General features: G+C 39.5%; 3 protein-coding genes across 3 annotated transcripts in view; 1 reads left to right on the top strand and 2 right to left on the bottom strand.

Annotated features, from left to right (window-relative positions):
- The window catches only part of LOC140950181 (beta-galactosidase-1-like protein 2), a 19,605-nt gene extending 3,668 nt beyond the window's left edge, over positions 1-15,937 (top strand). The window contains exons 3-18 of the mRNA XM_073399377.1: positions 112-207; positions 1,820-1,928; positions 3,123-3,224; positions 4,552-4,642; positions 5,689-5,753; positions 7,535-7,685; positions 8,231-8,311; positions 9,086-9,184; positions 9,636-9,668; positions 9,810-9,862; positions 10,583-10,735; positions 11,474-11,584; positions 12,892-12,976; positions 13,532-13,619; positions 14,110-14,347; positions 15,461-15,937. Coding sequence (XP_073255478.1) covers positions 112-207; positions 1,820-1,928; positions 3,123-3,224; positions 4,552-4,642; positions 5,689-5,753; positions 7,535-7,685; positions 8,231-8,311; positions 9,086-9,184; positions 9,636-9,668; positions 9,810-9,862; positions 10,583-10,735; positions 11,474-11,584; positions 12,892-12,976; positions 13,532-13,619; positions 14,110-14,347; positions 15,461-15,553 — 1,648 coding nt within the window. The 3' untranslated portion in view covers positions 15,554-15,937. The remainder of the gene's footprint in view (positions 1-111; positions 208-1,819; positions 1,929-3,122; positions 3,225-4,551; positions 4,643-5,688; positions 5,754-7,534; positions 7,686-8,230; positions 8,312-9,085; positions 9,185-9,635; positions 9,669-9,809; positions 9,863-10,582; positions 10,736-11,473; positions 11,585-12,891; positions 12,977-13,531; positions 13,620-14,109; positions 14,348-15,460) is intronic.
- Positions 15,938-22,374: 6,437 nt separating this feature from the next.
- Positions 22,375-24,212, bottom strand: LOC140949671 (protein NLRC5-like). Its single transcript, XM_073398817.1, has one exon. It carries the CDS (start codon positions 23,977-23,979, stop codon positions 22,375-22,377), a length of 1,605 nt encoding a protein of 534 aa, XP_073254918.1. The 5' UTR covers positions 23,980-24,212.
- A 2,702-nt stretch (positions 24,213-26,914) lies between these two features.
- On the bottom strand, positions 26,915-52,499 carry LOC140949825 (multidrug resistance-associated protein 1-like). Its single transcript, XM_073398961.1, has 27 exons — positions 52,314-52,499; positions 51,062-51,123; positions 50,444-50,578; positions 49,692-49,976; positions 48,951-49,143; positions 45,714-45,968; positions 44,488-44,553; positions 43,631-43,768; positions 41,842-41,982; positions 41,430-41,508; positions 40,750-40,822; positions 40,423-40,549; positions 40,118-40,294; positions 39,421-39,588; positions 38,431-38,514; positions 37,894-37,987; positions 37,681-37,817; positions 35,597-35,859; positions 34,230-34,479; positions 33,271-33,470; positions 32,810-32,936; positions 31,108-31,209; positions 30,340-30,486; positions 29,973-30,131; positions 29,113-29,279; positions 28,181-28,375; positions 26,915-27,385 (listed from the first exon to the last, which is right to left on the bottom strand). The coding sequence occupies exons 1-27, from the start codon at positions 52,458-52,460 to the stop codon at positions 27,277-27,279; spliced, it is 4,080 nt and encodes a 1,359-aa protein (XP_073255062.1). The 5' UTR covers positions 52,461-52,499; the 3' UTR covers positions 26,915-27,276.
- Positions 52,500-72,089: the final 19,590 nt, after the last annotated feature.

Genomic DNA, 72,089 nt, shown 5'->3' with positions numbered 1-72,089 from the left:
ATACACTCACAAACTTAGAAAAAAATCATAAAAACTATTTAAAGCATCATTTATCGGGTGGAGTTTTCTCATAAATATAAACGTCTTTCTTGTTTTTTTATTACTGTGTAGCCATTTTATTAAACTGGCTCAGTCAGTTGGGTTATATGTGATTGTGCGTCCTGGACCATACATCTGTGCTGAGTGGGAGCTTGGAGGATTACCAAGGTATTAAGCTATTAATGATCAATATTGACAGTTATTATTCATCCAAAATATTTCTCCATTTCTGACTGGCTAAAATCCATACATATATCATCATAACCAGCTATTGTTGACCAAATTTGGAGGAATTTGCATGATATGTGAAAACTGATGTCAGTTGTGTAGCAAATTGCCAGATTATTGAACCCTTAATCGAGAAGACCAGTGAGTAAAAAAATGGCAGAACATTTCACCTGTTTCACGAGGAATAAATAGGCGAACTGTTTGCTAAAAACATAGCAAGAACGACAAGAAGACAATTATTTGACGGATGACATGTGCTATTTGGAGAATATTATTTGCAGAGCTGAACAACCCTTTATCCCCTAAACTTGCCAATTAACATGTGCTATCAAAGATGAACTAAACATCAATGGAGGTAATCATGTTTTAACTTGTTTCTTAAACTAGGAATTATTTTGAATGAATAGTAAAACAATTATAGAATGAGGCCAAGTATCATCTGAAGAATTATGGAGATTGAGGAGGGTGTTATCCGTTGAGGCTGTAGGCTGAGGAGCATAACACCCTTCGAGACCTTTATATATAATTCTTCAGATAATACTCAGCCTCATTCAATTAAATTGTTAATTATTAGTAGCCAATCTTGAGTTGGTTAATATAATAAACCAGGGGGTACTGCCATACATGGGCTATAATTTATAGGTATGTGCTGCTGTTAAGGGTAATACTATATTTTCCAAGCAGTTAGTATAATAGGGTATCTTTTTCCCAGGAAAAAAAAAAAAAGGTGATCATTTGGTTGAAAATTTTAGTCTAGAATAGGGAAACTGGGAATTAACACTAAAAAATATGAAATCAGCAAATTTAATTTACCTGCAACAATTTAATAGCAAAGAAAGCATCTACCTCAGCAGTTTCTGGCAAATGGTGACTCTAGGATAGGAAGGGATTTTAGAAGTTTAGTCGAGTATAATGGTAGCAAAATTCATCTGGACTTAAGGTCTGGTATAGGCTAAGGGTTCCAAGGTCCTAGCCCCACATCCCCACCCCAAAATTTCTAAAGTACCTCCCAGATTAATAAAACAGTAATGCAATCACAAAAAGTTATATTGTCTGTGGAGATGAAGTGCAGGACATGTCTCCACTCTGTAGTTTGATTGTCTTTTTTACACAAATTGGAGTTTTTTCTGTATATCACTCTAGATCCTTAATTATGCAATAGGGGTGACATTTTAGGAACCTCCTGTAAAATATTGCTGGCCAGGTTAAAAAAATCAAAAACGCTGATAAGTTTCCTGGAAAACACTTTTTGGGAAATATGTTTGAAAAAATATTTTAACTGTCTAGAAATTTATTGATTTCTACATTGGAGAAACAATGCGTATAATTTCATCAATCACATTGTCTAAAGATTGTAATAGATGATCGACTATAATCAATGACTGACACACCACTAGGCATAGTGACTCACAGTCAGGGAAAAATAAACTTTCAGAAACTTTTACGAAAAGTTGGTCAAAGAGTGTATTTGTCATTTTCTATTTTGCCCCAGCCTTTTTTAACACATCACTGACTGTTTTTTTGTCCCAACAACCTCTTTTTTTCTTTACAGTTGGTTGCTGCGTGATTCAAAAATGAAATTGAGGACTTCGTATCCTCCTTATATTCATGCAGTGGATAAATATTTTAAGAAACTACTTCAGAAACTTGTCCCTTTACAGGTAATGTAGAAAATACTTGGTATAATAAAATAATTGAAGTAAAACAAGGGAAAGGGTCTGTAACATATTGATGGTGAGAACCATAGTAAGTGTGTTAAGAAGAAGACATATTGGTGGCATATTCATAGATAGAATTCTTCAAAGGACGTGTATGTGTTTCAAACTTGAAAATATTTAAGCAATAGAAAATGTTTTCTGTATTTTCATTGCCTAATATAAACATAAGTTATGCAAACCCAAGACGAAGTCAAGGGTTTGCATAACTTGAGAATTCTCCCAGTCTTGAGTGTTTATATCGGGCTATGCAGTACAGGAAAAAAGTTTTCTATTGCTTTTATAAATTAACTTTTCAGTGAAAAAATGCAAAATTCTTTATTATGGCACTGATTAAAAGAGAAATTCTCACCAGTCGCGAAGTCTTGCTAAAAAGAGGCTTTCCAAAATATGGATTTTTCTCGCTTAAAATGTCCGCATTAGCAAAAAAAAATTGACACGGCATGTTTTGTAAAGATTTTTCAGGTTTCAGCTGATTAGGGAATGGGTAAATAAGGAAAACTTGTCGAATGTCGAATATCAACTCAAAATTTTTTCAAATTTGTGCTTGCGTGATTAGCACACCAAAAAGCAAAACATCTTGACATCTCAACCATGTTTACATACTCTCATGCAAACATGACTCTTGGTCCATCAGAGCACGTGTACTATCTTGGTTATAGCCATTGGCGAGGAAGTGCAGGTGTACATGTGGGTTTACCTTGGAGATGTGACTGATGAAAAAGAAAGTAGTCTCAAGTTTCTTGAAAAGGTGAAAATTGCCTCCTTGCAAAATGCAAGAAGGCAGGCACAGAGCCTTACTGCGGAAAAATATCTTTGTCATGATTGCAAGATTAGAATGCATTCTCCTTCATCAAATGTAATATATTGAAACCATAAGCATACTCCACATTACACAGCGAGCTTCTGTCAGTAACTTCCCAACTTTCTTCACATTTTTTTTGCAAAAGGAACCAGTGTTACCAGAGAGACCTCTGTTAAGCACTTCATGTTGAACCTCCATCAAGTGGCCTGACCCTCGCGATAGTGGCAAGTGGCCACATCATAGGTGGTTCAACTGTATTAGAAATGGTCCTGTGAACTCCTGCTTCTTTGCTGTATTTGATTTAATTACTGGCGTAATTTGCCTCATCTTTTCAGTTTTCCCATGGTGGCCCGGTCATTGCCTTTCAAGTGGAAAATGAGTATGGAAGCTTTGGTGCAGATGAAATTGATGTTAAATACATGACACATCTTAAAACAGTAAGAAAATCATTTTATGATCAAGAGAGTAAACGGTCAACTTGTGACCAGGCCTTGTTTTTTGGAAGGGGGGGAGGGTGGTGGGGAAGGAGCAACGGCCAAAGGGGAAAAAAGGAATGCCTTATACAATTTCACTAAATTCAAGTCACCTGCTGCCCCCACAGTGCTTTAACCTGTCAACATGTTATGCTGCATCAAGCTACCGGGAATTCAACTAGCTTGTAGAAAGGAGGGACACATGTGATTTTTAATTTAAGTTAAAGGAGCTGTGTCAGCAAATTCACCCAAATTAGGAAATTACAAAATGCCCGTTAAATTAAGAGAACCATAAAAATAACCACTTAAAACTTTAAAGGAAGGTTAAAGTAACATAACAGAAACAACAGATGCCACCGATGGGCAAAACTGAAGTAGATTGAAACGGATTGAAATTGGGATTTTTGAAAACTGTTCAGTCTAACAGTTTTTCAAAGTTGATCCCTGCTGCTTGCAACTTAAAAAAAAAGTTCTCAGGAGACATTTTTGTTTGTGTCGGATCTCTGATTTTGTCATTTGCACGTAATTTCTTTGCTTACTTTAAGTTCCGTAGCGATTGAGGGCGAGTAATTGGCAAAATCAAACAAAATGAACTGGACTGCCATGACACAGCCCCTTTAAAAGCCTTGCTATTCTTATGAGTCTTAACCTTTGCTTACACCAATAATAAACAAAGAACTCAGGACAAAATTGGTGAAACATCAGAAACCTTTATCATTCATTTTTGTTAATGGCATTAATCAATACAACGATCAAACGTGATTCATGACAAATAAATACCCAGCAACAAAGAGACTGTGAATGCTGCTGTTAGTAACCAAAGATTGCCAATAGCTAATATGACTTCTTTCAAGTAAATGACCCTTCGTATACATTCCTTCCACCTCTCCTTCAAGGTTTTGTTCATAAAATCTAGCAGAAACAAAGTTAAAGCAGCAGAAATTCACTGTCCAAATCTTCCTCTATTAAGCCGCCGCTATTAAATACCTTTGTGCATTGAAATTTGCTCCAGAAGTCTAACATGATGTGGTCGATCAAGTATCAGAACAGTGCTCAAAGACTCTTTTGTTCTAATGACCAATCAAACAAAGTCCGATTCTGGACTATGGGCAGATGAATGGTAGTACAAATGTATGAGCCATCCTTTTCTTGCCCTTGCCACCCAAAGAAGATCAAAGGATTTCCTTTTATTTTTTTGCATGTTAGTAATTAAACTGTGAGGTATGAAATGTTCGTGTCAAACCAATTAAGAGACATCAGTGTCTGTCGTATATTTGTACTGTTCTTTCAGATAATGATTGAGAATGGCATTTCTGAACTCTTGTTTACATCAGATGGCATCCGCCATATGGAGGCAGATTACTTCCCCGAGTTGCCAGGAGGTAACGTTCTATTTCTTTAGATTCTCTTAAATAGCAAGTAAACCGCGTGGACCAGTATCTTTTACAGCCAAATGCAAAAATTCCACGAACTTCGTAACTGTACCTTAAAGAAATGACCAGAAATAAACTGTGCGACTTTACATGCCTATTTTGCCCATGGAAAACACAGACAATTTGGCGGATGATCTTCTTACGAAGCCAAACAATACCTGATGTGTGCTCTGTGCATCTGTTCATCCAGGAATGTGCTATGTACTTCACCAATCTGTAGAATGTTTACATGATCTCAATTATGTTTTCAATAGAAGAACACTGGAATTTAGCATACTTTTAGTGTACTTTTGTGTTGAAAAGATATCAAGGTGACTGCCTCCTAATATACAGTGTACGTGAAGTATTTTTGAAGTATCCTTAATTTCGGTTAAGGGTAATATAGGTTACGAAACTCTCTGTTACTCAAGAAGCACATCAACTTAACTTAGGTTAATCATTCACAAAATGTAAAGGAGTTGTAGATCATGAAGTTAAGAAAAATTTAGCGGTCAAGGAATAACTGCTCACCAATTTTAGTGAAGTACAAATAACCACCTAAAACTGTAAAGAACATTAAAATACCACCAACAGTAAATAATATAAAACAGTGATAACTCAAACTGAATAAAATTAAATGGATTGCAATTTATATGTAACTGGGGTTTCTGAAGCTGGCAGCCCCAATACGTTTTGTAGCTCTAAATACTTGGGATACAAATTATTTTGTTTCACAGTTATGAAGCCATTATATGAATTTGTTTAGAAGTATTTGACTATCATAACACACATTAAGTTTCTTAAGAACACTCGTATTTGGCAAACCCCAGAAAATTAACTGAACTTCCTTGACACAGTTCCCTATCTTAAATGATTGCATGTTCTTACTCACAAAAAAAGTTACAGAAAGTGTTGTAATGTCCTTGTTTTATGTCATGGATACATCAGTGTCTGTGGCACCTTGACCCTTCTTCCGAAGATTCCTGTAAAATGCCCCAATTTCTGTTTGATTTCAGTATTAAAGACAGCAAACTTTCAGAGAAATGAAACGGCTTATCTAAACAGGCTGAAAGAGCTACAGGTAACTCCTCAGTATCTAATGCTTCAAAAGAAGCATCTCTTCAAAGGTTTAAATTTGTGATGATTGTGGTCTGAACAAATAGAAGTGGTAAATGTGGTTTCAAGGTAGTTCTTAAAGATTTGATGCGGAAGGTATTGTGCTGTTACGTTGGTTGGGAGTTGAAGTGAAATATCAATATTTGGTTTTTACAACTTAGCTATTAACCCTTGGTATCTTTAATCTCCCAATTATCTAAACCAAACCTGAGTTGAGCCTTGCTTGGTTAAATACTGTAAATAAAGGCTAACGATAGTTTGAACAAATTTGCTTTTTGAAAAATTTGTATTCCACTGTAACTTAAATACCGGTAGGCTGCTATTAACGGTAGAGATTGAAAACTTCTTCTGCTTCTAGCCCATTTCCTTGACTTCAGAAACGCAGGTGCTGCAAACGTCTTATTATTTTGATGTGTTCAATGACCAAGATAACCGATACAACAAAACACTTCAATTTGTGAGTCGCGAGTTAATGAACGCTTTCCATTAAAAAAAAATCCGGTTTGAAATTTTGGAAATTCCACTTGTCCAATGGAACGATACATTCCGGTTGCACAGACCTGACCCAAGCCACCGCGCGTTTGTTTATTGTATTGGTAAGCAGGATACAGAAGAGCAGTACTAACAGGACAACAATTGTGAAATGGAAAGGAACATTTCCGTCTGACCGACCGAAATGACCAGATCAGTCAAAGAGGACCAGTCGGACCAAACCTAAACAGTGGTCTGTTCCATTTTATTTCTAACCAAGAATTGCTAAATTTTGGGTGAATGGAAAGCCCCAATGTTTCATCACCCATTTTACAACAGCAGCCTGATGGGAAATTAAATAATTGACACGTTACCGTGTTGTGGCTGTTTATTTATTTATTTTAATCCTCGCGACGGCGGAGCGAGTGTATAATTAGTTCACGATCGCGCGTGGATCATAGCCGCGCGGCCTGCAAACTCAGTTTAATAGCCGATTTATATTTGTACATTTCCAATGGTTTGTGTAATGACGTCATCATCGTCATCATTATTGAAATATAATAACCATAATCATAATCTTTTGCCTAGTAGCTTTCGTAACCTCTTTTGAAGTATTAATCAGGTTCACCATTATGAAACTCGACTAGCCTTTCAGTACTGACCTCATTTTTGTAGAAATAATATTAAGCAGTTCAGTATCCTCTATCGAGGACCAACAATCTGGAATTCGTCGTCAATTTCACTAACCAGCTTTTCTTCCATATTTGTTTTTTGAAAAAATCTGAAAAATTATCTCATTTATAGTCATTCTGTCGCTTAAGTTTTGTTTTCTGTTCACTCTGCACTCAAGTAAGTTTTTATTAATAGGTAAGCCTATTAATATAAGCTTTCATCTTCTTTAGGCTTCCTTGTCACATTAACTTATATTTTAATTCACACCTTTTGTAACGTTTTATTGTTATTTTATGTGAGTGACAACACAAATAAATAAATAAATAGTTTTACCTACATAATTGTTCAGTGGCAGTGTGGCGCCATTGTCTTAAAGCTGATTTCACGTGCAAAGTGCGGGTGCATTGTAGGTCCCAATTCCGGTCAAGCAACCTTTTTTTTCTTTGTTGTACTTTTTTTTTGTCTGTTTAGTTTTTGATTTTTTGATCGTATTTTCCCCTTTGTCTTGTTTCCCTTTATTCACATTGCTGACCCTTTACAGCTGCGCGAGGTTTTTGCGATAAGGTATATTGTATTTCTAGTTAATTAGTTGATTTTTTGCAGCCTGATAAACCACTGATGGTAACTGAATTTTGGCCAGGCTGGTTTGATCACTGGGGAGAACAGCATCACGAGATGGAGGTGGAGAAAGTTGTTGAACGAGTCTCAAACGTACTGAAGCTTGGAGCCTCTATCAACTTCTACATGTTTCATGGTACAGTGTGTGATTTTATTCAGTAGACCCTCAGAGTAGTCACGTGGCGTGAAAGTCGGCTGTGTCACAGGGGTTTTTGTTTTTTTAAATAAAGTTCAGTTTTTAGTTATTTAAAGATATACACGGTAGCACAGAGCAAGAGCATAAGGCAATAAAGTCTGTTGTTTATTTGAATGTTGGGATGTTTTTGGTATGATGATGATGGTGATGATGATGATGATAACGATGATGGTGATGATGACGGATGATGATGATAACGAAATGATGTTGATAACGATGACATGGTGATATCAGGGCTTCAAAGAAACTTAAATTACAACTTTTCCTTTTCACAAGCCGCTTTTACATTTTGCTTTCTGAGGGCGAACAAGGCTAGAAGATGACTTGCCCATTGAGCAAGTAAGCTTAATATTGTTACTTTCCTAGCTGGAAAAACTGCTTGTCCCGTTTAATAGAGTGTACGGGAAACAAAGTGAACTGTTTCACTAAGGACCAGTCATTAAGTAATTAATGTTAAATTTGAATAATGACTCATTGTTTTCCAGGGGGAACAAATTTTGGTTTCATGAATGGTGCAAATGCTATAAAAGGTGAATTCAAGTACCAACCAACAGTCACCTCATATGGTAAGTCGTCTAACAATCTAACAATTCAACCCATTACTTACTGTACTCTAGTCTCTCAGCTCCCTCCCCCCAAACCCCCCCCCCCTCCCCGCGTAAAGTAGCCTGGGACCAGGCTCCTTAGTGGGGTAAAGCCAAAAACGGGGTGAAACAGCAAAAATCGGCGAGCGAAGCGATCAGGCCCTCTACAAACTAATGCGTATCCGAAAACCTTTATTTTTGTGTTAACAAAAACGCACTGCATATCTTGCAGTACGTTTTCGTTCTCAGGCTATTTCCCCCAATGTGTTTTGCTTAGTTTGCATGCATGGATGGCGCTAGCACGCTTTCATATGTTCCTACAATACATTTAGCTTTTAGAGAAGATGTTAATAACGAAGTTGAAGAACGTTTATCCACTGATTGCAGCTAAAACAGCGGGAAAATTGACAAAATTCGAATTGTTAACGAGGTTGAACGGTCGCTGAGAAATTTGTCTGGGAATCGTTTCAAAGCAAGAGTGACAATCTACTTGTCATTGTTTGTTTGTTTTTCCCTAACGTTTTTGCTCGTGTGTGTGTAAAGCCGGACACTGATGTTTAGGTAGACACGGTGTCAGCAAACTCGGAAACTTTTGTTTTTCCCATCCACGAAGAAAAAAACACTTGGAATATATTAATGTTTTAGACAGGATATCAGTTAACACCACTAAATAAACCAGGATGGTTTGAAAGTATCTTTTATTTTATATTACTATTCTAAATCATTCTGTGGTTTCCTGTGTTTGCATCATTCTAGATTATGATGCTCCTCTGTCGGAAGCTGGTGATATGACTGCGAAGTTTAAAGCACTGAAAGAAGTCTTGAAAAAGTATAATGTAGAGGCCCTTTCTCCAAGTAAGATGAAACAGCAGACTGAAAAATTTTAATTCCCCCTTTCAGAAATTATAAAAGGGAATGGAATACAAGCTTTTGGGGCAACGACTTCTGGGATCGTGTTACTTACCATTGGTTAATGGTTGCCTTGAATACCATCGACCAATCATAACTAAGGCTGACCTAACGCTTGTCCACCATAACGAACCCAGAAATTACTGCATCCAAGGCTTGTACGTTTTCTTCCTACAGTTTCTGACGTGGGGAATACTTCTTTTCTCCAACTCTTTCTCCCAGCCTTTATCCTTGGTACCTGTCCATGTGACTTTGTGTTAGGTCAATTCTTCATTGCACTTCAGTCATTTTTCACTGTTCATAGATCCCGAGTCAATGAAGCAGTTTTTGATATGAAGATAAGTTTTGAATGTTGTTATTCACAACGTTTATGTTTATGAATACTCGTTTTTTTCAGTTGCAGTAAGCGATCATGAGAGAGCAGAATACGGTAGGGTAATTATAATATTCTTGATATGATTATTTTGCAAATGTGTGATAATATTAAAGTGTGATGTTTTTCTTCTTGTATGTAATGTGTAAAACTTCAGTAAGATAAGATGTTTATTTTTTCCGTCATTTTATTTTGCAGAAGATGTTGAGATGCAGCACGTTCAGGACCTTGGCGACTTGGTGCCGCTATTTGTGAGTCTATTTACGGTTTAAACTGTATCGGCTATGTTAATTGATGACTTAAAAACAAATATAAGAAGAATCACACCTAACTTAAACTATAACAAATAATAGAACTAAATACTGGAAGAAATTATCTTTTTAGTAACCTACATTAATTTTTAAATTAGGTGACTACTAGCCTTAAAAACCTTCAAACCCTTGAACTATTGTTTAAGCCATATTCGTTTCGCATATGTGCTTTATTGTTAGGGTGATATCTTCACTTAGGTTTAAACGACTATGTTAGGGCACATAGGGCCTGTTTACATGGAGGTGGAGGATGGTCACCCTATCTATCATGTAAACCTGACCAAATTACCGTTAAAATGAGATATTACATGGCGAGGCAGGTCACTCCACCTAAGCAGGTTACCTCACCTACCTGGGGTCCCCTACTTCCATGTAAACAGGCGCTAAGACATGATTTTGTGTTTGCATATTGTAAGTGTGAATTTCATTTTGTTTTTAAAAAATTGTCACCCTAGTCTGCTGGAAACGTTTTTCGCTTGTTTCCGCTGATTGACAACAACCAAATTGTTGTGTTCAAAAAGACGGAACTCTTGATTACTTGATTAACCTCTTACTATGGCCTCATGTATCGATATCGCTTTACTGATTTTACTGAGTGAAGATTGGTTGTACTATTTTCCATGGAAATTGATTTTATGTTCGTTTTTCATCATTTTAAAGGGTCCACCAGTTGAAAGCATGAATGTGATGGCCATGGAAAAGCTGCCAATCAACAATAATGGCGGACAGGGCTATGGCTTCATTCTTTATCAGACAACACTTAAACGCGTCCCCAAGCAAATAACAATCCAGCATGTCTATGACAGAGCACAGGTACTAAGCACTCATGCACTACAGGGTTCTATCTGAGATTTATCGTTTGGGGAAGAAGTCCTGCCTTCTGCCACGAACTTCCTAGGGGGGTCCCCGGGAATTGTTTGAAAAGAATATGCGCTGAGATGCAATCTGGTGCATTTTGAGACACAATTTTGAGAAATGTTATAGTGGTATTTCATTTAATTTTTTAGTCGTGATCACGTTATGACAATGTTACAATACTCTATGTTCCTTGTCATATAGTATCCTTAGACAGGGAATACTTACTTCTCGTACACTGACCTCGTCGCGTCTAGATGATTTTTCCGATATAGTTACTTATATACCGTTATGATAACAATATTTTTGGGGGGAGAAGCTTCTACTCCTCAAATACCCTAGATAGGCCCGTCCCTATAGCTTCCATTTGATTCGACACTGCCTTCGAGAATGACACCTGTCTCTCTTCCACTTCGTGACAACAACTTCCTGATCTATTTGAAATTAAGGCGTAGGTGGAGTGGCTCCAGAATGAAGGTTTACTGTGTTCAAGGTCTTTGGGAGGTGGCTACGTTCAAGAATGAAATTGCTAATACACAGTTAATGGTCGAAAATACTTTGTACCCTTGTAAAACAATAACGCGTTTTTACACGTAAGAATTTATATGATTGCGATCTTTTGGGAATGATCCGGCTCAAGATTTATGATCCAAAGATCGCATTCTTTGGAACTAACCTTTCAAAAATCTGCTTCAGGTGTTCCTTGATTTCAAACTTCTTCATACAATTGATGCAATGGATAAGGAGAAACAATACATTGATGAGAAGGAACTTTGGGAAGTGGTAATTAAAGTCGCGGATATGGAGGTAAGATCTGGAGGTTAGGTCAGATTGTGATCGATCCAAAACAATTTAGAAACCTGTCAAACTGGTTAAAAACTTGTTGAAAGACCGAAGCCAATAGAACGTGACATCACCCTATTTTGATTCCAGTGATCTATGGCAATTTATCCGTGCGATTTAGGCAGTTTTTCTCTGCTGACAGAGGTCCCTCGCGGAGAGAGAAAAATGATAGGAAAGGAAGAAACCTCTGCCGGCCTCCGATGCGTTTCCTCTCACGCATGCACTGGCCTTTCCTTAACAATCAGTAACCTTTTAGTCACGTGCTTCACAACTTTCAGAACCTGTTTGCGTGATGACAACCGTGGGCTCAGAAATTTCCAGCGTAAAGTCTCAACAGGGCATGCGCATTCCACATTTAACGAAACTGATTTTGAAAACCAGTACGTTTCGACCACAAGTATGGTCGGTGACTTAACGAAAGAGCGAGTCGGGAGACGGCAGAGGTCTCTCTCCTTCCTCCCTTTTTTCTCTTGCCATGAGAGACCTCTGCTAGCAGGGAAAGACAGTAGCTTTTGACATTATCAGTGTTAAGGTATGCCTCTTCACATTGTGATTCCCCCTCAAAAAGGCTTATTTAGTGCTTTCAAGTCACTTTTTGGTGTTGAAAGGGCAAATCTAAATGCAGAATAGACGTTATTCACAATACCCGCCTTCCTTGTATGTGCTTAAAGACTAATGGGATAAGAGCGATGTCACGTAGTTTTTCACGTGCGCAAACAAGTTTGACTTTGTGTTTTCTAGACTTAAGAAAACGAGCATTTTTTATCTTAGAGACAAAAATAGCAAATTATGGGTGGAAGTGATCATAGTTACTTTTCTGCATGCTGTAGCGACCGTAGATGACCGCAGAGCAAGTGTTAAGGACGTTAAACCTGTCGAAACTCGAAGCGTGCAATTTGCATGACTAAAATCGCCGTCTCCTTTTGAGATTTTAAATAAACTCGCCAACGATTACTTGTTTTGGCAAATTTTATCGCGTGTTTGCTCCCTGAAATACCACGTGTCCCATCAATCCTAAAGCGCGTGCAAAGATAGCGAGTATCGTGAATAAGGTCTATTAAACAAAGAAATTAGCGAGCGAAATAAATAAATGCAAGAAGTTCGTAAAGAGTGAAAGATTCCAGAGTGGTTATTTGTCTGGTTTGTTTATCTATTCCTTACTCTCCGCTTTGCATATTCCGCACGGGCTCACCTGTTCAGTAAACAGATTCCACAGCACCCTACTATGCTACTTTAGCTTGACCTTGAATGTTTGTTAATTCTTCTTGTAGGCCCCTTCAGAATTACAACTTGATATTCTTGTTGAAAACATGGGACGTGTCAACTTTTTACCGGATATCAACCGACAGCGTAAAGGTAGCCAGGATAGTTTAGGGAAAAACAGAGCTAATATACTATGACTAAGACCAAAGATTGATTAACATGCACGAACTTCGTAAATATTTTACCTGTAATTTGAGGGTGTACGTATTGAGACAGCTAACATCAATAACATTTACTTGCTGTCCTTTGTGACCAAGACTAGGTTTGTCCACAGTATGCCAGCGTAATGAGCATAATAGCGAGGCAAAAAGAATCGCGCATTATGCTTGAGTAGTAATAGTGCAACGATTCTTTGACTGTTTTTGTTTTTTAAGAACTTTGCCAAAACTATAGAATTTCCATATGGGACACCAGGCCGTGGATCACATTTTAAGACCACGCCGGGTTACAAATTAGCAAAAATGTGGCTCTTAGCAGTTCCAGTGCTTGAACATTGTCATGAGCTGTCTCAATCGGGCGAGGAAAATCATGCAAAAAGAGCAGTTTAATGTTAATTATAATGAAGCATATTAGTAACGCTATTTGAGCATAAGAGTAGTTCCATTCAGTGCCATTATATGTAAAATTATTGTATTACGTGCCATACAGGTATACTCGGTGATGTTTTGATTGACGGGCAAAAACAAGGCAATTGGAGGATTTTTCCGATGGACTTCAAGGAGAACTTCTTCAAGAAGTAAGTATAATTGAAACTGCCCTTCTTTACAGCTACAGTCGTGCAAAGGCATACAAAGATATGACATTTTGTTGTATTTGTTGTGAAAGGACGAACGTAAACAGACATTTGCTACCGCTTTTGTTAGGCAAAAAAGCAGTTACTGCAGAGATTTAAAATCGCGTTTACCGCAAACGGCAATTTGTACCATTTGACCAAAGAAGTTTTCCTATTACTCGCCCTGTACTGTTCATTTGATCTAAACAAAGATTAGTATCAGTAGCTTCATCTTCAAATCGTTTGATGTAGTTTTCATCTGTTCATTCCTAATTTAAGAAACTGCCAAAAACTTGAATCTGACGTTTGTCGTTTGACGTGAAAAAATCTCTATTTTTACAGCCCAGAGTGCGATGCATTATTATGGATGTGCACTCGTGAAACTCCTGTCAACAATAGCGCCTTGCCACAGGATTCAGCAATAAACTAATGCTTACTTCTATCTTGATTGAAGGTTGAATGAACAAGTGGAGTGGAAGAAAGTGAAGGAAGGTAGTTTACCGTCTATTCCATCACTTTATCGAGGAATATTAGGGATCACAGATAAGCCAAAGGACAGTTTTCTGTACATGAAAGGTTGGACCAAAGGCGTGGTATTCATTAATGGACATAATTTAGGAAGGTACTGGAATCTGGGGCCACAGGAGACGTTGTATCTTCCTGCTCCATGGCTACGCAAAGGAGAAAACGAGGTACGTCTATACCATAGTTGGTAGGAAGACCAGTTAATCGACTGCTTGGCTTGGTAATCCATATTTGCGCTAATCTCCAAAACGGATTGGAAGACCTTTGGGAAAGAAGCCATGCCTTGGGACACTTAAGTAATAGTATTGACCGTTCTTCAGTCATATTTTTTTTATTCTCGCGGGCAGACATCACTCTTAGACCCCTTTTATACGGAGAATAGTTGTCCCGGGAAAGAGGGTCAACCTCCCAGCCAAGTCAAATTTAGCGAGCGTTTATAGATAAAAAGTTGAGCATTTGCCCGAGCTAAAAGCGCTCTCGCGGGCTCTGGTTGTCTCGCCTCGGCCAAGTTGACCTGGTTGAGTGAGCCAAAGTGTTTATTTGGAAAACAGTTGGAACGACTAGTAGGGTGAACCAACATGAAAAAAGGGTGACCCACCCCTTATAACCGAGGCAACGTTTTGTTTCTCATGTGAACGGTTTGCCACGTTTTATTGGGAAGTGTAGGAAAGGTTGGCTCGCCCAGGGTAGCTCAGTTGGGAGAGTGACCCTACTACGCGGGACAAGTCGGGGCCTAAGAGAGACGGCCGTTTTTCCCTGCATTTTGATTTTGGTTGAAACGAAAGTTGCATTGAATTACTTACAGGTTCGTTTTAAGAGAGGAAGCTGTCTTGGTTTACAGGGCTCGTAATAACGGCCGGTCGAAGGACAATGTCCTACCTGAATGGCGACTTGACCGGCTGAAAACCGTTGACCAGTCACGCGCACTCTCATTCTTGAACAAACAGCTAAATCCTCACCCATGAATTTTAGATTTTGTCTCTAGTAAAAAAAAATTCACGAGAAAAGGATAAGTTAATACGTTGATAAGTTTTGACCGGTCAGAAAAGAGTCTTTACCGAGCAATGCCAAAAATTTCTTGGGCCAGTTGTCGTGTCCGGCCAGCTTCCTAAAATAATTTTCCCCGAGACCTGGTTTACCTAGTCTGCTACACACCCGTTGCGTGACGACACTAAAAACGGCTGTGTAGCAGACTTTGGTTTACCGCGAGACAACACATAATGTCATACCAAGCTTGGGAGTGGAAGTGTTTAAATGAATCTCGTTATTCTCTTTTTCAGCTGTTAATCTTTGAACTAGAAAAGTGTGAAGCTCCAGATGTGTCGTTTCTCAAGGAGCCAAAGATCATCGGAGAACCTGTTTATAGATGGTAGAACCTTATCTCTTACAAATTAGACAAAGCATTCAACAAACTTGGCTAAATTTTCTCTCCGGACCTGAAGACATTGGAAATAAGTGTTTGCTTATTCTAAATTCTCTCGTCCCATTTTTGCACTTAGCCCAAGAATGGTCGGATGCGTGTCTTATCGAGAGGCTCTCAAATTGGGAAAGTCTGGCATTCTTCCCAAATTAAAAGAGCTGTCAATTCCTATCGAACCGTTAAACGACTTTTTTGGCTTCTAAAGGGACAAATTTGTCTTTGAATCCTTGTTTTTAATAGCTTGTGTGGAGAAACTTTTCTTGTTTGTTGTTTTTTACTAATAACACTGTGGTGTGTATGGTCAGTTTGTACTTCATTAAATGGTTTCATCCGCGTCGGGCTGACTAACAAGTCGGTATTACTAAACTGCGGGCCAGTAATGGTTCTGACACCTTAGTCATTCAATGTGTTATAAAGGAGCATATTTAGAGTAAGCCTAGGCTGCACTTTAGTCACTCGTACCACATTAACGTCTGGCCCTCCTTGACACCCAAGGCCAGTCATAATTTGAAACAAGAGAAACATGTTAGGCTGTTTTAGTAACAGAACGGGAACGTCATTTGACGACGGAAAAGCGCGCAGAAAGGACTTAACTCGACTTCCGGTGCCCAATTTACCGCTCTGACATTGATCAATACCGCGGCAAAACATCTACGCATGCGCCACATTGAGCATTTCTGGTCTCTTTTTCAGTCACACTTTCCAGTCAGATCAAAATCTCCCGCGCGCGCTCGGCTTCATTTGTGTAATTCCATTGATCAAGCCAGTTATTTGATTTACGCATGAAGTCGTCAACTAACGTTCTCGTTCTGTTGCTAAATCAGCCTGTTATGGCCGCCTGTTATAACGCTCGAGCAGATGAAATTGGCTTGGGAAATACATAGGAGCGTGGATGGTTCACAAACTCGTGTAGATACTGTCATGATAGTATTGAGCCTGACATGGCATAAAACCTTTTCGTTTTATCTTCTCCCCGCAGGGGGCTTTTCAACATAATTACACTGCAAACAAACTTTATGTGCGCTGGACTGTAAGTCAGTACAAGATCCGGGTGCTCAGCGCCTGGGCTCAGCATCCAGTGCTTTGCGTAATATATAGCTAGATATACTTTTCAATTATTTCTTGTCCGCGTGATTAGAATCAACAGAACTGTGTTTGTGGTGGTAGTAGAAGATAGTAATAAACAATGTCACACTTGATATCTGCCTGTGTGATGTTTATGTAATTACTTTTCTTACACCTTGCTAGAAGCTCTTTATTTGTCTTTTTTTCCTTGGAAAGCTACAAATTTCCCAGGGCGGGCCATGACGTTTGTCCACAAAGGTTACACTTCCCCCAAAGTCTGCAATGGCTTTGCTTGGACTTTCCATGTCTGTTGTTGGGTAAGGTGATAATAAAACCTGAATTTTTGAATTATCAAATGATGATTATAAGAAGCATTTGAAATGTCTTCCCCCCGCCCCGAAGCGAGAACCCAAGCGTAGCGAGGTTTATAGAATTAAATGAATTGTCGGAATTCACCTAGCGCGTGTACCAGTTAGGGCGGTTATTTACAAAGGGATGGAATGGCAGTTGGCTCGAAAAATTTTATTACAGCCTCTTTCTAGTTAAACCAAACACAAAAGCGTTAGCATACTTGGGGGATCCGCTGGGCATGCTCTCCAATGAAGATGTGACATTTAGGTCATTTTAAATACTGGAAATGCGTCTAAAATTCGTATACTTCCAGAGAAATTATTTTATGGACCTAAGTTTATATTGCTCCTTGAAACATGTCAAAACGCCCTTTTTATTTGGACAGTTCTCCTTACTATTCCCCCATTACTAGCAGCACGCAGTTTGGAAAGACTGGGGGAAAACGCTGCTTTTGCCAACCGTGGTTGACTGAAAAGATGTTGTTTTATGGATCTCTTATCTCTGGCTTCAACACGTCCGTTAGCAAGATACTTGATGAAAAAAAAACCAACTGTTTCCATGGTTCGGAAATTTTTTCCGTTGACGTTTTAAAATGCCTCGGTGTCACGATTTCAAACGAACTTTTTTAAAATAAGAAAAACTCTTGTGACTAGAGTGGGTACCCCAACATCAGATTGTTATCTTTTCTCAAAATACATAATAGGAGTGTTATAACTTCTAAGTTATAAAACTACTTTAAAAAGTAGTGAATGTAATAAAGAAAACTGAAGAAAACAGTAGGACTTGAACCCTCATCATTTGCTGTTAAATCCACATCCTTATCCTCTACACCATCAACGGCTAACGGCCGACACTAGTACTTTGCCTGGCATTGATCATAACATTATTGAAAGCAACCGTTTTAAACTGAGGTGCTTAAACTTGAGATAACGGGGGGGCCTCGGTCATCCAGACCCCTAGATAAGGGGGGGAGGGGGGCGTGGGGCCGGTCTCCAAAACAATTTTTTTCGGCCCTTCGGACCTCAGTTTCGTCTAAAAATAAGGCCCCCCGGGCCTCTCCCCTAGATCCGCCACTGTAACCATAATCACTATACTTCGGTGCTAAGCCCTGTATTCAACTCGTTTCCTTGCACAACTGTCTCTTACTTTGATTTCCCACTTTTCTCAAAAATGTAGCCAGTAAATTCGCATAAATGGTTTTCTACGAGGAAAATAGCGTTGTATAATAATCATATAAGTCGTCCAACCTGATTTTTTAAAGCATCCATTCTAGTCACAACCAAACAAACCAGGATACTCGCTAAGTTTTATTCAAAAGATAAAATACATCGATGCTCCGCAACATAGAGCTGTTTCTTGTTTGATAATTTCACTTCGCCCCCAAATTTCACTAGCATTTCGCACCCTGAAGCATTTTGTCCACCAACAAACGACTCTTCATTGTGGATACTAACAACTGCGAAAAAAAGGCGCATATGCTACAGTGCCGTGACTTATTTCCCGTGTTGTTTGATTTTATATTTCGACATTTTTTTCAGCTGTGAACGCGCGTACGTGCGTACGGGTAGCTTCCGCCCTGTAAATACTTCTCGTTTAACATAAGAGAGTTGAGAGTTTTTCCCGATAGAGGAACACGTTTTCTATTCAAATTACAGTTTAAACAAAACCAGGAGGCCTAGTTGATTCCTACATCCCATCTCTTTCGCAGAATGAATAGTTCCTCAAATATACACGAAGAACGCGCATTTTTTCCCCGTTTCACCATCATGAGGTATTGTCTGCAAGAAGCTGCCCTTGACTTAACCCTCCATTAAATTAAAATATATTTTCAAGAATAATAAGGAAGCCGACTGTAGATAGATCAAACCCGTCTTGACAATTGAACAGTAATCTGAAACTATAATTTGTTTTTTCATTTTTGTTTTCGAAGGACAACCTCCTATTTATGACAAAAGTTAACTCTCAGCTTAAATCGACACATCAGTACTCTTGTTACCAGAGTTTTTTTTTTCTCGCGCGCAACGCGGTGCAGCGAGATGCTAAACAACGAAGTTGAATGCCAAAGGTATTTTCTGTGTGGTTTAAAAGGAGCTGCCGCTATGATTGATGGTCTTTTTGTTTCAATCATGACTTTCCTTATGAGCTCGCTCCGGTCATTACACAGGTGTTTGAACAACTCCCTTAGGAATTACATTATGTCTATTCTATGGACGGAGGCATATATAACACCTCTACCTTAAGAAACAGCCCCGGGCAAACAACTCTGAGCTATTGTCATCATAGCCTGAGAAAACAGCCGACATTTGGCGACGCTACCACTGGTTTCCCCACCAAATGACGTCTGCGAAACGAGCGCAGAAATTCCATACTGATGACGCGTCACTACCCAGATCTGGGTAGTGCTTCTGATTGGTTTAATCAAATTTCCCACGCGGCACGACCAATCAGAAGTAATATCCAGTTTTGGGTGGTGACGCGTCATCCGTATGGAATTTCCGCGCTCGTTTCTCAGACGTCATTTGGTGGGGAAACCAGTAGTAGCGTCGCCAAATGTCGACAGGTTTCTCAGGCTATTGTTATCAACTACGCCCTATGTCTCTTACGATAAATACGAGAGTGTTTGAACGACTGGTGTCTAAGTTCGAATTATCAGATATATGTTCTGTTCAATTTGCCTACAAGTCCAAGCATAATGGTTTAATGGAATTAACTAAATCTCAAAAGTATTGGCTTAAGTGACTCACCAGTGATGCTGTTTTATGCGAATTTTTTGTTACGATTTCAGCAAAGCTTTTGATGGTGTTTCTCATTACTTTATTTGCAATTAGTCAATAAGTAATTTGTCTTTTGTGTCTAAACTCATTGAAAGGGCTGCTTTTAATCAGATTCATGGTCACCTGGTTCGTAATAACTTATACCCAGTTGCGCAGTCTGCTTATAGAAGAAATCACAGCACTGAAACAGCACTTTTGAAAGTAATGAACGATATTCTGTTAAATATGAACAAGCAGCACGTTACTATCCTTGTATTGCTTGATCTCAGTGCTGCTTTCGATACCGTTGATCACAGCATTCTCCTTAACAGATTATCGTCAAAACTTGGTTTGAATGGCACTGCCCTTGCCTGGTTTCGATCTTATTTGTCTGGCCGTTCCCAGCGAGTGTCTGTTCGGGGAACTGTATCTGATAAGTTTGACCTGCGGTATGGTGTTCCTCAAGGCTCGTGTCTTGGCCCACTTCTCTTTACAGTTTATGCTAGCGCACTGTTTGATGTCGTGGAGAAGCACCTCCCAACTGTCCATTGTTACGCCGATGACTCTCAGTTATACATCTCGTTTAGTCCCAAGGCGCACTCTGGCCAGGCTGATGCAGTTGCTTCTATTGAACATTGCATTCAAGACATCAGGCAGTGGATGTCTCAAGACAAGTTGCTCATGCATGATGCCAAAACGGAACTTCTTTTGATCGGCACCAGACAGCAACTCGCTAAAATCACAATTGATGGCATAACTGTTGGACACTCTGTCATTGCTCCATGCCACAATCTCCCGTTCGGAGCCTGGGTGTGTGGTTAGATTCTAACCTATCAATGGGCGATCACATAACGAAAGCAAGCTCTGCAGCATTCTATTATTTGTACAATATCAGGAGGATAAGGAAATATCTCAGCAAAGAATGTGCTGAAACTCTGATACATGCCTTTATTTCTAGCCGCCTTGACTATTGCAATAGCCTCTTATATGGCTTACCTGCGTATCAGATTCAAAAACTGCAAAGAGTCCAGAACTCTGCTGCACGTCTTGTATTTCACGAAAGTAAATTTTGTCTTATTACACCATTGCTCAGAGCCCTACACTGGTTACCCGTATCAAATCGAATTGTTTTTAAAATTTTATTGTTAACTTTTAAGGCCAATCATAAACTTGCTCCGACTTGGCGGTGGCCAGTCTACTTTAACAACTCAGGGAATGTACAAAAGCACGGAACATTGTACTCCGAACTACCACCGGAGCGCGTTCTTAAAAAAACCCGGAGATCATTGAAAATAAAAAATATAAACAGGAGCCCTAGATCAACAGGATTTTTAGGAGGTGGTTTTATAGTTCGGAATGCTCCGTGTTTTATAACATTCCCTTAAGTGCTTCCGTCGATTACATTGCAGCAAAGATAACGGTAGAGTAGACCCTACATCAAAGTCTACAGAAAAATCTGTTTCATTAAAGAAATAACATGAAACTGCAAAGCCTGACGTCCAAGCAATGTAGGAACAAAGCATCGTCGTTTTCTTGATCATTAACGACTACTTGTAGCACCAAACCACTAAAAAGAAGTAAATAAGAAAAAGAAGAACAAAATAAGTGATCCAGAAAGTTTACGTTTCCCTGCCATGACCTTCGCTGGGTTTGTAAGTCTCCTTTCAAGCGCGGAAGCAATTAACTTATCACTATCGAGGCAAAAGTCATTGTAAGACAAATCCAAATCCGTTAAAGTGGCGTTTGTTTCAAGAATGGTAGCAAAAGACTCGGCACCAGTAGCATCCAGGACATTGTCAGACAAATTCAACTTTGTCAGAGTTCTATTTGTTCCAAGTGCTGCAGCAAGGGATTCAGCACCAGTCGGACCAAGGTTATTGCCAGACAAATTTAACCCTGTCAAAGTTCTGTTTGTTATAAGCGTAGCTGCAAGTGACTCAGCACCAGCAGGACCAAGGTCATTTATATAAGACAAATCTAAATATGTGAGAGTTTTATTTATTTCAAGTGCGGTGGCGAGTGACGCAGCACCAGCAGGACCAAGGTTGTTGCTAGACAAATTGAGGTCTAGCTGTCAGAGTTTTGTTTGCTTCCAGCGCGACGGAAAATAATTGAGCGCTTTCAGGACCAAGGTTGTTGCCAGACAAATTCAACTCCGTCAGACTTTTGTTTATCTCAAGCGCGGCAGCAAGTGAATCAGCACCAGTAGGACCAAGGTTATTGCGAGACAAATTCAGTGCTTTCAGGGTTGTGTTTGTTTCAATCGCCGCGACAAGTGACTCAGCACCAGCGGGAGCAAGGCCATTGGTAAACAAATCCAAATTGATCAGAGTTTTGTTTGTTATTAGCATAGCAACAAGTGACTCAGCACCAGCAGGACCAAGGTAATTGGCAGACAAATCCAAATTTGTTAGAGTTTTGTTTGTTGTAAGGTTGGCAGCCACTGACTCCCCACCAGCAACACAAAGGATGGCGGCAAGTGACTCTACACCAGTAGGACCAATATTATTGCCAGACAAATTCAACTCCGTCAGAGTTTTGTTCATTTTCAGTGCAGCAGCAAATGAACGAGCACCAACAGGACCAAGGTTATTACCAGACAAATTTAACGCCGTGAGACTTGTGTTTGTTTTAAGGGCGGTGGAAAGTGAATCCGCACTAGAGGAGCCAAGGTTATTACCAGACAAAGTGCTCTAAGAGTTCTGTTTTTTTCAAGCGCCATAGCAACGAACTCAGCTCCGGCAGGCCCAAGTTCATTAGCCGACAAATCCAAATTTTTTAGAGTTGTGTTTTTGCCAAGTGCCGCAGTAAGTGACTCAGCACCAGCAGGGCCAAGGTCATTGGCAGACAAATGTAAATCTGTTAGAATTGTGTTTGTTTTAAGCATGTCAGCAAGTGACTTAGCACCATCAGGACCAAGGTTATTGAGAGACAAACTCAAATCTGTCAGAGTTGTGTTTGTTTCAAGTGCGGCACCAAGCACTTCAGCAGCAACAACATCAATCCGTTCTCCCCCTAGATAAGCTTTTTCCACCGTCAGACATGAGCCAAAGGTACGTGCAAGCTGTAAGTGAAGATTACTGCCTCCCTTTTTACACTCTTTAATACACTCCAGTGCAACAGGCAACAATTCAGTTAAATCTCCTTTGTTGACTTCATTCGCTATGGCGCTTATAAGTGCTCCTACACTTTCTTCGGATCGCAAGGCAAGCAAACCATAGATAAATAGTAGCACCTGTCGCATATTCCGGAAATATCTTGCCTCACAGACTAATGTTTGAGGGGTGATTTCTTGGCTAACAAGCTGGCACCAAAGATAATGTCCCGCAAAAAATTCTTGGAAACTCTTATGCGTAAAGCCGTAACACTCATCGAACGGTCGTAGTTTGCTTCCGGGCTGAACCCAAAGAAATCCGAATCCAGGTAGGTCACTATGTTGTTGTCCAAGTTGCTTTTTACCAAAGTACATGCATTCCTCATGTAGCCCGTTTAGTGCTATCAAGCCAAGGTGTTTCAACTGATCTTTGTATAGTTCAGTTAGGTCTGTATTATCTTCTGGTAGGCCCTTCTTTGCCCTGTATCTCATAAGAACACATAGCACTATTTGTAAGTACAGTTGAGTTCTTCCTTCAGGTAAAACACCATCAAAATCTTCACAAAGAAGACGAAGTAGTGCAGTGTTAAGAGGATTTGTCGACATCTCTCTGAGCCTACTATCGCTCTCCAGCTTGTCTAATAGCTTTCTGGACAAACCATTCTTGCCTTTGAAGTATTTCAATATGAAGTTTTTTACATCTTCAGGATTGAATCCCTCAATCTCCAGAAGAGTATCGCAGACTTTTCTCACAGGTATCGCAGCCTCGTGTCGCGCTGTAACTACCAAGTGACAACCGGGAAGCATTCTACCCTGAATGATTTCAGCAATGAACTCCGGTAGTCTGCTTTTAGGTAACTCATCCAAACCCTCCAGTACCATTAAAACCTTTGACTGGTTGTTTTGAACGTACTTCATGAATTTCTCTCTATCCTCTGACTGAATTCCACGAGGAAGGAGCTGGTCATCAATAGCATCCCTAAGGTTGGACTCCTCGTCAATGTCGCGGCATCGTAGTAATATAACTAACTGAAAATCCGGGGAACAGCCTCCTGATTTGTTTTTCTTTGTGGCCCAGTCGTAAACAAGCTTATGGCAGTACGTTGTCTTTCCCATACCAGGCTTCCCCTCAATTAACACTTTTTTCGGTTCTTCGCATTCTGTAAGTGCTTAGAATATTTCGGTAAATTCAAGATTTCTGCCTGCTCCTGTTCCTCTTGCTTCTTTCTCCTTGCTCACCATAACGAGCCGTGTAAATATATCGTCAAGATTAAAGTAGAAGTGTTCACACCAAGAAAAGGGCGCAAGCCTTCCTTCTCGACTTGTATACAGTTGACAATTTCGATTTGTTTAGTTGCCTCCATACAAACTGAAAATCAAGCAAGAGATGGGAGATTATGTCTAAACTTGGTAAAATACTGAAAACGGCGTCCCTTAATCAACCAGGGACCCCATGTTCCATAGGGCGGCCATTCTTAAACTTTTAACTTTAGACGGCCGTTTAAAAGTAAAAGAAATACATCTCAAAGTAAGACCAAACCCCTAGCCGGTCTAATAAGAAAACGGAACTAATTATAAGACCTTTTCATGACACCACTGCATTAGCAAGCTGCTAGACGAAGAAAAAGATTTGCACAAATTATTTTGCTCTTGGCAAATACGTCGCAAAAATGTGAAAGTTCTGGGGAGTAAATCTGGGGCAAAGATGATAAATGCCACATTTGCATGTGGTATTTACCATCTTTTCCCTAGATTAACTCCTCCGTTTTCTCGTGTTGCCACATATTTGCCAAGAACAAATTTGTGCAAATCTATTTCTTTGTCCATTACAGAAGTACTCTTGACAATAGACGGATCGAAACACACCAACAGACGGATGATAGAATAGACGGATCGAAACGCACCAATTACTGATATTAGGAAGAAGTCTGTCGGCGGTTGATGTTGGAGGGTGGCCACAATTACGAAATTTTCAACTTGGGGGTAAAGGGTCACGCCCAAAAAGCCCAAAAGTAAAAATCACCATCTTTTCTGACAGAACAAGAGAAGCCTGTCCCAAACTAGCTCTTGCCGTAGGGGGCTGGAGCGGTAGAGTTAATCTGGAAACAGTTGTCATCCTAGCCGAGCGGTTTTGTAGTTTTTGAAGCTTCAGAGCTTGTTCTGAGTCCAAGCCCTCCCAAACATTGCTGCAATAATTAAAGTACGGCTGGATAAAAGAGTTGTACATTGTTTAGAGGGTCGACGGAGGAACAAACTGTGTCACATGCTCCAACTGCGCTGGTTAATTTCTTTGAAGTCTCGTTTGTATGCGTTGCCCATGTAGGCGCCTCATCAATATGCGCTCCCAGGGATTTTCGAAAACTGTACGTGCCAGCAAGTTAACAAGAACAAAGAAAGGCAAAGAACACTGCAGATACACAACACTCACCTCGATCGATCGTGGCCGCTGTTGACAGCATTTGTAAGAAGCGGCAAAAGAGTGAGTTGATGGAAACAATTTTAAAGCTCTACATTTCTTCTCAGAAGGAACAGTAATTCAAACTTTCGATGTTTTCTTTTGAATCTTTGATGCTAAAGCTTACAAAAAGATTAAATCTATGATTTGCCATGTGTGAAGATAAAGTAAAGATCTAACTTTTTCGCATCTACTGTTTACGGCTACACGTTCAAGCATGTATTCACCCGTCAATCAAACTAATCGTTTTTTACTTTGGCGGAGAGCGAAGCAAAGGTTTCGCGACGCTCAGGAATGTATCAAAGTTGACATTTTGGGACACGATTGGGTACGCAAAGTCTGTAGATTTTCGGTTTTATTCGGCTATTTGACGAAGTGAGAGCCGAATTAGTTCGAAATATCTCGAGATCACTTCGATCTCTTTGATTTATTCTTTAACCTTTACGAGGAAGAAAGAATTATTAGTTTGGCTCTCCCGGGGTTTGAACCGACTCATCTGTGTGACCCGTCAGATCAGAGGAGACTCTAAGTTGAGAGATTAGCCGATTGCGCTACTGCGACCCAAATTAGTTCGGGATTTGAAAAATATTTCGGGAATTTGCACTAGTTTCGGGACAAGATTGGGTTTAGTCTTTAATTTACTCCAAGGGGGAATTTCATATATCCCATGATGCATCGCTTTATACTATATTATCAAGCTTCCCATTGCACGTGATCCTATTAGTTTAACAGGATGCGAAAGTTGAACAACAGTGGAAAGCGACGTGTTTCGCCGATGAAACCCTCTGTACCGTTGCTGTGTCGATATATTACGATTTTCGTTTTACTATTCCACTTTTTGGTGTTAATTGCCTGCAGGTTTTTGAAGACAAAGTCCCCGGAAATAGGCGTTAAGGTAAATTTCACTTAAGAATTTGCGCTGGCCTGATGGCGTTAAAAAGTAGAATGAGAAGGGTTGGCCGGAAGCGCCTGCCCCTGCCTAGCGATTATTTTATTATTATTATTAATAACATTACCGTAAACATGCGACAAGGAAGGCGCCTACTACAAATCTGAGGCGTGTCTATTAAATTCATCTTCCGGAAAGCGCATTCGCACACAGTGGTACAGTTAAAGAGCGATCTTGTCAGGAAAGCACACCGCGTCTTTCCCTAACTTTGGCGGCGACAAGTTCTAAATAGCATGTGCTTTCGAAAGTTGCGGGAAACGCCATATCGAATGTTGAGATCATGTGACCTTAGTTCTGTAACTTTTATTGCGGTAAAGTTGCACTTGGAACGAACAAGTTGTGCTGTCGTAAAGAAATCTCAATGTTGGTCTTACTAAAGTGAATAATACCGTTACAGCTGTATCAAGATACCACAGGCAGATAATACGATTTAGACCTGACTAGACTCTAAATCGTGCGCTGAAATGAAAAATGGGGCCGCATTTAATCCAAATGGCATCTTATTGACCACTCCAAAGGTCCGAGGTTGTAAACATTTTTGCGCTATTTAGGGAGTCTGCAAAGTCGTCCATTCGTGGGATGTGCTTCACAGTGGCTGACCGAGTTCAGGTTTCGTAAATAATCCACGGTAAGAATTGTCCCTCTTTATTAATGTTATAGGTTACGAGCAAAGACAGGTTCTAGAGTTGACAATACACTAGGCGAGCACGCCTTTATAGACCTGTTTCTCCGCCTATGGAGGTCAACAATTTTTCTAAAAAATTTTCAAGAAAGTGTTAAAATATATAAATTATCATAGTATATAACTATATTCCGATACTGTGACCTTGGGTCCAGTAGTGTCCAATTGACCACTCAGGTCACTGTTTTCTTTCGTGACGAAATTGCAATTGGAATATTTCCTGGCTGTGTAACAAAGACGATCCTCAGTATTTCCTTCTTGCTAGAAACTTCTTTTACACCAATAAAGCACGTCATCCGTAGAGAGTCAATGGCGAAACAGAACGACTTATGCCAAATTTGCATCTTGAGCCATTTTCTTGAAGACGCCATTTAAACTCAACAAATTTGAAGGGGAATCGAACTCGACGACGGCGCCATTATCGAGAACCAAGACCCTAGAGAGACACAAATACACAAATCTTTTTTAATCTCCTATTCACATACAGACTAGGATGGTAAAACAATGCAAGGGTAATAGGTGAGGTATTTCCCCTTGGATTGAAAGAAAATTTCCTTTAAAAAATCAAAAAGGTATGAAGGAAACTAAGGTATGCAAAATCCCAGTAATAGGGAGCTTAAGCAACGACGACGGCGGCGGCTGCGAAAACGTCACTTAAGAAGTTCAAACTTACACGCGCTTATTCCATCACGTTCAATTTGTCAAATTTTGGTGAGTTTTTCTGGAGTTTAATTCTAAAGCGCCGAATGCAAATTCAGACGAAGAAATGGAAATTCGTTGCCTGGAATTGACGTCCTCAACAGAACGTGAAATTAAGAACTTTCATGTCGTATACGTGCAACGACGGCAAAGAAATGTATAAAAAAGTGTGATGCACGTGCAGAGTTGTTGTATTGCAAATCTAGCCCATTCCTTTTTTTGTCGTTTTCGTTGCCGTCCCCGTTGTCGTTGCTTAAGCTCCTTCATATCTAGTCTGTTCGACATAAGGTGTGTTTTGACGCCTTTGAAGTGACTGACTATGAGTCTTAACTTGTAAATGTCAATTAAGTACGAGCAGCCTTCTTTCGAAAACAATAAAAAAACAACAGGAAGGTGATATGAAAGAGTAAAGATATGGAACCGTAAAGAAAGAGCGTGTGGTGCTTTGTATTTTGGCCGCATTTTCTGACTCGCGCAAGCCCTCTTCTTATTTCCTCACATAAATGATTCCCTTACTCCACCCCCCATTCACCTGTCATAATCCATGATAGTATTGAGCCTGTGAGCAATAGTGAACACCGAGCGGTCAGCAAACTCGCGCCGAATTGTCTGTTGAATGAGTTCGTCTGTTTCCAGATCCACTGCAGCTGTGGCCTCATCAAGAACAAGGAGTTTACTTTTGCGGAGTAACGCGCGAGCTAAACATACTAACTGTCGCTGACCGACACTGTGGGAAAGAGGACATTGTGTTAATATAACTGAAAAGCTTAACCTATCCCGGATGCCTAATCTATTTCTCTAGAGCTCTGGCGTTATTACAGGGACAGCCGAGGAAAAGTTACAAAATATTAATCAGATACACGTTTTGCTTCTAAGGCAGTGTTCACCGTTGGTACTTGGGCACGCTACCGAAGTACGGTACTCGCTGGGCGTTAATGTGAACACACCGTTTTTGTCAAGTTGAAACGCCAGAATCCTCGGAAGGTGCCGGTGCCAAAGTACAAGGTTAAGACCTTGTTCTCGTTCACTAAAGTGGGCACCGTGTCAATGTGTGCACACATTGTCCCTTAATTCCGAAGCAATCCACTGCTTTGCGTACCCATAACTGCCTGTTACGGTCACGTTTCAAAATGGCGTCTGACAGGAAAAATGGAGCAACTATATGCACAATTATATATATATGGTACCTAGGGCGTGATTACAACACCATTTTGTGCCCGCAGCCAGGCACCGGTGTCCAGAAACCTAGTGGAAACAGCCCCTAAGGTGAGTTAGATATGCGCCTGACAAACTGATAAACCATAAGTTACGTGAAGCTTCAGCCATTCATTTGCATATAATGTGAAACTAGCTCCACAAATTAAAGGCCAATAGGGCTTCATGCTACAGAAAATTTAAATCTCTAGTCGAAAGGATTGTACAGTAAAATGTAAAGGCTCACTGAAATATATTATAACATATCACCTTAAATTTTCTCCTCCTTCTGTTATCTTATGTTGTAGTCCGTCACTCAGTCCGGAAACGAAACTCTTTAAATGACTAACTTCTAGTGCTTTCCACAGTTCCTCGTCGCCGTGTTTATTAAACGGGTCAAGATTTGAACGGACACTTCCAGAAAACAACACTGGGTCCTGATGAGAGAGAAATCTCTTAATGAATCAAAATGCACAGTTGATTTGACAAACAAAGTGAAACAGTTTTTTCCTTACGGTGGTGTCATCGTTTCTGTTGTTATAACACAGCACGGGACGCTAAAAGTAAAGTCGAAGGCCAGAGAGTCTCAAAAGCGAATGTTTAATGCTACGCTTAGGAACTATGGCAGACTTACTTAATTATGTCAGGTACTTTAAGCTTAACGCTTTAATTCAATGCCTCTGGAATCTGATAACGAGACTAGAACGCAAACTCCGTCTTTGTTTTGAGAAACCGACCACGACACAAGAAAAATGATCTCGATATTCCGTTTTATTCCAAGGATTCACTCCCTGAAGCAGAATACTTGAAAAAATTATTCCAGAACTGGAAAAGCAGGTCAACCGAACGGATAATCTGGATTATTCTTTGTACTCCGATTCAAGAATAAGGTCAATCGAACGCAGCATAAATCACAAACGTGTGCACACCTTACGTGCCTACTCTGACCAGGCGTATTAAACTTATGTGGAGTCCAATGGTATGCGAAAGAGCTTTTCTTTGCAGTTTTCTCAAGAACACAGGCTTATGCAGTTTACTCGTCCCCCTTGTCCATACTATATTCTACTGTCACTACCAGGTGGAAAGATAGTGGCTGTTTCTTTAGCTTGGTTCAGAATAAATGTTATCACCTGTGGAATGATAGTGAGTCTAGAGCGTAGATCGTGCAGTCCAATCGTAGCGATATCAATTCCATCAATTGAAATCCTTCCCCCAGCTCTCTCCAGAATGCGAAACAAAGCTAAAGTCAGGGACGATTTGCCAGCTCCTGTGCGGCCCACAATACCAATCTGTTGGAACGGCAAGATTGAAAGGCAATGTTAAGTCTTACCTTGAAACAGTCTTTCTTTGCACCACGTAATAACTAGCAATTTCCTTTTGGGTTGTGTTGTTTATGAAATCTTCAACCAAGGTACGAAGTTTGAACGTCCCCCAACAAGTGTGTTGAGCTGAATCTTCCTGTTTAATCAATAGTTAACACACCATAATACTGAATACCTTTTCTCCCGGTTTAACATCACAGTTGATCTGTTTAAGTACAAGAGGCAATCCTTCTCTGTATCTCAAGTCAAATTCTTCTATGACAACACCACCGGTATTAGGCCAGTCATCTGGGGGTCGATTGTCTGGTTTAATCCATTCGGCCTGTAACAAAGCAAATCAGACAAAGACTATGTGACAGAGACTATACAAAGGAGGACAAATATGTGAGTCGGCTGTTTACAAACAACTTGCTAAACCTTTTGGTCGATGAAATGGGGTCTGAAGTGAAATCTAAGTCAAACGCTTACTTGTTTTAGTTGCATAACTTCTCCTTATTTCTTGTAATAGTAAAGAAACCTTCTAAAGAGCACTTTCTTTAAAATCTGTGACGTAAATTATTGAAGGTAAGTATGCTGCGACGAAGGTTATGTAAGAAAAGTTCACTGAATGAATATTTACCGCTACAATCCATAAATAAGACCATTTATTCATTATTAAGCTTAATGTAAGGGACAAAATGTAAGGGAAAGGGACAAAATGTAAGAGACACTTTTATGAGGCAATGTTTAGTACGCTGTAAAACATAATCATTTTCAGCACCATTCGTTTTCCTACGTTTTTATGCCAATAGATAAAATCTTTCAATGCTACTAATCAAATGAGACCTACTTGTCAGTTTATTTAACGCTTTCTATAACAAAACTGGTATGTCACGATTAATTGTAAGCACCTAATGTATAAAAATTTAAAAACAAAAATTTTTTTAAGTTAAAAGAATCTCACTTCAGTAGCTGTTTCTGAATATTCTTTCACTCTTTCAACAGCAACGAGATCAGTCTCCAATTCACTTGTCATTCGCACCATCCAATTAAGCGTATCAGTGATCTTAACAATAAAACAATAATAAAAATTTGAGTGAGAATCTACGATGTTTCTCTACAGAGAAGGACAACGTAACGCCCCATCCACATGTATCCGGATATCTAAGAAGACGGAGAATTTGTTCTCCGTTTTAGCCTTCCGTGCAAACGTAAAAGGCGTTTTCGGGCACTTAAAACGCAGGTTTTCTAAAAGGGCGCCCGAAGGTATTTTTTTGATAACACCGCCTTATTATTTCGTGTAAACAGTTAGGAAAAAACCGAGGTTTTCGAAAACGATGATGTCATACATCATAAAGTACATGCTCTGTAGTTAAAATATTGTATATTATCTTAAATGTATTATAAATTTCTGTATATTGTTGTTGTATTTCCGGTAAATGGCAAAAATAAATGAATGAATAAATGAATGATGCTATCGTATTTCAATCGTATTAGCGTTTTCGTGTGGACGGGCGAAAACGCGATTCTCATACGCCATGTGTGCACGCGTATTTCTTCGATAACGGAGGAAAAAATCTCCTTTTTAAAAAATGTCTGGATGCGTGTGGACAAGGCCTAAATAACCATACAAAAAGAACGGACCGAGACCAAGAAGCAAAAAGAATACGCTCAACGTAGATATTTAGTGTATGAATAACCGTGACTAATTAAACAGCGAGGCTGGCGCGCCTGGAAACGAGGTTGATCGACTTGAAGGTATACCTATTCTCACTTAATTTCGCGAGTATTTTATTTCGCGATTTTTCCCAAATCGCAAAAATCGTAAAAATCGCAAAATTTAATACTCGCGAATTTAAGTGAGAGTAAGGTATTTGAAAATGAAGAAATGATCGTCGCAATGAACGCAATTTATTCAATTGCGTAAAGAAGCTGAAAAAAAAATCAGGACTTCAACGAGGTTTGAACCCGTGACCTCGCGATACCGGTGCGATGCTCTACCAACTGAGCTATGAAGCCACTGACGTTGTAAGCAGGTCAATGGTGGGTTCATATGTTCCCGTGAAAGAAATGAGTGTTAATGGTATCGCGAGGTCACGGGCTCAAACTCCGTTGAAGTTTGAATTTTTTTCAGGCTTCTTTATGCAATTCATGGCAATTGCATAAATTGCGTTCACTACGACGATCATTTCTTCATTTTCATTTCATTTCCACAGTTCAGATATGATTTATTTCATATATCATTAACAATAAGGTATTTCTCGCATCCATCCACGTCTAATTAAAGTAAGCGCTAGCTGGTTATGAAGAATTAGCCGGGGCATGGAGCTAGTTAGAAACTGCGAAATGTTTAGAATAGATAACTGGTAATAAACATAGGTTACGGAGTGCGGGCGACGACGAAGCGCTTTTGCTACATCGCTGTGCTTTGCGTAAGTTTCACGCGACACATAGTCAAAGCACGTGTGATCATACTACGAGTGATAGCAAATCCAAACGCGCGTGATCAAATTGCGTTCTGTGCATTCCATTCATTCTTAGTGGAAGTCCAAACGAATGCTGGCTGCATAAATGCGACGCATGCGTAATAACAACCTGGAGATTAGGATTGCGGGCGACAAGAGGAGCCCGCAATAAATCCATTTATTCGTCTACAGTGGTCATACCTGTAATGAATAAGTTAATGACATGCCTACTAATCCACTCATGATTTTATCTCTGCTTAAAACAGCAAACAATGCGGCGAATAATATCAAACAGTTCCCAATGAACTCAAGACGAACTGCAAGCCATCTGCGAAAAGAAAGACATTTTCAAACATGTGCACGGCCACCTCACTTGAACAGCTAAATATCCTACATTGTCTTGGATTCGAGACGTCTGAATCAGCGAACCGTCCTCGAGGATGTGCGATATAACTGTACCTTGTAATTATTTTGATAGCTGCAGAACCCAAGACCAGCTTAAATTTGTTCAGTGCTTCTGTCAAGACCACATTTACTAAGCTTGGCATTTTAGTCAATGTTACAAGCTATGTGGTGTGGTCCTGTCAATTTACTTACATATCTAACCTTTCAATTCTCCTTCGAAGCAACGTACAAGATTCTGGATAGAAAACACTTCTTACCTATTAGAGGATACTGATAAATAGTACGCAACTTGATTTTCATCTGTTCTGTGATAATTATCCCCAATAAAGCGCTGCTGTTGTGAAAATGCCCGGATGGTTGAGGCACCGTTGATCGTCTCCAAAAAGTGACTGTAGATCGGTGAACGGTTAACGGACTCGATTCTTTTCAACTGTCTGGAAGTGGCCACATAAACTCTCTGTGGAGAGAATATTTAGAAAATGGTCTCGGCTTGCATCGTACTCTACCAAATAAAGGACATCGTATGCATGAACGTTTTCCCACCCTTACCACTGTCCTTCTGTTTTCGCGCTTAGCTGCTGCATTCTTTCCTGTACAGCTTTTCGTCTTTTGTGTGGTTTTGTTTCTAAGTTAAAGCCACTTGGAATTTTGAAGGATTTAAAACAGGTGGTACGGCGAGAAAAATTACATGGAGCCAGGAGGAGAACAAACAACAAAGTCAACCTACATATAGCGCTAAGTCTAGGAGTAGGGGAAGAGACCGAACTGCGCAGGGGAGGCGAGTCCTTCCAACACTGTATCCTACGCGCCCGAGGGGAGAAGGTCTCTAACCTGGGCTTGGAAAGGTTTTAATTGCACTGCTGAAGGAGACCACACTGGAACAGGTAACCAATTGCCAGCTGACCGCGTTTCGTTTTCTTTGTATATATAGTTGCATCCCATCCTAAGAGGTATCCGTATCGGTAAAAATATTAGCTTTCCGTCCTGACCACCCCTAGTAAGACTAACACTTGAACGTTCACATCTCTAAGCGAGACAAATTAAGAGCATCTCTGTGACTTTTATACGAGAGACTCTTCCCAGACCTGCGAGCCAGTTCTTCCTCGGCTTTTCCTTGCCTTGCAAACGCGCCAACCCAGAGACTCCCGAGAAAGGTTGGTTAAACCCGCAACACCTTTGCCCCGCAGTGACTAGAGGTGGTGGCTTGAATTCTCACCTGAATATATATGTAGAGAACAGCAAGGGGCGGTAGTATCGTCAAAAAAAGTGGAGTGGCATAACTGATCGCCACAATCATCCCGATCACGTCAAAGAAACACCAAAGAAAGTCCGTTAAAGCTCGCTGTAAGTTCTCGTCAATGACATCCATGTCCTTCGAAAATCTGTTTACAATTCTTCCAAGAGGAGTTGTATCAAAAAAGCTCATCGGTGCACGCATGATGTTATTCAAAAGTATATTATGCAACCTGTAAAGAAAAAGAGGGAAGTTCCTAGGAAATGTATTGTACCATGTTAACTAAGGTCCCATCCATACGTACCCGGATATTTTTGAACGGAGCCTTTAGTTTTTTTCTTTGTTCACATCGGGCGTGTACTGTTTGAATCATGATCGAACAATGTTTAAAGCTACCTTACGATCACTTACTTTAGACACGATCTCCATATGATCAGATGAAGGGCAACATGAAAAGAGGATTATCCTTTCTTGTTAAAATATATACGCTAGCTGTACGAGAACGCTCTACTCTTATCTCCGGCGAAGGAGGAGATTCCTACATATCCATAGTTTAAGTGAAAGCTGTTGAGCTGCATGTACTTTGGCCCCGCAGTGCTTAAATTTTTTCGGTAGTTTCTTGGTTTTGCGGACGGGTGCACAGTGCGAAGAGGAAAGTGGGGGGGGGGGGGGGGGAGGGGGTACTCATGGGAATTCTTGGTGGGGTGTGCCGCCCGGTTCTTCAAATCCTGACCCTATTTCAGACCACAAAATGTCATTGATTTTTCACACCCATTCTCATACCTGGCCTTAAAGAAATTATGTCATCAATACTTAGATTAGAACAGCAACAAAAAAGGTATCTTAAAATCCCATTCGAATTGCCTATTTCTCTTTCTTTCTTACTCATTTGGAATTGAAACGATAAATACGTTCGGACACACCCGTAGTTCCCTTGAAAGCCTCACCCGATTCCAGACCAAAACGGCGCAAAACCCTACCCTTTGGGGCGGCACATACCTATATGGCTTATATAGGGGAGTCCCCCCAGGACTTTCTGCATCGCCAAGTAACACCCATTTTCTCTACAATGTTACTTTTAACTCATTCAGCTCTCTCTTAACGGACACCTCGCTTTAACGAACACCTAGAAGTGGTCCCTGCCTTTTTTTCACTTTTTTTAAGACAGACATTTCTCTAAGACGGACTCTGAGTGCGATCCCAAAGGTGTCCGTCTTAGAGTCAGTGGACTGAAACTATAGCTTTAGTGAAAGCTGTTGAGCTATTCTTTGGCGTGATGCTTAACCTTTTTTTCCTCACTTCCTACTTAAATGACACGAAATATGTGAAAATAAGGTAAAACATCTGACCTGCGCGAGGCCACTATGGATCCAAGGGTAACAGTTATAGCCTGTAGAAAGGTGAACAGTCCTTGACCAAGTCCAATACCACCATAAACACCGAGATAAAAGTTTCTTTTTTCATTTGTCGTTATATTTGCAGAGCTCCAGTAAGCTAACCACACTCCCGCGCCAACTGTGCAAGCTTCCATCATCAGGAACATGGAGATGATAGTCAGTGACATGCAAGTACCAATAGACTTAAGGTATGATACAAGTACAGAGAATTTGACCTTAAACACAAAAGAAGCAAATTAGCGGTACAAATGCTTTTAAAATACAGTCAATTCTCTTTTGACGGACACCTTGCCAAAATGGACACCCAAAACTTGCGTCCCCGCCTTTCTTTACTATTTCAGTTGACTCTCTATAAGAGGGACATCTGAACTCATAGTGTCGGTCCCAAAGGTACACCGTCTTAGAGAGTCGACCGTTACAACGAAAACTGTAAAGGTTTTTAAAGCTCTCAGCCCCCAGCCTCTAAATCTACCCCTTATGGCGTTAGGTATCGTTCTGCAATTGTTGGTCAAAAGAGAACACAATAAAATTCATATAAAGGAGAAACGAACCTAAGCTATTTAGAAAGTAAGGTCTTGGGACAGGCTTCTCAGTCCAAAGGATGAATACCACGCTTGCAACAGCTGAGCCACACCAGCGAACACCGTAAAACCGTACATTAAGCCCGCACATGAATTCACGTTCGTATGCAGTTAGGTCAATGCCTGTAGTACTGAGATTACTCCGTTACTCTTCAGATATGAAGCGGGTTTATTAAGTGTCACCCTCCTAGCCGAAACAGTTTTAGCGAGTGTTTATAGGAGAAAAAAGTTGATCTCTTTGCCCGGAGCTCATACTCCAAAATGACGTTTACACATTATGATTCATACATAAAGTATTTCTCTACAAAGGAAGGACCCGCACTGACTATCAATACTGATTAAGGTTAAGCCCTGAGAATAGTGATTAGGGTTAAGCACTGAATCGATAAACGGTTAGCTTCTATTCAGGGTTAGGGTTGTTGCTATGTATCTTCAAATCACACCATCAAACGCCAACAAATCCTCAGTGGTGTAGTGCTATAGGTGATGGACTGCAGATTCTTCGCTCCGGGTTCGATTCCTTCTGACACTCTTCTGAACTTCTTTTCCTTAAAAACTTGAAGAGACTTAGGGGGTGTTTACATGACACCGGGGCGACTTTCGCCTAGGAACGAGTTCACTCCGGTTTCCTCTCATGGCTCTATATTTGTTTACATGATACGACCATAAAATGTCATACCGGCGCGAGTCACCCCCCGGCGTGAGTTCAGCCCGGTTCTTGTACCGGGGCGAGAATTTCCCTCCGGTACGAAATCTCGCAACGGTATCACGTAAACGCGAAACGTCCAACCGTTCGGTGTGAAATCGGTCTCCCGGTAGACTGGAACGGGTAGCGCATGCGTAATGTTGCGATTTTGAATCACACGTGTATTTTATCGTCCTGAAGTGTACCTTCAAATAACGAGATATGAAATGACCCAGTCATTATGTAAACGCGATGCGAAATCAAAAAGTCATCCCGGTATGAAACTCGCACCGGTGCGAGTTTTCTCATGTAAACACCCCTTAGACTTTCATGAACATTTCTCAAGCAGAAACTTCAAGAGACCTTGAAATTTCATGTAGGAAAAGGGAAATGTCTGGGCAGAATGACTTGTGAGAGGGAAATGTCAGTTTGGAGTATGGAGATGAGTGCTATCCTTTGCTCGGGCCAAAAGCGCTCGCACATGATCTGATAGTTTAAAAACAGCAGCCGCGCATGCTCTGATTGTCTCATCTTGACCGACTTGACCCGGCTGGGCGAGCGAAAGTGTTTATAGGTATAAAAGTTGGCCCAGCTAGAAGGAGGTTAGGCGGGTCACCCCTCTACCTGAGTCAACCTTTACTTTCCCTTGTAGACGGTTCACCACGTTGTGTAAGGAAATGTATGAAAAGTCGGCTCGCTCAGGGTAGCTCGGGTAGGCGAGTGACCCTACTACCAGACAAGTTAAATTCTCCATATATAAAGAGCCTTACCCTCCCAGTCTCTGATCTCTCCTTGTTAATAATCTTTCCCGTTTCATCGTCCTCTTCATCGTCAATATCCTTGATCTCTTTAACATCGGTTGTGCTTGTCCTAGAAACACTTCTTTTTAAAGACCATTCAGAATCTCCTGGAAGCAGTAGAAAGTAAGAGATTATTCTTTGCGTTCTAAAAACAGCAGTATCCCAACAAAACAAAACAGTTACCTGGCGAATTAACTGAATGATTTTCTGATGTGTACGTTTGTAGGAATTCCGCAAAAGCTCCTGAATTAGCCAATAACTCATAGTAGGTTCCACTCTGAAAAATAAAATTATATCAGCCGCGATAACAGGCCTATCTTATTGATAATTCTTAACTTCGCTGTTGAGCACTATTATTTACTTAGATGCTGTTTTTTCACATTGACCAGTTACAATCCTAAAGGCTTCCGCAGTGTTTCCCAATGTGGAATGTACAGATTACATTCGGTGATGCGCTGAATGTTTAAAAGAATTTATCCGTAATCTCTATTGAACTAGACAACATATCTTAACATGCCTAAGCGTTGATTTTAGCAACAGAGTTTTACAATGTGCATTTCAAAAGAACAGTCGACAACAACAATAAATGCAGTACTTGCACAAAACTAAAAATAATGTCACGATGTATATAATAAACGGACTATTAAGGCAACACCTCAGTACTTATTTCAAACACCAAACTGCAAAACCAAGCGAAAATGGATTTCCTTTTAAACAAACCTCTGAAATTCTTCCATCTTTAATGACGATAATTTGATCCACTTGAGGTAGGAAGTGAACGCCATGAGTTACAAGCAAGCGAGTCTACAAAGATAAACAGTATAATCAGTGCCGTTAATTACATAATACCATGAGTTACAAGCAAGCGATTCTATTAAGATACACAGCAATCACTGCTAAACACAGATAATACCAAGAGTTTCACACGAGGCTGTAAATAGATTGTAAGAAGAAAGAAACAGAATACCACACATGAGTTCTCCGCCACTCGCACCAACTAAACATGTTTAATCAAACCAGGTTTTAAAAAATGGAAAATGCCCACGGAAAACTGGAACACAGGTTTTTACACTGGATTTAAATGAAATTTAACCTGTTTTGTAATTTGCAGGTAAATTTACAATTAACTTGAGTCAGTAAGCAGGTTTTATAAAGGAAACGATTTTAAACCGTGTTTAACTAAACAGCTTTTAAACATGTTTAAAATTTGATGTGAATGTGGCTCTACATAATACGAAAGATGGATAGCAAAAAGTGCGAAATAATAATACCATGAGTCGCAAGCAACAAGCATGTCTAGAATAAGAAAGTAATTCTTAAGACAGACCGCAACCAGTGCTAAACATTTGCAGTCAAGCCAGATCAAACGTATTCCCTAATATTCGCAATCGATCCTTTATGCGCGCAGGAATACAGATTTGCAGTTGATACTGGTTGCGGCAACGACTAAAAGTGTTCTTACACGAGACGATCTGCCACGACGATTTTTAGGGCAACAATATTGGAACAATGTTGAGCCATTCGAAAAAAATGTCGCAATAATGTTGCATCGCTCTGCTGCGCTGCAAATCTTCGTTGCCAATTGTCCCGTGTAACATTGCCTTAACGGATTCATTCGGAGTTAGCAGGTTAGTTGTACACACTATTGACCCTTCATCCGTAATGGCCGCTGTGCTGCAGTTTTATGACTTGACAGCTAGAGAAACTAACCTTATTTTTTAGGATTCCTCTGGGACCAACAACTTTATCAAAGATGTGTTTTCCAACATGTGTATCTACTGCACTTAGAGGATCATCCAACAAGTAGATATCAGCATTAAAGTAAACAGCGCGGGCTAAACTCACGCGCTGCTTCTGTCCACCGCTCAGGTTTATTCCCTATTAAAAAAAAAAGGAAGAGAGAAAATAATTTTAAATAACTCAGTTTCATCTTATTTTAGAGGAGTCAGAACAAACTGCACTCAGGGTTCGTACAGATTTTTGGCGTCAAAATTCAAGACATTTTCCCGACTTTTTTCCAAAACAGTAATTTCTTTTTCCAGACTCGAGGTTATCGAATATAATAGGTGATCAATAGAGGAAGAAACAAAGCGTTTTTCATGATGCGCTGCAGCAAAGTACGGGCGAGATTGAATAAAATTTGACCAAAACGAAAAAAATATTCACTTACAAAGTACATGTTATAGCGTTGGAAAAAAAAAAAACTCAAGTCTTTCACAGTTTATCTCCATTTTCCAGACTTTTTCCAGGTTAGCTACTGAAAACGATTAGCATGCCCCCACCTGGGTGAATATGACAAACTTACAGTGTAACTTCTTATGGTCACAATAACCGGCGATACATGGAGAACACTCGACCAATGTAAAAATTTCAAATACAAATAGAACATAAAAAATGTGTTTCATACTCTTTCACCAATTTCTGTAGAATCACCCGCGGGAAGAATTTCCAGATCGGGTTTCAATGCGCACGAATCAATCACTTGTTTATAGCGAGTAGAATCGTATGCCCTGCTGAATAAAATGTTTTCTCGCACTGTATCGTTCTGGATCCAAGCTTGTTGAGAGACGTATGCCACAGAACCCTGTAAAATAGGTAGCATACATAGTTAGCATATTTAAAATGTTGTTTTCTCACTTTGTTACATTTTTTTTAAAATTAAATGGAATTTCTTCACCAGTCTAACCTGATCAGTAGATAAAAGATTCTCACCTCTACAAAAACATTTCCTTGTAATTTCTCCGTTTCTCCAAGAATTGCAGAAAGAAGTGAAGATTTTCCAGAGCCAACCTGACCAACTACAGCTATCAGGGAGCCACTTGGAATATTGAGCGAGATACTAAACAACAGAACAACCAGCAAAAGTAAACAGAACAGAATGAAACTTCTAATGAGACCTGAAATACACAGGAAACCACTAACCTCTCGCTCACTGGCCTACAATACTAGCCATGTGCACGTGTTTCTGCTACATAACTAGACTGAAGAACTGAGTGATTAATTACCATTATCAACAGTTGCGCTACTCCAGATACTTACTCATGTAACACAGGCAAGTCCTTGCTAGTCCAAGTGAATGAACCATGTTCTATTGTAACTGAAGATGAGGACACTGAAATAATACACAAAAAAAACTACCAGTTATCAAAACAAATTGACTGTTTTGTGTGCTTGCATTATTAACTTTTGACTTCGGGCTGAAAAGTTCATGGAAGTTTCGAGAACCGTGCCCCAACTGGATAGTACCAATACGCTATGGTAAAAGAAATGAATCAAAAGTTGTGGGTAACTTTTTTCGTTGGGCGAGCGCAACAGAGATGAGGACAATAGTCACCACAAAAGGATTTCAGATATAAGCACTGCTAATGTGGTAATATAACTTACAAGAACCTCTTATTTCTCAAAGAGTGTCAGAGGTTACTTCAAACAAACATTAACCAGCTACTCTTATCAGAGTTAGACACATTATGGCATCCAAAAAAAATTGCAGTTCTAAGTGGTCATTTTTCAAATTTCTTAAATAACAAAGCAGTCGCACGTTCGTCTGTTAAATGAAAGCAAACAAGTAATATCACAGTGCTTATTTAAAAGTAAGAAAAATGGAAGGTTAGGAACAGACGACATTTGGTTTGCGATACGCATGCGCTTATGTGCGTGCAAAATAGCGGCTCAAGTTACTACGCAGAGCGTCAGTATGAGACTACTGAGGGTGAACTTACATCTCGTCTTCTGTACACTGTTAGGGTCCAGTTCCTCCCTGTCTAAGAACTCCTGAATCCGTTTTAAAGAAACTCTGGCCTGAGCAGAGAAATAGGTTTAAGAATCAGCATCAAATATCAAAAAGGAATTCTGATCATCAGAGCACCCTAAAGGAAACGATAGTGATGTGTAGTTTTTGACTTCGTCGGTGAAGAAAGTCAGAAACGGTGCAAGAAACTGTTGGAGAAAATTTGACTTTGAAAAATATTGATTTCACTGCACTTCTCAAGTATGTGACCAGGGGTCAGTTTAATAAAACTTTTACAAGAGTAGCTACAGGTAAATAATTGTTTACGGGCCCTAAAACAATAGCCTGAATTGTACATAACACTTGCAAAATTGTTGTTAAATTGACCCCAACGTGATATTTACCTGGACCAATGTGACTATAACATCTGGAAGCATGACCAGTGGGAATCGTAACACGTTAAAAAGTGCCAAAGCAACAAACGCTTTGCTGGCTGTAAGTTGGTGACCAGTAAATATATAGATAGCAAAGGTTGTAACGGCAACCTGAAAACAAAAGGACATGGTCGAGGAAAATGTTCACACAATCGAGCAAAGGATAGATCATAACCAGCTCAACTAACGTCAGAGGAAAAATGCTAAATTTTCGCCTTCTCCCACTGAATTAGGTCTCCGTAACTTACAGAGGAGAGCATGACAGAATTAAAGTGTCTTTCTTTAAAGCGCATTCGGCTTCGGTTCGGCTAGGTCCGACTTTGGTCGGACTAAACCGCAATAATTTGATCTTAGACACGTTATGAGTCGTTAACGAAAATTGAGCTTGGTATTCGCAGGAAGAGGCGGATATCTGCCATACACTTGCTGAAACAATATTATTTCCTTGATGCGACAATTCACATGCGCTAAAGGTAAATTTTATTCTGCAAAATTCACGTTTTGTGGTTAAGTTTGTCCGGAATTCATATCCAAATACAGTTAAGACTTTGTTGGACATGCGGTAATTTTCGTAATGTCTGATGACCATTTATTGTCAGCAGGCCCGGTTTAGGACGTTTTATAATTATTTTTTTTTCTTTTAAGATGTTAATAATAAGAGAAAGACAAACTGGACAAAATATGAAGTTTATTTATCTCCAACATTTTACGAAGCATGTACTAAAGGCATCGGGAAAAAGCGTTAAGCGACTGAGGAGGAAAAATAACGGGAAGATGGAAAAAAACTGAATGTCTAGACGCTAGGAACTGACTACCGTATTATATGAAAATTTGGCAACTGTTTTTCTTAGACACTAATGTTACGGCTGCGCTTTTGTTTGTTTCCTTTTTTTAACAAAGCTGCTCATGTATGACTATGTTTTTATTGCATTTAAGAGATGTAAATGAAGCTAATAGGTTCACATTAGTTTATCAAAAGATCTTACACACAAAGTCATCCAACACAAAAACTGTTATATCGTGGTGACGGACTTTCGAATAAATATCTGAAAGTTTCAGTCGCTTGACGAAGTGATTTAGTTAACCTAAAGTCCCGTGCAAACGCACGCAACACTGTTGGCCAACAACTCCCAACATTGTTGGATGTTACACGTTGCGTCCGTTTGCACACCCGCCCTATTGCATTTTGTTTCGAGTTGTAGGGAGTTGTTGCCCAAAGTCTGAAACTGGTCAGACTTTTAGCTACGTGCAAACGGATGCAGGAACTCCCAACAATGTTGAGACCCGTAGTGCATCGTGAGAAAGGATGCAATCCACAAGACTTTGGAGATCATGTACAATGTGCCTGCGTACCCTCAAAAATTCTGGAAGAGCTGTGCAAACAGATCCAACATTGTTACGCTTCGGCGATCACGGAACAAAGAAATGTTGGGAATTGTTGGCTCAAAAGTTTGACCGATTTCAAACTTTCGCAACAACATGCAACAGGGTGTGCAAACGGACACAACATGTAACATCCGACAATGTTGGCAGTTGTTGGCCAACAATGTTGCGTCCGTTTGCACGGGGCTTTACACGCCTCAGGTGTTGTGTGTTTGTTTTAATAATTTCTAGCCTGTCCACAGACGTTTTCTTTTTTTTCGGCATTTCGACGATCTCCGAAAAGAAAATAGGGGGTCTGTGAACAGGCTAAGAATTTTTGTGTGGTACAAAGTAATGTTGTATTTAATCATTATGTATGTTATCTTATATCACTTACTAGTATTGGTGCACAGCCAAATGTAAAATTAAAGCCCGAGGCCCAGAGGCCAGAATTTCTTAGAGACTTCAACTCTTTATTGCGTATTTGCTTTATTTCATTCATAAAGGATTCCTCCCATGCATAAAGCTTCAGAACCTGTGATATAAGTGGAGAAAGCATTGTTAAATTAAATAATACTGATATCATTCACTTTCTAATTAAGGTACCGGCTTGGTTTGATTGTCGGGATATCTGGCTGAAATAAGAAACATCTAAAGTTACAACGTTCGATTAAAAAAAAAAAAAAGAAAAGCGTTGAAAATTAGAGTAAATTATCATAAACAGTTACGAAAACAATTTACAGTATAATCCTCTTTTTTACCCAGGGAAATGTTAGGAGATAAGTACTGCTTATCGTAGCGAAGCAAGTACTAGTCTTTTTAGGGTAGGATAAGGGTTTTTTCATCTTAAGCTTAAAACCTCGAAAACTAACATATATATGACGGAGAAAAAAAGGGTGGTTACGAAATGTATAGCTTTTCGCTAAAAAGCAAGTACCGGTATTGAATTAAAGTCCTACAACTGAAACAATCGGGTAAAAAAATCTCAGCAAAAAAAAAAAAAGCAAAAAAAACGATGACTATCTTGAAAAACTAAAATCTTGAAAACAAAGACCTAAAAAGGTATGACACTTGAGAATTACAAAAGCGAGAACTGAGAGACTAACAGTAAATGCAGGTAAATCAAGTATACCGCACCAGTCTAAAAACTATTTTAGTTTCCGACGTTGCAGGCGTTTTTTGTAAAGACATCCTATTGGGACAGAATCTTAAAAAGGAAGGAGGTAGATATCGTACTGTACCGTGTATTATTACCTTTATTCCACTTAGAATTTCATTCATTATTTTTACCCTTTCATCTTTCTGAGCCATTTGCTCAACCTGTTAAAGTATATAATTGAAAAATGATTGTAAACTCACTGGACAGCTCAACTGCATTAACGCCCTTTTTTTGTTTCCCAGAAGAGAACAAAGTCAAGCCACACACAGGTGTCACGTCACTTGCTGCAAAACAAGTTTGATTTGGGGCGGAACTAGAGCTGCTCTAGGTGTTTCTGCAAAATTTTTTTGCAACATGCAAAAAGCTGATTTGCTGCAAGACAGGTTTAATTCATGGGTGGTAAAACGCACAACATCGCTATTTAACTCGTTTTGCAGCAGTATTGCAAACAAAGTTGCACGTTTTATTCCCGTTATACCGTACCTTTACGAGACTGCATCATTCACTTTAGGAGCAAAAGGGTTAAAATATTAAGAAGCCCCAGTGCAGATTCCCATTCTAACTAAAGAAGACCAACCTGATTTTCGTAAATAGCAGAATCATATATGCTTGTGTTCCTATCCAGGCCTCATACAAAAAATTGGACTTTTCAAGGACTTTCAAGGACCTCATTCAATTTTCATAAATAATAATTTAATAATAATTTAATATTTATATCGCGCAAAATACATGTAAATATGATCAAATGCGCATATTGTCATTTTCAATGACAAGCTGCTGGGAATGTAAGTCACCGATTTGTACATAAATGCATATTCCCAATCCATGCTAACGGAACTTTAATGCTTAACTGTTTGCTCCACCAGTGTCTTTACATTTTTCAGTCCACTTGTCTTGAATTGATAGTTAATTCTTTCATAAAACACAAAACGCTTTATGTAAATCACCTGTAACTTCTCTGGGCTTTGATTTTATATTCTGCCCTAGGCAACCAAAAGGCATTAAAAAGACACTTTCCAGGCCACTACTTTCAAAGTTAAAGAAAATTCAAGGACTTTTCAAGGACTACAACAGAAATTAAAGGACATTTTAAGGAAAAATGGAATTCAACCACTTTTTTAGACTGTGCGTGCCCTGTTATCAACTCTATTCTTCTGTCAGGGTCTGAGATTAAAGTTCATGTCTTGCAAAATATATTTTTCCTCTTTCATTTTCTAAAACTAAGTGCCCGCAAAAAAAGTAGTAGTAAGACAATAAACTGATCGATGTTATCATGCACTTTCAAATTTTTTTTTAAAACGAAATAATAACAGACAATTACCTGTAGAGCACCCATTCTACTTCCAAACAACATATTAAGTGGAACAAGAAGCAGCATGACTCCCAGTCCCGCTAGAACAGACAATCCAAGAGTGTTATAAAGGAAAAACAGTGCAACACCAATCTGAAGTGGGCTTGACCACAGACAATTGATGTATGTTATAAGTTGCATTAGTCTCTGTGCATCCACTGACATCAGATTGACCAACTCTCCTGCTGTTGACTTTCCTTTGGATTTACAGTTTAGCATCAAGGCCTAAAAAAACATGACAGAAAAATCAGTTTAACGATGTGAAAATCTCATTATCAGCTGTTATGAGTATATGTGATGGTAGAAATAAACTTACATGCATGTTACAACTCAAGAACAAGAAAGTTTGTAAAAACGTGTAATGGAAAAGACGCCTTCTCAAAAAGAAAAGGTTTTCCAGCTAGCCAATGGCCCGATTAGAATCTAATCCAGGGTCAGTTTATCATTACTCGCAGTAAACGATGAAGTTAATATTTACAAATAAATTTATTTTTCGCTGCTAGGCGCTAAAAATGAGTACGTGTTGATGAGAAAAAAAGAACTAAACGTGATACAGTGTTAATGTATCTTTGTTACCATACAGGGGTGTCCTTGATCGTCTAAGAATCCTGAAGAATAATATGCTCATCCAGCCTAGCCCCCTGGTGTTCTCTCTTGCCCCCTTGTCCGCGCGTTCTCGGTGAAGTCACAGCTCACAGTGAGTCTAGGATTGACTGAGCCGAGAACGCCTAGGGACTAGGCTGATGACCATCAAAGACGCATACTTAACGATACTTTTACGCAATACTTGTGACAGCTTCGATGGCCATTCTCATACGATCCCTAACTAGGTACTCAGTAAAGCTACACAGGTATAGCGTTTTAGTTCTAAAATAACACGTATGCCCTCAGAGCACAGTAGCAAGGAAATCAAACTATGTATTAGCTAATATGTAGATATAGCCACGGCTAAAAGCGAAGCTCTAGATAGCATTTATATTTTGCTTAAACAAAATATAAAATAGTGTAATGCTAAAGCCTGGTTTTCACTAGCGGATAAGCATACGCATAAGGACATACGCACGGGCAGAATGGCATATTTATATTCGCTCTCCTCTACCCGATGATAAACAAGATGGCGGACGAAGCGTCGGCCATATTGCTTTTGATATATTCGCATGAGGTCTGGGTCAAAGTGACCTATGATTGGTCCGGCCTCGTGCTTATGCTTATGTCGACCCAGTTTTCACTTGCTTACACATGTACCTGTGCTCATACTTATGCGCTAGTGAAAACTAGGCTTAAGCGGCGAAGGCAACGAGAACAGTGAAAAAACAACAATAAGTTTAATTAACAAAAAAGCAACTTTGCACGTGCAACACACTTTTTTTGTAATTTTCTTTGCCGTTGTTTTGCAAGACTTCAACGTGAAACTTCCAGGAACTTTCTAGTTACAAGTTTTATGGAGGAAGTCAGTGTTGTACGTGTTCTTGTTCACTTTTGTTTTCACTGCAACTCATTTTCACCTTAGTGGCCGCTAGCATTTCTCATTTTCTCACCACCGCTACAAGCTTATTCGCGAATTTATAGCGCTTCGCGTGGAGATGGTCCGTTTTCTTGACGACAGCCTTTAATTCTTCTTTAGTGGATAGTACCTACGAGTGCAAAACTCGACAAAATGTAACTTTAACCGGACAGGACCGACAAGGACACGTTCAGTTAAAGGTATGTTAGCTTTGTTTTGTTATATTTTGACTTCAGGGCTATTTTAGTTCGATAATAGGGTTTTTAAATGTAGCGGCTCGTAAGAGTGTCAGATGGCAGATTCGACTCATCTCATTTTGTCCATGTTATTGACACACACTACGTCTGGGCCGCCTGTCCTCGCTCTAGCTCTCTGTCGCTCTTTTTCTGGTTGAGCTTCGCTGGCCTGTCGCCTACTTTCTCTTTTTCTATATTCCAAATTGGTGGACATGACAATTAATCTAAGCTTAATACTTTAGACAACACGGATACAGGAACAATTCCCCCTTTCCGTTTTCGTCTTTATCGACTCTTTAGTTGTCTCTGCTTTACAAGACGCGGGTGGTTACGCGATTCCCCGCCAAAAAAACCTCGAGTTGCCATACCTGTTTATTGAGTTGTTTTACATTGGTATGCCTCTGGTGCGGACGGACGGTCGGTCGGTTGGTCGGTTGGACGTACAGTCACGTGATTACAAAAATTTCTCGAATGGGTAGATTACCGCATTTTCTTAAGTATGGGGCCACGCTATAGCTGGTTTTCACTGTGACGTCATCACGTTGTAAAGTTAAAATAGCGAGGTTTTACACTAGGTTGAAGACAAACAAAAGGTAAATCTTTGTATACGTTTCCATTTCCGTAGCATGTTTCATTTCGAAAATACAGCAATTTGAACTTCCGAGTTTTCACAGTGCGTGACACCAAAATAGGAATGCTGTCTCGTTGAAAAAAAAACAAGTCTCTCCTCTTGATTTTCAGCAGTATAACCACTTCAAGTATTAGAAGATATGTTTATGCGTACGTATGCTAGTTCTCGAGTGAAAAGAAAGAGCTTTTAAAGAAAAAGTGAACTCCAGATGTTTTCCGGCGGCCATATTAGGGACCTTAAGATCCGACGACGGCGACGGCAACGGGAACGCCACAAAAGCAAAAGGTTTAATTAGCAAAACAACAATTTTGCACGTGCATCATGCTTTTTTGTACATTTCTTTGCCGTCACTTCACGACTACGACGTGAAAGTGCCTACTTTCTTAGGAATTGAATTTTAGGAGGGTTCGCCCACTTTTGACAAAGTTAGTGACTTGGAGTAATCGCAATGAAGATTGAAAGAACGCGAATTCATTTTTTCAGCGACGTTTTCACTGCCGTCGCCGTCCTCGTCCTCGTCTATTGGTGCACCAAAACGGTGCACCAATATGGCGTCTCAAGACAAAGCTCTACGAAGGTGGGTGAAACGTTTCGGCAAATAACCCAGAAACTGTGGGCCACAAAGACCTGAGACTTGGACAAATTGTTCAATTATATTTTAGTCTTTTATAGCATGTCATTTTCTTGGCTTCTTCCACTGGACGGTTTCCAATTTAAATTTTTTGTCGCGTGACAGTGAAAACGATCTATAAATACTGGCATCAATGTTTACTGCAAGTTAAGTTACAGTATTGGGTCTAATAGTACGCTTGGAAACCTACGATTTTTTCCTGTACCTTTTCATAGACTAAACCGATGATAGCTGTACGAACCCTCATACCAATTGTATTCATAATTTGAAAATACTGGTGAAGAGCAAGAGACTGAATAGCTGCTGCCACAAACATTGATCCAGCATAAACATAACCTTTCCATTCCTTCCATTCCCCAAACCAATCACTTCTGTCTTCAGTGTATTCAACCAACAACCTAAATAAAAAAGAAAATAGCAAATAGATCTGTACAAACAACAACAATATTTTCTTAATTTTCCTTTACTTTTTTCTCGCCACTAATATTTTTTCCGCGGTTTTTTTTTGGCGGGCGAGGAGCTCCAGACTCGTACGATGGGGGGAAGGTACAGAAAATTTTTCCTCCGCGCCTTCTCCTGTTGCGTGTGTCTCGCGCTCTACGTCCACTTCGTGCTTCGTTCGCACGAAAAACGCGAAAAAAGAAATAGCGCCTCAGTTCTTTAGGCTACTTGGAATGTGGTTAAATGAAATCTAGGCTAACAAGTAAAACTCGAGACACGGCTGGTCAGCAGTCTCACGTAGACATATGCAGGGGAGCCCTAACTGCTTCGCACGGGTTCGTTCATACGTCATTAGCCTGAGTATCAGAGGTTTCTGGGAGCGGAGGAGTGATAAGGGGAGAGGTCTGATAATCAGATTAGTGCGTCATTGTCTGTTGTGGCTCGTCCGTTGTGGTGTTTATTTGTACTGTTAGATGCATTATCAAAACAAATTTTAAAAAATTACCTTAAAAGCTGAGGTTGAACAAACAATAGAGCATCATGTAAGAGCCTGCAAATCACACCTATTGCAAAAGTAGCTCCAAATAATCCATTCCAAAGGGCTGATACCAAGGAAGCCTTTTTTTCTTTCCTCTTCTTTTTCTTGCCTTTCTTCTTCTTTGTTTTACTTCTTATGGATATATCTTCACCATCATTTTCAGATTCATGTTCATTACCTAACAAACTATCAGTTTCTTTGTAATCATCTTCATCTTGTACATCTTTTTCTTGATTTCCTCTAACTTCATTCCTTCAAAACCAAACAAAATTACATTCTTTGAAAATAATCGTGATTGTTGTTCAGTTATAGGTACTATTTTACAGTAATCAACATTCTCAATATACTGGCAGGTGGTTATCTGTAACTCATCTATTCAACGAGGAATATCACTGTCAGTAGAACAATATCATGTTCTTGTAGTGTATAATGCTAATGCCTAAATATTATCTAATTCTAAGTTACATGTCTCTTTATTTCACTTCACAAGCTAGGCATAACTTGCTTAAATCATTATGAATTCAAATTCATGTCATATTCATTTTCATTTCTATTCATTTCTATTGTGACATTGATCAATATATAATTTTTTTTGTATTTTGTCATTATCATCACTAATATTATTATTATTATCAATGACAGTTGGAGCAAGGTTAACAACATTAAAAGCTGCACAATAAGTTTACTGTTAGTAGTAAATTTGTGATAGCTATACTTACGATCTCCTGCATTTCCTTTGTTGTTCAAGCCATTTCTTCTTCAGTCTTGGTACAATATAAGAAGCCTGGTTATTTCTTCTTAATGCCCATAAATCTTTGTCTTCTAGCGGTCTTTTATAACCAGTTTTGATTATCCTAAAAAATTAATAACACTGCGATTGGGCCTTTGGTGCTTTTAAAGAAGACTTAAAAATACCATAAATATTATTGAGTACACCACAATGTTCAGCTGAGCTCAGATGTGACTTTTCAACATTCCAATTCCTACTTTTATATTGATTTTATTTACTACAAGAGTGAATGGGCAGATTTTTTTTTTAAAAACCCATCTTGAATTCTGTTCAGTTCGAATGTAAGACAACCATGGGAAGAAAAAAAACTTTGAGAATTCTTTAAGAAGTCCAAGTTCCTTCCAGAAAAATGTACTTATTTGTAACAAATCTGTTTTATTAAAATCTGAACTGCATACTGGTCAAACTGGGATACTGTTAGGCATTGATTGTCTTTTTTTTTTTTGTGAACAAGATGACAAAACAAAAGACAAATTTTGGAGTGCATGATCATGTTCATGTCACAAGCAGTCCGAAATGTTTCTTTTACAATAATTATTTTTCTCACCAGTTCAACCACCAGAATGTAAGCAGAGAAAAACAGTTGGCTTTATCTTCAGGATTTTGTTTCTACAATAACAACAACAACAAGATCAGAAAAAAATATTAATGTAGTAAATTTAATAAAATTGTATTACATTATCATATTTTGTTAAACATGGCTTCTTAATTAGCTCATGACTGATGTACTGTAACTCAAATCATTACAAAGAAAAGTATCACTTGATTGAAAAAAAAGGCCTTAAATGCAAAGAATTTTTTAATACATATTACATTTATTTAATCAGGACAACCCTAGATATTTTTATACGATACACTCTATGGCCGGGGCCAATCAGCTAGGACACTAAAACGCAGTCCTCTAAGGCCTCCGCCAAACATCGAACTTTTCATGAGACGAACCAAACTTATTGAGTAAAGTCCATGAAAAGTTCAACATCTGCCTCATTTAAGTTCATCTGAATGAGTTTGGATCGTCCAACACATTCTATCCATCTGCTTCAGATCGATGAATAGAGAACGTCTGAAGATTGTCTCCAGGGCAACCCTTGATTTTCACATGCAACAAACTAAACAAATAAATAAGTGTTGTTTGGCTAAAATTGTTTTTTGGTCTGATTAATGGTTCGACACGTCCTAAAATTTACATCTGACCCAACAGACGATCTTAATTTAGGTCAACCCAAATTAGAGTTTGGTTCGAACATCTCATGAAAAGTTCAACGTTTGGCCTAGGCCTTACAACAGTCCTTTAATTTGAATATTTTGACATTTAAAACTGTTACTGAAACCTTCTCATATAGTAGTTTTTAGTCTGACATGATCAGCTACAAAGAACCAGTCGTCCTTACTTCACACACAAACACTTCGCCTTTAATTCTCTACATATGTACAACGTCATGCTTAGGTAATCTAGAAAATTTTGTTAATGAATTTATCTAATTATTTTCATGCTGTTAATTCTAAATAAACAAGACCAGCTGTGTTCTGTTACATGTGTCAGCTGTAATATCAGTTTCAACATAGTACAGGGACCGGAGCTGTTGTGCATGAAGCTAATGAGTACATATAATTATCTGAAATTACGAATAGATAAAGCTCCAGCTGGAGTCATCAAAAATGACTTGGGGGCTGAATTGATAATGAGTGTTCCTCTCCAGGTAGGTCAATGAAGACAGCATTAGTGCTACAGGTGTAAATACAAGATCCTCAAATTTCAGATCTACACTGGTTTAGCAACTGTGAAAATTAAGTCTTACCCTGCACACTTCCTTCTGATAACTGTCAGAAAATGAAGCCCAAGCATCATCAGTAAAATTCTCTGAAGATGCATTACGATATGAAGAATTGATATTGTTAGAGTCAGTAGCATTCTCTGGGTAACTGGCATCCATCGCCTGATCCATGTGTCATACAACAATGATTTTCTTTTCAATAATGGTAGCTTGCAAATTATCAGACTGTGAGAAGGAGAAATATAAAGAATAAGGAGGCAATTAGCTTGCAAATACTTGTCTAAAACTAAGGAACAAAAACATGCATGCCAAAAAGGTATATTCATTCACAACAGTTTCCCCTTGGTGAGCAGCCAGTGATTTGTACCAGCATACTATTTTTTTCTAGTCCGTAGCAAGTAGAAAATAACGCTAGCTGCAACTAAAATATTTAAAGCAAAAAATGCCAATTTGGCTAACATGCCCACTGCCATGTGTCAATTAGCCATACTGGTATAATTATTAGCTTAAGTGTTTGGGGTCTTTAACTACAGTTATAAAAGCGAGTTAAACATTGAGATATTATTTAAGCCCTCTTTTGAAAAAATATGGCAGCCATTTCGATTATTTTATGCAAAACCAATATGTTATTTCTGGCAACGACATTATAATAAGGGTTGGCAAAAGGTCACTTTAAAGAAATGTTGATGTAGGGGAGCACTTTGTACTGGTAATAATGTCATTCTCTTTCAACTAGTATTATTAATACTATTAATATTCTTTTATATTCATTGGTATTTTTGTTATTGTAAAGATTAACCATATGATTACCATACCCGATTTCACACCAGGCTATATTTCTGAATTTGATTTATACTTTTTCAGCTGTCGTTGTTGTTGTAATAAATTATTTACTAACAGAATGTAGTCACGCAACAGTACAAATGATAGGATAAGTATTTAATTAAGCAAAGCGTGGAAAAAAAAGTCCCCAGAAGTAATGTTAAAGTTACTCGACGCGATTTTAAAAGCATGAGTACATGATGTAAGCAGTGCATTATGACACAGCAAATTAATAAAACAGCTGACTGGGCAAGATGGCAGAAGAACAGAGAATAATGAACACCGGCAATGACTTGCTTCCATGATGGATCTAGCTAATTTCAAACGTATATGTTTTTCTATAAGGCGTTGAAAGATGTACGTGAGCAAGTCATGCATTCTTTAAAATTGCTTCAAACTCCGGATGGTATTGACATACATGTAGGCTTCGTTACATGTATTACATTAGCTTAAAGCTAAGCTAAGCTAAATGTTAGCGATGGGCCATCATGTGAATTTAATACTGTTTGCAAAGCTTGTTTCTATTAAGGAATCAAAGTAACCTTATGAAGCTTTTCAATTGATAAGCTTAATTAGGAAGAAAAAAACTCTTACCCTGTAATTTGCAAATTATTGTTTAACGCCACCTCGTGTAACAATGAGCAGAAATGCCGGCCTTGTGTTGGCCTTGTGGGTTTACCTGGGAGCGATTGCATCACAGTTTGCAATTTACTGCCATCCACAGGAATCCCAAGCTATCGGACCGGATCATGGATCGGATCACCGGAACGGAGAAAGAATGTGGAACACAGAAATAGTCTAAGGATTGAAGGTACCTGCCTCTGTTAGTCTGCATGTTTATTCCCAGCTAGCCAGTATAGAAAAAATGTCAGCGAAATCTATAAATTACTAAAAACATGCAAATGTTTGAAATTTGAAAACTCGGCGATAACCACGGGCAGCCGACGATCGTTTTTGTATTCAGTAGACGAAATACAGATTAACATTACGGCGGCTATTATTTACTGTGAGAGGTTTGAACCCAGGAGTCATTTCATAAGTAGGTGAAGCATGATCGTCTGGGTGAGCGTAGTCCTCAATAGGACTGTTTCGACAACCTGTGCGGTAGTCATCTTCAGAGTCAAAGTGAGTTGTATCACTCACTTTGGTTATTGACCTGGTCCTCGTTGTTCAAACGCAGGGGCGGATCTAGGGGGAGGGTGCAGGGGGTGCACACCCCCCCTGAGATGACCTGCGGTTTTCTAATACAACTGGTATTCTGCAAAAAAAAAAAACTATGTGGTTTATTGGTGTTGAAGTAGAGCAAGAGACGAGTGCACCCCCTCCTGAAAAAAATCCTGGATCCGCCCCTGAAACGTTGGATAGCGCTATCCACCAGATAAATTTCTATCCAACTGATAACACAATTGTTTCCCGTAATGCTTATCCGGTGGATACCGCTGTTCAAAGATTGAACAAACGAGGCCTGATTGGTCACTTAAGCAGCCGTGATGTTATTGGCTATGAAGACTCTTAAATGTCACTGGTGTGTTTCGTGATTTGAACGTAGATTTTTCTACAAAAGTTCAAACGAAGAGAGTGACTTAGTGATTTGTAATGTTGTTTTGCCAACCCGTGCTGTTTAGGCGTTATTTGGCGAGATAAAATAACAATGAGGCATCGAGCTGAGGACTAAGTAGAGAGGAAGAAAGGCTGAATGGAGGAAGGAAGCAAGCAATGAATCGTGAATGAATGAATAAATGAATGAATGAATGAATGAATGAATGAATGAATGAATGAATGAATGAATGAAGCAAGGAAGGAGGGCGGGAGGGAAGAATGGATGGATGGATGGATGCATGCATGCATGCATGCATGGCTTGATGGGTGGGTGGATGGATGGATGGATGGATGATGGATGGGTGGATGGATGGGTGGGTGGATGGATGGATGGATGGATGGATGGGTGGATGGATTGATGGATGGGTGGATGGATGGATGATATGGGCGGATGGATGGATCGGATGGATGGGTGCGGATGGACGGGTTGATGGATGTATCAAGTAGGGCTTTCCACAAGTTCCTCGAGATTTTCGAAAAAGTTTCCCGTAATTTCTCAAAACGTTGCTCAAAAGTTGCTTTTTGTAACGAAAGTTGCTCAGAAGTTCCTCGAAAATACAAATACTCTTTGGGGTCTGATGCTAAAATATGTAAATTATACAGCAAAAATAAGATTTCTAAGCATTTTTGTGAAATTTTGGGGCGTAACCAGCGTTTTCCGGCAATTTTCGTCTCGTGGGAGAGAATAAGCCGCGAACCGGCGAAAACGAGTCGCGAGGCTTGACATTTCCTGTCACGCGGAGAAAAAATTCAAGTAAGACCAGTGTATTTAACAATTATTCACTACCTTCAGGTAACCTTCGTGAGTAAGTAGTCGTCACTAACGCTTGCCATTTAAAAGTAAAGGTTTTCAAGATTTCCTCCTTCCTCCCGATCGAACCTCAAAGTTCGCTTGCCGAGCTTCAAAGCAGCCTAAATGCTGTCGGTTAAATTGCTGTAAATCTATTCGCTAGTGTTTTCTCCCATTCTACAGCATTACCATTTTTCGGAAAGATTTCAGAGGGCAACCAAGCGCGGTAAATTCTCGTGTGCTGCTTGGGAATTTGATGTTGTGCTAAACTCGAGACAATAGGAAATCCCAGAGCAAGAACTAGGCCAGGTATATGACATCGCTTCAACGTTCACTCACTTTTGCGCCCATGTTGAGACTACTTCAAAAGTTTTCAATTGACACGAAATTCGGGAATTTAATAGTACACTGATCAATTAATGTACTAAAAACGTTTGTTAAAAAATCTATCGACGAAATTTTGTTTTAATTGCTGTTTCCGTGAAAGTGGCCTTAGAAATTACAAAAAGAGCTCAGCATTGTGTTTTACCCTGATTCATACGTTCTCATGTGTTTCGAAATCGTGCTAGTGTACTTGCGTTCAGCGGCTTGTAGAGTGTATGAGGGTCATTTGCAAAACGAATGAGTGATAAAACCTTTCCGGAAACGTCCAAAAAGTAGCAAATTTGTCTATATTAAGTCCACTCTTCAATGCATGCATGATTTATTATAGAAATTCCAAGATATGTCGAAATTTCTCAAATAGATTTTTGTGAAACTTCGCCCAGCAGAAGACAATTGTATCTGAAGAATACGTAGCGTAAAGCATTTCAAAAGAAAATGCCGAACAGGGCTGAAATTCGATTTAGAACCAAAACCATTGTCACGTCATTGCCACGTGACATTTATTCCGATCGCTCAAAAAATAATACCATAATATAGTTTAGTCTAAGTGTAATCCATGTGTCATAATTGTTTTACAATACAGATTGATTTGTTTAAGTATAAGAGATTCAAAGATGAAGGGTGTGCCTATAAAAATACTGGGTCGAGCCACCTTAAAGTTAAGAGAGATCGAATAAAGCATGCCTCTAAGTTGTAAATTAAATATTTTGAATGAATATATAGTAAAACCAAATTCTGAACCTGGCTTGGGTATGATAGGATGACGAGGCTAATAACACCCTCCCCCCATCCTCGAATTGCATAATTCTTCATATCATACAAAAGGCAGATCCAATAATTGCTTAATATTCGCTTTCGCCAGGCTGACATAAGAAGTATTGCGTTGATAACCGCCAAAACTGTTCTCAGATTCTCTCGGGACGTATGGATGCTTGAAGAGAAATTGTAAACAACATTTATGGACATTTTTGGCGGTAGGTTAAGGGTGTGAAAATAGTGTCTAAAAAAATAACACACGTTGAGTCGTTTATTTCAACGGCCATTTCATTTGACTCGAAATTTATTGGAGTACGACTGTTTCAGTTCTTGCTATGAGATGAAATAATAATTTTAAAGAAAAATGCATTAAAACAAGAAGAATATTACTACAAATTTAAAAAAAAATTAAACTGCTTAATCAGGCAAATTTTTTGTGACAAAATTGGTTTATACATAATAGTAATAGTTATGCTCATATGTATTTTGGAAGAAGAAGAATTCTAAGACTAGAAAGCTCAGAAAAAATCCCAGTACCACGTGAGAATCGAGCTCACAAGTCGACCCACCGAGTTCTAGTTCGGACGCTCTAACCACTGAGCTACTGGAGGCTCAGTATCGCGAGGAGGGTCGAAAGTTTTAAATTTCGACCCTCCACGCGATTCAGAATCTTGTTTTGGTCGGTTGTAATTGCATAAGCTCTCTGTTATCTGAGATTATTTTTTGTAAGGTTCTCTTTCCTGCTCAACCGTGAGAGGTTTGTCTTCGGGTACTTCGGATTCATGCAAAAACCAACCTGTCAGATAAATTACATTTCGATGTACAAAGTGTCTCCAGCCTTAGTTAGGAACCCTTAGAGGGAGAGGTTTATCAGTTCGTGAAACTGTCAAGTGTCAACCTTTCTAAATAAAGCGTTATGGGCCCTTTCTCATGCTTCCTCATATCTGGTTTCTGAATCCTTACTAGGATATGATCGGATTTTTTAAAACCGCGACAGGTTAGTCTCAAACTCTTTGAGGAAAAGTCTACCTTAAGGGGGTGGGGAGAGGGAGCCTTCTCCCTAACCGTCCCCCACCCACTTAGTAGATTTGACACTCATCCAGGAAGGCCGCGAGATATCGCGTGATAACAGGTTTGTTGTCTGAAATCTGTTGGTGAAAATCTAAACTCGTAAACGTAATTGGCGTGGTCGCAAAACGAGTACAATCAAGCTTTGTTAATACGGATACGAAAGGGACGGAGCCTAATGTCCGATATACAGATATACAGGTCAGGAGTTTGTTACCTCGGAACCTGCAATACAAAAGGTGTGCATAAGGAGAATTTCGACTGTTTATGGGATCCTGAATGGTGCACCTTAGAATCCAAGGTTAGTTCCATTGCCAGCCTAAGATTTGCCTGCAAGTCGACTTTTTGAGGGAAGAAGTCGCGAGAAGTTTTTCCTCCTGACCTTTTACCCACCCTAAAATTTACTTTAAAAACGTCTCTGCCAGCCTCAAAGAAAGAAGTTTGCATTCGAATTTACACTCCCTGAATCTCTGTAAACTTAGAAAATCGATATTAACTACTTTATATAGTCTAAATCGTTGTTTTGAGAGTGGTGATTTAGACTGCGCAGGCGCGCTCTAGAGCAGAAGAATTTTTAAGAATATAGAGTCACTACGGAAAATCAACTAGGCAAGTCTCATTTTGGATCAATCCAAAATGAGACCTGCCTAGTTGATTTTCTGATTCTCGAGCAAACTTTCACCTCTAAACGGTTGTTTGACCGAGCTATTTAGCTCGAAACGTGACACAGTTTCACCTGTTTTGAGCTTCGGGTTGTTAGCATGGGATTCAAAAATGGCAGCATACCAGCAGTTTCTAAAGCACATTTACTGGAATTTTATGGAGTCCGGCATCTCAGGGATTAGAATATGGCTCAATTTGTGAGTCAGTGCCAGTAATGAATTAGGTAAGCCGTACTTTTGACAAAATCTGCTTGAGATAGATCCGTTACGCTAAACCTCATAGCTTTTAAAATAATGAAATTGTACATGGGGTTTTGTATATTATTAATAACAGATGGTCTATCTTTGCGTCTATTTAGTCTAGAGCTCTCAACTATGTCCCAAACGTCAGAAATAAGCTTTTAAAACAGGGTCATTTTTGGCCTTTCACTCCAAGGCAATTAGTTGGATTTCGTCTTTCCAGCTAAATTTAGCGGATAACTATCACTTTCAAGAAAAACTAGAGATGTTTGCCTATAAATAGGTATAAAAATTAATTGGTAGATGGTGCAATCAAACATTTGACAGCGCCGCAAAAAAATGCCAAACTTTCAGTTTTCAAGACGTGCAAAATGGCCGTGGCGGGACAAAATCCTCGGCGCCCCTCAGCGCGGCCAGAAAATTATTGTGAATCAAAGCAAACCTATTTTAGTTATAGTCTCGATAAAGCCTTTCACTCGATTTTCAGGCAAAATTATTTTTCACGCGAAACTGAGTGGGCGGTTTTTACTGAGACAGCCTTTTAATAAACTAGTCAAGTTATTCAGTTACAGTACAGCGTTCTCTTATTAAAAGTGAACTATACTAACTCGAAGCTAACTCCAAACTGTACGCGAGTAATGTCATAAAAAACACGGCCACGGTCCAACAACAACAACAACAACAAAAGCTGGAAAAAGTAACAAGCAAAGAAATTGATAAATCAAATGATCTCGTGCGCCTTTGAATCAAGTTTTTGCGCATAAGACTTTTCGCAACTGTAGATGCTATATTTAATGCTATGTTCACACTATACCAGAAAGCTGTTCGAGCCGAAACAGAACGTTTTCCCATATAGTGTGAACACGTATCCGATATGTTACTCTCCACCTTAGAGATCGGCTCAACTCATCTTCCCTCTGTTACAGAAATGGCGCGCACCAATCACAGCTAATCACCGTTATTATGTGTAAACAGAAGCCTATCGGCGCAAAAACTATCCGGTATAGTATGAATACAGCCTAAGTTGTTCTCTTTATGATATTTAAGCAGTGTCACGTTATCCAGTGTGAAAAATGGTCGGCAACCGATGAAAAACAGAAACGCGCTCACAGCGGCATTCAGATCTTGCCTGCTTGGAGATTAGATAGAAAAATCAGGAGGCGATTAATTCTACAAGAAACATGACAATAAATAGTAATGAACTTTATTTAAGGTATTAGATCTGCTATAAACCCTTCCATTTGAAAAAATTTATTTCTCAAATGATTAAGAATTTTGCAAAATAAAAATTACACAGGCCTATCAGGTGAGAGCTGAGCTTTCAGAAAATTGATATGCACTTAAGGTGTTATTTCCGATTTATATCGCGGGTTCACAAATTCAATAATTCTGTATTTCTGGCTTTCTCTCGACAGCTAGGAATAACAAGAAAATTGGAACTGACTTATACTTAGTTTGTTCATTTACCTTTAAATTCCCGGCAGTAGCCATTACATTTTTCCTGAGATATAGATGGGGAATTTTTTTGTAATGCCCGGTAACTTCAGGCCGCCGAAAAAATTCCAAAATATTCCAGGAATTGCCGGAAATTCAATACATTTTTCCTTTGCATCATGTGAATAAACCTGGCAAGTTCCAGCGCAGTAATTATAAATCCTCATCTTTTTACATCGATTTGTTTTCAGTGCGGTCCAAAACAGCCGCATAATTGCCCTTAATTCGCCCTTAATTTTCGTCGCGCAGCGCCGTTTTCTTCGTCGCTATCTTGAATTCTTACGAGTTAACCGCTGTTCTTAACGTTTGTTGTAACACTGATCCGATCGTAGCACGGAAAGTGGCGAGAAAATACGAAAATCTTTGTTTGAACTCGTTGCGTGACGTGCTCTCAATATGGCGTCGTAAACAATGTTTTAGCATTAGCAACGTGTTAACTTGCGTAACAGATCATTAAACTGCGGCCTTATCTGTCATCGTCCTTACAAGGATCATATATCTGATGTGTCTGTAGAAAGCTTTTGACGGTCACAGAAATGATTTAGAAATATCAAAACAATCGTACTTAATTTGGGGAGGCAGAATGTAAGCAAATTTTGCTATAATTTGCCCTGGCGTACTTGAAACTGATAACGCCTTATCGCGTGTCGGGTTGTGAAAATTGCAACATTTCTGTCAACAACGGAAAGTATCGCGTCGGATTTCAGCCCTGTGATTATAAATTTTTCCAAAAAAGCGTAGCCTGCGAAAACATCCTTTTCTCCTCGCTCTTCGCCGAGGGAGGGAGGAGAAACGGATGTTTTCGCAGGCTAAAAGAAGCGCTCTTAGATACCAACTTTGGCCTTCGTTTTCTCGGCTTATATTTAACGAAGATGCTTCACTTTTGGAATTTGAGTTCAGGTTAAGAGTACATTTCAATTAAGCGATTTTATAAGCATGATCATTTTTTGACTTTATAGCAGTTCTAATAGTCTCATGTCTTATAGCTTAGGCACAGTGCCTTACTAATTGGGGAGAATAATCTACTCGCTAAAGGTTTTTTACTTCCTACTTTATCGACGTCGATACTTGCTATTTGTTTCTGAATTAATTTAGTACGCGCGTTAGCGTCGACCTAAAGTACCTCTCCGGTAGCAGGCTATACGCGTGTATAAAAGCACGAAAATTCAAGGGCCTCGATTCCAGAGAAATGACATCATTGCAAGATATCGAAAAAGTGATTTACATGGCACGTCATTTCAATCCTCGCCGAAAATAAATCGCATGCTCATCACAAGACTCATAGTGAAAGTTTACAACTCCCGGTCATCGCAATTTTGCTAATTAAGATTCTTATTTTTTTTTTCGACCACTCAGTAGTGTTCACTTGCTCCAAATTAATCAACGCTTTCAAGCGATAGAATTCGTGGGCCGACACGTTTCGGAAAAGCTCTAAATTTAATATTTCCTAGGCTTTCTTCGCAAAACATGCGTGGCTTCAATCACGCAACGATTCTTAGTCCCAGTTTCCACGGTCTCCACAAGGAACGCCTGGCACAATGGCCTACTTCTTGTGACCCCCAAAACGGACCAAAAGTTCCGCGGGCGGGGGGGGGGACTTCCAGAAAAATTGGGTGGGGTGTGCAGCATGCTTCCTGAAACCCTTACCCTATTTCAGACCAAAATCTGTGATTTTCCCTGCCCTATTTCAGACCTGAAGCCCTGGAGCCCGGCGCGTGACCGGAGCGCATGACAAACTGTTACGGCACGTACACGGTAGTTGGCTTAAACATTAAAATGGAAATGGTCTTATCGCCAAATGATGAATAAGTAGCTAATTATTTTAAAAAACATACCCAATTTAAGACTTGAAGGCACAAACCATACCCTGTTTCAGACCAAAATGGTCGAAATTGATACCCCATTTCAAACCAAAACGGCTAAAAACAAAACCTTTTGGTGCGGCACATACCTATACAGCCTATGTAAGGGACTACCCACGGGGCGAAAAACGCCCAGATTCATGAGTCTCGCTGCTTACGCAAGCGAGACTAACAACACATCGGTCAAATGCGAAAATCCAACCAACTTTTTATAGCCTACGTGAATGGAGCTATGGAAATATGAACATGCCTGTAAAAAACTACGAAACTAAAAATCGACCATGAAAGACAAACGGCTAACAGTTCTAAATTGTTCTTCTAATGTAGATAAACCAAACATTAAGGTGTTTAAAACGGCTTTAAGTTTAAGGGTTGATTTTCACTGTCGCATGATTTTTACGTTCTTAAGCTCGTAAAATTTACATGCGTAAATAAAATAGAGGCAAGGTATGAAAGGCCCACTTATGTCCAGAAATGCTTGGAAAGGCGAAAATAGCGAAAAATCGCCAGCCTCTGGCGATTTGAATTGGATGTCAAAAGTGGCCCCTTGGAGACTGGCGATTTTGGCGAGAATCGCCAGAGCGTTGGCGATAATGGCAATAAACGTCCAGGCCCCAAAATCGCCACTTTCCAAAGGGCCTCTTTGCCATCTCATTTAAATTTTTGTTACAGTTTGGCGATTTTGCATTATCGAGTATAATCGCCATTTCTGCCATTTTCGTCAATGCGTGCATTTCTGGACATATCTCTCGAAAGGTCGCGTGTAAACGAGCGAGGTTCAACTTTTACGTTTACGCGCGGCCTTCCATACATTTTGTTTACACATGTAATTTTTACGCGCGTACGCACGTATTAATCGGGCGACAGTGGAAATCCACCTTAAGGCTGGTTTACACGCACGACGCAAGCACGAGCGACATGCACTCATACGCAGATGCAGTAGCTTGTTGCATGATTGTCCCGACTGTAAGTATCTGCAAATATTGATTATGCTTGCATCGTACTGTGTAAACCCTAAGCCTTGTCTCAAAAACTGCGCCTGATGCCCGGCACATTTGTCCACTGTGTTCACTCAAGCACATTAACAAGCGGTCGTATGTGAGCGGTGCGGTCGCGTGTGAGCGGTGGTGTTAGTGCTTGTTGCCATGACAGCAGTATGGCAAACTGCGGGCGTAACGCGTACGAGGACAGCACATCTATTTCCTGGGCGGGACCTGCAGCAGCAACAGTATATGACAAGAATACAGATAACCAACAAAGGTCCACCAATCACTGCTGCCTTTGCAGCATCGGACAAGTCGTACCACCACTTGAACATCCCTACAACAAAGAACACAGATACAGCACTATACTTGAAGACATGTTTAAACAAATTAAGCCCGCCCTCAAACAACATTTCTTAAAGATCGGTCTTGCCGTCCATTTCTACCCTCATCCAAGGACAGGACACTGGAAACATAAGGAATGATGTGACACTCCTCAGATAGTAATGGTATCCACTTCTAGCTTCATAGTTTATATATAATCATATTTGACAGCAGATTCTCTGACTTTTTGACACCGCCTCTCAATGGTGTTGTGAGACGTTGTAACGACTTGTTGAGAAGAAGTTGAACTGTTTAAAATTTGTCACAACATATTGTCGTAATGTTCATTTGACCACCAATCACTGATGCCTTTGCAGTATCGACAGGTCGTACCACCACTTGAACATAAGACAGTGTCACAAGGTTCTCACAACGTTGTCATGACATTTTTTTTTTCTCGAAATGTTTAAGTTGTTTGACACTTTCACAACCCAAGCGCAGTGTAGCTAATTTTATTTTTGCGATAGTGAATATCAATTTCTCGTACCCAGATCCCTCTTTCTGTTTGGTCAGCACCAAGAACGTCCCAATATTTGCGCATGACAAAAAGAAATCCCTGCAGACGAGATTGAAACTTGCTTATCCGATTCAAATGTTTGTTGAGGCAATATCGTAAGTGTTTGACCCCGGGAAAGGACTATTTTTTTTATTTTTAAGCTCCGTTCCCTGCTTAGGGAAAGGATCTGTTTTAATGGACCTGTACTGGCTGCCTGCAGGACAGCGTATTGATTTTAAGATACACTCTGATACCTTTAAATTTTTTATGGCTAGGCCTCCTTACATCTACGTCTTAATACGTGAGCCATTGTCCTTCTATAGACCTGGTAAAAATCTTCTCTCCTTGCAGACATTAAAAGACCATATTGTGTTTTTAACCCTAAAATTTATGGGTATCGTTCCTTTTCGTTACTGCTCCAGAACTGCTAACATTTTCAATGTCATATGGTCATCTCCGAGGAGTCGGTAACAGTCTTGAAAATATTTTTTCTAATATTTCACTTTTTGCTGGCCAATCAGTAACTGATAAATGAACGGCAATTATGTATGTGCCATATAAGAAAGTTAAATGATAGCCTGCGTGGCAGACGCTCGAAAGGCAAGGGAAAGGAAATTTGGGCTCGAGGTCCCCTCGCGCGCCTAAAATCCTCTTTCCCTTTCCGAGTGAATTGAAGGTAATTTAATGCAGAATTACTGTGTTCCGTTAGCGTAAAAACTATTCCTGGCGAATGCGAGTTCTAGAATGCATTACATACATTTCTAGTTTTGATTATGATCAGTGTACCCACCACAATCGTTAGTTGAAATTGGTAAGTCTCCCTTCACCACAGTAACTTTCACAGGATAAAGACCCGTGTCCAACGCTTTTGCACCGGCCAGTAGCTTCACCTATTAAAAAAACCGAATTGTTTCGAACTTATTGATTTTCTTTTTCCTGCTGGCAGAATCTCCCTCTCCAGAGGGCTTAGACTAGTTTAAACGATTGATGTTGGGTCCCGCCCGCATGCGTTAGTGTCACTAAGCGCTCAAATTTTCACTTTAGTGTTAAATTCTGTTGCACATGAAATTAAAATCGATAATGAACTTGAATTAGCATTGAATGCTGGGTTGTTCTAGAATATTTTCAGTCTCTTGATCATAAAATTGTTTATGGCCAAAGTTTAGAATAGTAAGTAAGTAAGTAAAAACTTTATTTAACCACGGAATCCTTATCACTAAAAAGTGGTCTTCTAAAGAGCCGTGCACATTAAACTAAGACTTGAAAATAACAAACATTATTGAAAAAAATCCTATGATAAATGCCTACTAAGAAAATCTTAATGTACAATAGCGGAATAAAAACAGTTGTTGAAATTCTTAAATATATTCCTTCACTTTCTTTACAACTTTGGCTGGATGTTTAAACGAGTTTCAAAGGTTTCCCTATCTTGACTGTTGGAGGCAGCAAACTACTGTCTTTATCTCTGTTTTGATGGAAAGCACATGGCTAAATGAGATGGAAATACTTGACCGTATTCGAATCTCAAAAGGGCGCGGCATCTAAATAAGCACCGCACCAACAATATGAAAACTTTAATCTATTAAACTATTATATGCGGTACCTGATTCACTCCCTTAAAGTATGTCCTGCACTTTAACCTCCATGACAATGGTCTTTAGTGTTTGACATCACATAATGTCCTTTCTAAAATTGAGGTCACACTACGTTTCAAGTCGCTTTACATAAGGTACTTGCCTTAAGATGCAGTCTGTCCCCGTTGTCTTTGAGTTGAACTTGAACGTACACTCCAGCGGAAATAGAACGCCAAGATATAGTAAATCCGGGCACTTCAATGACGTCGTCACTGGTGTAGGTGTGAGACCACGTAATATGCAGATCCGGGACATTCATGGAGGCCGTTACAGTGACGGGTTCATCACATTTGTTAATCTGGTTGGTAATGATTAAATGCCAATTTTTCTTAGTAGTGAATGATAGTACATTTGTTTATACTGGATATGAGTTTTATCCTTTATATGGCAGCTTATTAACCCTGAAAGGTGACAAAGACAGCAAATATACCTTTGACATCAATTATGATTCATTTACCATTCATAAAACTAAGTTCTTTTTACTGATCTTTCTTAATGTTCTTACTAGGCCCAAGAAAAACTCGAACCTAATGCTAATGAGCAATATCTATTGTTTTGGCTTTTATTAGCATTAGGCTCTTCCCCATGTGACGTGGGCCTTACAGTGTTAGTAATAACAGGCGGGTTTTTGTCGGTCATCATTGCGGAATTGAATCCAAATGACATTCAACTTGACTTACTTGACTTTACTTAAGTCATTCGCCATTTTCGAATTGCCCGGCCCGTATTATTCTTTGTTTGCCCACGCCCCCTAGAATTTTGCAAAGGCATTGTTTTTAATCACTCTTGGGACGAATGTAATTAATTATACCCAGTAAAAATTGGAAACAATACGGAGTTATGCAAAATTTGGTGTGGAGACAAACAAAGTTTAATAGTTATGGACAATACGAAATTGACGAATCCCGAGAAACACCATAATACTCTATAATGCGCAGGCTTTGCCTTCCCCCGATCGTAACTCTGATTTAAAAACAGATGGAATGCAGGCCTCAGGACCCAAGGAAGACAAGAACTAAACCACTTGTACGGGTGCCTTCGTTTCCAGAGGCGCTGATTATGTCTGCGCACAATATGTTTAGCGACTGCAGCTCGTGTTAATCAGTGGAAAAAAGGACATAAACCTCCCTCGGAACATAAGGCTTAAAAAAACGTGCAACTTGTCTTGCAACATCGCTGCAAAATGAGTTGAATAGCGATGTTGCGTGTTTTACCACCCACGTTCAAACCTGTTAACAACCTGATTTGTTGCAAGACAGGTTTGATGTGGGTGGTAAAACGCGCAACATCGCTATTCAACTCGTTTTGCAGCAATGTTGCAAGACAAGTTGCACGTCTTTTGTTGCCCGTTTTTCCGTACCTTAAGGTGGCTCGACACATTTTTTCAGGGCCAATACCTCCCAAGTTTGAGCATAAACTACGTCGCCATAAACAAAGTTTTGGAAAAATTGCCACCACAGTTGTATCAGATAAAGATGAAAATTTGTTATGATCAGGGTTGCAAGGGCATCGGAGTTGTCATAGCAACGAAATGACGCTATTACCTATTTTACTTGCAGCAGTGTATCTCGGCACTGAGAACTGTTCTTCCAAAATCGTTCACGAGATCTTTTTCCTACAATAGCAGCCTCGATGTTCGTGAAGCTTAAGCGAAATCTGTAAGAGCGTTATCGAGATATTTTGGGATGAAGTTTTTATGATTAGAAAAACAGTAAAAAATGGACAATACTGTTGTTTGGCCGTTATCTATAGAAAATGAAGCGCTTTTGACACGCAATTTCACCTGATAGTAGTTTCAATCTCTTTAAAAACGTGTGTGAAGGATCATGGAGATAGCTCCAGCCGATTGCTAGAAAGAAGGGTTTTATTAGTATGTATCGAAGCGCTCTTGTTAGCGGCTTTGTAAACATTTTGGTCTTCTTTAAAAAATTAGCGAATAATTTTCAACCGCTCGATAGATTTTTTTTTAAATTTAAGATTCTTGAGATTAGCCTTTCTTTTATATGACCTTTTAGTTTCAAGATTATTGATACATTGTAAGGCAGTAAAATAAGGGCTACAACTCGTTACTTTTTTATCGGAAGTGTCGTTATTATAAGTGAAAGCCTCTCATTATTCAAGGCATCGTCTCCAAGTTTCAGTTTCACGTGAACAACAGTAACTAACAATGCATTTGGCATATGCAAAAATACTAGCTATAGTTATGCGCGAAAATATGAAACTTGGAGACAATACCCTGAATAATGAGAGGCTCACATTGGTAAACACAAAATTTCTGCAAAAATATTGGCGAATTGTAGCCCTTACTTTACTGCCTTACAATATATCAATAATCTTGAAACTAAAGGGTCATATAAAAGGAAGGTTAATCTCAAGAATCTTAATTTTTTAAAAAAATCTATCGAGTGGTTTAAAAATTATTCGGTAATTTGTTAAAGTAGACCAAAATGTTCAAAAACCGCGTTAACAAAAGCGCCTCGATACATACTAATCAAATCCTTCTTTCTAGCAATCGGCTGGAGCTATCTCCACGGTCTTTCACACACGTTTTTAAAAAGACTGAAACTACTATCAGGTGAAATTGCATGTCAAAAGCGCTTCATCTTCTACAGATAACAGCCGAACATCAAGATTATCCATTTTTTAACGTATTTCTAACCACATAATCTTGATCCCAAAATATCTCGATAACGCTCTTACAGATTTCGCTTAAACTTCACGAACATCGAGGCTGCTATTGGAGGAAAAAATTCCCGTGAATAATTTTGGAAGAACAGTTCTCAGTGCCGAGAAATACTTCCGTAAGTAAAATAGGTAATAGCGTCATTTCGTTGCTATGATTATAAAAGATTTTCATCCTTATCTAATACAACTGTCTTGGCAATTTTTCCAAAACTTTGTTTATGGCGACGTAGTTTATGCTCAAACTTGGGAGGTATTGGCCTTGAAAAACTGTATCGAGCCACCTTAAGCATATTGTGCGGGTATTTATAGAAAATGACAATTGATACCTTGAGTTTGAATGTGATTGGCTCCTTAACAAAATTCATCTTGCACGTGATTGTGCTGCAGTCGTCACTGAGCGTGCAGTCTTCGTCTAGTGTCTGGGACATACCAGAACATGAAGCTCCTGCAAAGTACTCATTGTCAAACCCTCGCCATAATGACGTTGTTAACTGACAGCGGCATTTCTAGGCTCGCATCTTGCTTCATATCATTCACTAAGGGCTTTGAACACATAACAAAATATTATAACGCTGAATAATTTCATTGGTGCATGATAAAAATCATATATCGCAAAGAAAAAAAAGATGTTAAATACTGGTAAGAATTTTCGTTGAGTTTCAAAAGTTCAAAGTCAAACTGTTCGAAGAAACGAGAGTAAACTCTTTAAAACATATATTCCAATCCCTCCAACAGAATGATTCGCCTGAGATGCCCATGGTAAAAAGGTAAAAATGAGCAAAAGAAAAATGATTAGACAGCTCAAAGCCAAAACCAAAATGTACAAGTCTGTCGCAAATACTTAAGTAATGATTAAGGAGGAGTCAGGGAAAAAAAACATCTGCCGATAATGATAACTAATTAAGTTTCAAACACGAGGCGTCTTAAAAAATCACAAATTGCAAGTTTGTTGCTTCACAAACTGGCTTCAAAACAAACTATGTTGCAGATCTGTTAATTCCTCAAAAATTCGCATGTTTTGGAAGCAGGCCTAAAAATGAAAAAAAATAAGGCGATATGTTCAAAAGATTTAACTTCCTTGTGTTTTTAACATGAATTAATGATTTCTTGTAAACCAACACTTCAAGAACGTAACAAATGTGTTTAACTCGTCTTCAAACCCGTGAGGACACCTGTGAGATATTAAAATATCGTTACCAGTCTGTATCAGAAAAATCTAAAATAATAAGCACTGTGTATTCAGTTCCACTACATGATCACCTCAGAAGGGATCGAAGATTCAAGATGCCAGTGATTGAGCATTAAACCAAACACTGGGTGACTAGAACCGATAATAAAGTTTCTCTATATTTCATAACAACTCATCGTAGTCAAGTGTAATTTCGTGGCTAGATAGAGTCAGTTACTGAAGTATGCTTTTCAGCATATAAATTAAAGAAAAATAGTTCATTGGATGATTACTCAACACATTTACATGTGAGTATGAAGACGCATTATTTTCTGTCCGGTAAAAGGTACGCTCCTGTCAGTAAGCAAAGTCAAAGTTACTAGGCCTGTTGAATTTTGGTTTCCAAAAAAAGGAGACGCGATCCGTGCAACGCTTATATAGCCTTGTATGCCACAGTGCTATTGTACTGACCTGCAGTTGAAGAGAAGTCTTGAGTAAAAGCAATAACAAAAAGGCCAAAAACTAGGATTTCTCCCGAAGCCATTATCACGAATTACCCAGTCTTCAGAGCGCTTACACGAAAGAAACTTTTTTAAAAAATCAGGCTCCCAAAGTAATGCACCTATCAATGTTATGCCGGCGGGAGCGGGTGGGGGGGGGGGGGGGGGATGGAAGGCAGGGCACGGGGTGAAAATTTGATTGTCTTTGTTGGCCCTGGGGTAGGGTGTTTGACTGATCTTGTTCTCCCAGGGAAGGGGATATTTGAATCTTTCTTCGCCCGACGTGGAGATATTTAACTGCCGACTCGGACGAAAAAGACTGAGACCGAACATATGTTTCCCACTTCCACGCTTCACGCATGCGCCGTACGGTCTGGAAAGATCTGGAAATCATGGTTGCCCATGACAACAAGCGAAAGCTGAGTGGATTTCACTGTTTTGTCCTCAGATTTCGTTTGTTTCAGCGTGTTTTTGATCAGTTGAATACTGCGGTATCAAAGTAAACGGAAGTTAAAAGAAACCAAATCGATTTTTGCAAGTACAATTGATCAGTGTATGGCTCATTCGCTACAATCACTGTAAGCTTATAAATTTGACTTTCTTTGTACCCTTTAGTAAGAACAGTATATATTCAAACTTTCAAAATGTGGACTTTCTCCTAAAGGTTTCTGTATCCTACGCAGTGTAACATGGATTATGGTTAAAACGTATAATTGCAGCTGTAACAGGAACATGTATCTTTGGTGATGCAGCAAGTAAATAAAGATTGCAAAGTTTTATTTGGAGATATTTTTATTATGCTTTTCTTGGGTTCTGCTTTGGGATATTTGACAGCAATGAGCAGCCCGGGGTGGGGAAATTTGGTTGAAATTGACTGGAATGGTTTGCCCGTGGGTGGGGAAATGATTGCAAATTTTTGAAAACGTCAAATCCCCACCCCATGCCCTGCCTCCCCCCCCCCCCCGCCGGCTTTACATTGATAGGTGCATAATCACGTATAAGACTGAACACGAAAGTTCCATTCGTTCCTGGACCCGTCTTGCCTTAAAGTTCATTGGCAGGGGGGACTTAGAACATTTCCTGTTTGACCGGTTTTGAGGTATTCTTTGAACAGAGGCAAGTTTCTCGGAAATTGTTCACTGTACCGTGACGCAAAATAATGCTAATTTACTTTTCCCAGAGGTTTAAATAAAACTGCTTTAAAAAGGGCCAGGTCATACTTTCTAAGCATGAGCTGTCTTGAGAAAATTCTTTTAAAAACAAACCTTAGCTTTTTATGGTCGGCCATTTGTTTCAAAATTATGACGCGATATACGTGCGGTTTTTTCCCACGTATACTTGCAATCATTCCTGCTAAACGGTATACGTGCGTTTTTTTGCCCCGTATACTTGCGTTCTTTCCTGCTTTGTGGGGTTTTCTATTCGCAAGTATATGACCATTTTCTTACAAACGCGCATATATATGCGCACAAACAAAGCCCATATATATACGTTACAAACAAGCATGTGTATATGGGGTCACAGAAAGTCGTCGTATAAGAGCCACCGAATTATACCGTCAGCAAGAAACCCGTTCACGTACGATGGAGCTGAAAAGTAACTTCAGTTTGAATCAAGCATGGCCGCAATGGCCGCGTTAATTTCGAGCAAGGTTTGGTTCTTATTCATTGCCCTCACAGTAGTGGTGGTTGTTGGCTCCCCGACAACGGATTTGTTGGAATCCGTGCATTGTTTCTTGAGAGACTGTGTACGCTATTTCACAAATGCTGGCCGAAACAACGATCGATTCAGTTAGAAATTAGCGTAATAATGTGAAACATAACCTTGAGAGTCTGCTTGAACAGATCGGGTTTTTCTTCGTTTCTCTGTCTCGCGCGAATTATCACCTTTTCTCCTCCTCGAACACGTTCTAAGCCTCCCAGTCTCGAAGCTTTTTTTTCTTTCCCTCCATTCACTCTATAAATTCCATGTTCCTTGTTTTGTATTCTCACACTTCCACCTGCCTCTCTTTCCTTGCTCCTCCACTTTAATTGTGATTTTCATGGTTATCTAACTCGTTCTCGTTCAACTTGCATAAAATGTCCCTCAGGTATCAATTTGCTATTGGTTCTCAAGCCCCGATTATTTGGAAGGGTAGTTTAGTTACAACTTCAGTTTGGCGTTTTTTTGCAGCTAATGGCAAATCAGTATTTTCGGTTATAGCCATTAACATTTAAACAGCTAGTTTCGCTCTCTGCACCAAGGACTTAACCATAGCAACCGACGAGGAACTG

This window comes from Porites lutea, chromosome 10 (assembly GCF_958299795.1).
Source record: "Porites lutea chromosome 10, jaPorLute2.1, whole genome shotgun sequence".
Taxonomy (NCBI): Eukaryota; Metazoa; Cnidaria; class Anthozoa; order Scleractinia; family Poritidae; genus Porites; species Porites lutea.
Note: the sequence above shows the minus strand (reverse complement) of the source record. Positions and strands in the feature narration are given on the sequence as shown.

Bases quoted from the DNA above. Each gene is read 5' to 3' on its own strand.
- LOC140949671 (XM_073398817.1), bottom strand. From the start codon at position 23,979: ATGGGAAAGACAACGTACTGCCATAAGCTTGTTTACGACTGGGCCACA.
- LOC140949825 (XM_073398961.1), bottom strand. From the start codon at position 52,460: ATGGATCAGGCGATGGATGCCAGTTACCCAGAGAATGCTACTGACTCT. The intron at 40,550-40,749 runs GTAAGTATCTGG...TCTGTTGTTTAG, and splicing joins GACTTGCCTGTGTTACATGA to TATCTCGCTCAATATTCCAA. The intron at 39,589-40,117 runs GTATGAAACACA...TTTTTTTAATAG, and splicing joins CTACAGAAATTGGTGAAAGA to GGAATAAACCTGAGCGGTGG.